Source organism: Benincasa hispida, chromosome 2, assembly GCF_027475165.1.
Source record: "Benincasa hispida cultivar pf3 chromosome 2, pf3_genome.v1.1, whole genome shotgun sequence".
NCBI lineage: Eukaryota > Viridiplantae > Streptophyta > Magnoliopsida > Cucurbitales > Cucurbitaceae > Benincasa > Benincasa hispida.
Window position 1 is genome coordinate 12,495,932 of NC_143479.1, and position 72,089 is coordinate 12,568,020.

A 72,089-nucleotide genomic window follows, 5' to 3' on the forward strand; every position below is an offset into this window, starting at 1 on the left:
TTATAAATAAAGAATTTAGCATTAGCCTACAAATTCTCCACAATCTTCACATATTTATAAAAATAGATAAAGAAGGGCCATCTTTTGCTGACTGCCACTCAATCTTGTTTTCCATTTTCAATTAAGCCGTCTTTTGTCGACAAATCTAATTTATTTGCTTAAAATGTTTGACAAGCGTTGGTAGATTTAGAATATATTACACTATACAGAATATATAATTCACATCCTTATGTCTCATTAAATTGAAAGAGGAGAAGACATCAGTGGATGCCAACTTAGCACGAATCAACATCCAACTTAAGTATTTGAAATGTATGGATCAATTCAAATAATTATAATCTAAGTCAATTGTTGATATCAAGAAATGGATCAACTGTGAAATTGTATTGCGAAGAAAAACGATATGGTGTCTTGGAAGAAATTGAAAGATGGTGTGGTGTCGAGTCACCAATACTCCGACGCTCAAATCAGTAAAGGATCGAGATGAATATTGGTATGAGGGAGTAGTATAAATGACAAATGAACATAGCACCTATATAAATCCAATCTTACATAATGAACACTTTGGCTCATGTCTGTCATCTATTTTATTCACGAAATCGCTAAGTTGTTATTCTTCTGGTAGTTACAACACCACTATCTAAAGCGGCAACCGACTTCTCACCTATTGGCCTTCTATCAACCCTTTTATGGATTATTCGTTGTGAACTTAGGCCACTACCACTTGGTCTAACGAAGAATAGATGCAAAAGTTCTCCTTGATACCACTAGGTCCTCTATAGTATTATTATTGAGTCCTGCATAGTACTGCAATGATCTTCATGTTATAGTTATATCCTATGCATAGATCATACTAGGACCTCAATGAGTCGTCCATGGTACTGGTATATCCTTAGCAAAGGTCATATATAGTACTATTAGAATCTCCATGATATCATTAAGTCATCCACATAGGTTTTATGTGGTACTACTAAGACTTTTATGGTACCACTAGGATATCCACAGAGATCTATAGAACCTCTAGGGGTCTTTGATGAGCACTACTGGTGTCCTCCATGGTGTCGCTTGATTCTCCATAAATACTTAAAGAGCACTCGAAAGGTGTTTTATCAAGCTTATAATTTCATTGATTTTATTATTAATTTGTGTTCATTGACGTTTTATTATGTTTAATTTGTTCGAATCATACATTTAGATCAAAACAAGTTAATTTGAGTATAAAATGATGAAAATAACCTTAAAAAGGTTAGAGATTGATATAAAGCAAGATAAAATGTGAAAACATGTGAAAATGGGTGGGGGGGAATGCAAAAAAGACTGCACGCCACAACCTGTAGGGGTGCAATATAGTAACACTACAACGCTCATCTAAGCAACCAACATTTTTTTCTCAGGTGACGCCCAACGCTCACTTATGGCGTCGTGTTGCCATTTTTTTTGGGAGGTTGCCGAAGGTTTGTTTAGAGTTGATTGAGGCCTTCACCTGGAGCCAATTTTTGGACAGAGACGACAATTTGGAGCTTTCAAAGATGTAGATGATTGAAAAATAATGGATGATTTTAAGCTTGAGGACGCGAGTTAATAGTCTGACTTGTATTTTCTTTCTATCATAGTCTTTTTTTTTCTTTGTTGGATGCATTGTGAATTGTATGCATTTCTATCGTATCATGAATTGTCAAGTTTATAGTTCATAGGGTTTTTGAATTAATTTTTTGCTTGTTGCAAAACTATTTTGGTTGTTTATTAGTTTTGAATAATGTATAGACTATTTTATCATGCTAATGCTTAATGCTGGCAAACAGTTGGCCACTATTTGAATGTTATTTACAACATCGTGTTCTAAACAAGATATTAGATTTAGCATGCTAAAGTGTGAATCAAGAGATTAATATGGATTGGTAATGAAGGAGCTGGAGGGAATTAAATATTGCGTGTTATCGCATTCTTAGATTTTTTGGATGAATTAAAAATACAAATAATCAAGAAAAATGTTTAGCAACATTTCTTTGTTGATTACAAATGCAGCAAAATCTTCTCCTTAAAGTCTTCTCCTTGAAATCTTCCTTTTCCACGAGGTCTTCCTTGCTATGACTCTGATGCGGATCCAACTTGTGGGAACCGGTATTGAAAGATGAGAGAAAATATGGAAGAATAATATTTTGACAATTTTATTGGGAGAAAAATCTCTACGAATGACTTTAAATATATTTTTTAGATAGTAGAGGTTGTAGAACAATAATGTTGTAGATAGTAGACATGTAGAAGTATGTTCCACGAGGGCTCCCTAGACCATATTTATAGATTTATGCAGGGTCTTTCCAAATCCTATTAGGAGAATCCCGTAGATATTTTAAATTAAATATTCAAAAATATCCAATAAAAAATATTTTTTCATTTAATATCTCATATTAGAAGTTAAAATATTCAAATTATATTTAAATATTTATCTTATGCATATTCACTTTAATTCGAATCACATTCTAATTAATTATTTATTTATTTGAATAATATTCAATAATTAATTATCTCGTCATCTATTCAATTTAAATCTTATTCAAATTAAATAATTTATTTATTTATATGAATCTCGTCTAAATAAATAATTAATTATTTGAATCATATTCAAATAAATTAATTCTCCATATTATAAAGTTATAATTTGAATCTCATTCAAATAAATAAATCACGTAATTAATTTTATCTTATACAATTAATATTTTCCCTAAAAAAATTGAACATTGAAATTTTTGTTTAAAAAACATGCATAAAGCAGAAGTAAACAAAATCAACAAACACTCTAATTACACTTAATTTGAGTTTAAAAGCATGCTTAAAATAATTTTACAAAAAAGAGAGTTTCATAGATATGTACCTTTGTAGAATCCCTTGATCGTAGCTGAACTCCACGAATTTGACCTTCAAAACTCTAGTAAACTACCATAAGAGTCTTCTCTACTATTCTCAGCCTTGGATTGAGTGGTGGAAACTCTTAATCAAGATGGATTGAAAGGGTTTGAAAGAGTTTGAGAGTAAGGATTTTTACAGGGAAAAAAACACTAATTTCCAATTGCATGTCCTTCATAAATCTGATTTATGAAGTATTTAACTAGCTTAAACATACAAGTACGCATACATTCAGCCAATATGACACCTCAATTAGCACTAAGTGAGTGGGTTGTTGGGATGGTAGCAGCAACAAGGGAAGCGACAATGATCGATAAGCACTCTAATTGATTAATTTTAGCAGAAACGAAAGCATACTCAAGTAAAATTTAATGGGTTTTAAAACATACCTTGAAGAACCGTTGAAATCTTGATTTCCAATTGCTAAATCCTCCAATCGTTGTGCAGATCACCACAAGATCTTCCCTATTATTCTCTTGGTGCTCTAGATTGAGTTGCGGGACTCAAAATAAGCTGAAATTAAAGGGAACTTGGAGAATGTTCACTGCAACGACCCAATGAAGAACACCTTCTTCTACCCGAATTTTCAACTAAAATTCTATCGGTTGCAATCTCTTCAACTTCACTTCAATATCTTTAATATATTACATATTATCATGCAAAAAGATATGCTGCATGAGATGCAACTCATGCTTGGAATAATTGAAGGTTGAAGATAATGGGTTCTTTGTGAGCTAGTTGAATATGAAGTTGAAAAATCTCATTTTTCCTTTTTGTGTAATTTTCTATTTCCAATATCTATATTTTGATTTTAAAATCATATTTGATTTCTAAAATCAAAATTTATTAATTTTATAAATTAATTTTCTAATAAAATCAATAAATAATTATTTAAATATAAATAATTCTAATTAAATTAATTTTACACAAATCCATCTCCATATATTTAAATCATATTTAAATATATATTCTCCAATTTCATTTGATTCTAATTTGAACGTTTCAAGTTAACTTATCACGCTACTCTAGAGCTAATCTATTTTCGAGCTAGTAGGGGGACCTCACCTACAGATCATGGGCTCCAACGATCCAAGATTAATCGACTAAACTCATTAGACCGATCTAACCCCCATTCGTTAACTAATGGGTCACTCCACTAAAGCCCATAGTTGAACTTTTCTTACTATAGATATATTATGTCCGCTCGATATAACCATGACTAGTAAGTCGACCCTTCATAGGTTGTTCGTAATAACGGCTGGGTCGAATCTCTGTTTTACCCCCAAAATTACCTCTTGTTTCTTAAGTCCCTACCATCCCTTAATGAACCATTGTTTTGTGATCCAATCAACAAAATCGAGTCCCTCTCGGGCCAATAAGAGGGTAGGGCTCCTTGTTCAAAACCTAGAATCAGCACTCAAGGGAACAACCTCTCTACTATCCCCAAAGCGGGTAGGAGTGAATTTCATCTTGCACCCTATGTCCCAGCTATCTATCCAGTTTTACCCCTAAAATGAGAGGTTTATTGAGCTAGGAGTTCATAGTTAGCTTGGGATTAAGGTCAAGTTACCTAGGTCATCGTTTTGAAATAGTCAGTCTTAAACAATAAACAACATTATAAAATAAGAGTGACTAATTTCATGGTTCGATCTTATACAAACCCTTTTGTACAAGGAAACCCCCACTCCTCATGACCCAACGTGAACGAATTAGGATCACTTCGTTTATAGCACTTTACAACTCCTTATAACAACTACAAAGCATGTCGAGTCCAAAAGTGTTACCAGAATAAGGTACCTAACCTTATTTATATACTATAGATCATTTTGACTATTTAATCGAACTTGATCCACCTTCGTGTCTCTACATAAAGTTCAAGTACACATCCAATAGTCAAGAGACTTTTATGTTTATTGGATTTCTCATAAGCAATACATCTATTTAATAACACCTTATTGAATTTTCAGAATAAATTCCATTGTTTGCCTACCATGAGTTTTAGGACATAAAACCCAACATGGGTAAGGTGTCAAAAATGGAAAACTCCACCACCAACATCAAATATTAGATTTTCCCACATTGAAATTCATTTTTCAATAATATTTAATTTTAAAATAAAATAAACATAATTTAAAAATCAATTTTTCCAAAAAAAATTGAATTTCTATGAAATTAATTTTAATTTAATTAATTAAATAATAATTAAATATCGAATATTAAATTAATAAAACACCTAATTTAAACATGAGCTTATTCATGTAATCAATATTTAAATATTTTAAACTTTCTAAATATGTTTAGTTTTGATAGAATTAAACGTTTAATTATATCGAATATAATTATCCAAACCCTAAAATTGAATTTAAACATTTCAAATTCAAAACCCTAATTTTGAATTTTGAGTGCTTCAAATTTGCTCATTTTTCTAATCTAGGGTGTAATGTCTTACGAGCGAGTAGAGATACCTTATGGACCTACAGATCATGAGCTCGAACGACTTGAGATTAATCAATTAAAATCTTTAACCCGAGTTAATCAATATTCATTAACCACCAAGACATACCACTATAGCTCGATGGTTGCACTCTCCTCACTATAGATATATTTTTGTCTTACTTGATTTAACCATAATCAGTAAGTCGATCCTTCATAGGTCGTTTGTATTTCCAGTTGGGTCAAAATTATCGTTTTACCCCTATAAATACATCTTGCTCCTTGAGCTCCCATTGATCCCCTATTGAACAATTAGTTTATAGTCCAACTAATAAATCATGTCTCTTTCAGCCATGAGAGGGCGATGTCCTTTTGTTCAATATCAATAATCAGTACTTAAGGGAACAACCTATCCACTAACTCTAATTCAAGTAGGAGTGGAATTCCATCTTGTAGGACTATGTCCCCAACTATCTATATGGTCTTATCCCTAAAATGGGAGGCTTGTTAAGTAGTGTTGTTGAACTACTCTCACATATGCAGATCAAAGGATAATCCTGAATAAAATAGAAGTTTGTAGTTAACTCAGGATTAAGATCGAGTTACCCTAGGTCATTGAATTGAAATAGTCAGTTTTAACAGTAAACGATTGTTATAAAGAAAAAGTGACTATTTCGTGGTTCGGTCTTATGCAAAAACTCTTTTGCATAGCATACCTTTACTCACATGTCTCCATATGAACGATTTTAGGATCACGTCATTTGTATCAGTATATAAAGTAGGTCACATCCATAGTATCCCCAGGACGAGGTACCCAACCTCATCCATATACTCGTAGACCTTTTTGGCTATATACTATAATTTGATCTTCTTTTGTGTCTCTACATAAAGTTACAGTATTTATACTATAGTCATAGATTCGTTTATTGGTTTTTTATTACATAATGCAATTTCAATCTCAATGACACTTTTATTGAATAAATACTTCAACAATGCTTTTACTGATAAATAGAATATGTTTCCATGATTACGAACTGTATATTTTTAGGAAATTCTTAACAATTTCAATATATTTGATTCTTGTTGATCTGCAGTAAGCTAGCAAATGAACATTGTGGACCCACAAATTTCAAGCTCTAATGATCCAAGATTAACTAATTAAATTTCTTAGTCGTTATTCTTCCATTCATTAACTATGGCAAACCACTATAAACTCATAGTTGAACTCTTATACACTATAGGGCAAGTTGTCCATGGATATAATCAGTATAAACAAGTCGATCCTTCATGAGTAGTTCATAAGTACAGTTGGGTCAAATGTTCGTTTTACTCCTATAATTACCTTTTTTCCTTAAGTACTATTGATTCCTCCAATGAACAATATGTTTATGGTCCAACCATAAACCAAATCCCTCTCGGGCCAGTGAGAGAGATGAACCCCTTGTTCAAGACTCAGAACCAACACTTAAGGAAACTACTCATCTATTTACCCTATGCGGGAATGAGTGAATTTCATCTTGTGAAGTTATGTTCCCAACTCCTCATTTAGTCAACTCCCCAAAATGGTAGGCCTATTAAGTCGACAACTTGGGCCACTCTCACCCGTGCAAATCAAATGACTGACCTCACAGACAGAAGTTCATAAATCACGTAGGATTAAGATCCAGTCACACATGATCATCCTATGAAATATTAATCTCATCAATTAACGGATTTATAAAAAAAGATTAACTCTTTATATAGGATACTCTCACTCACACGTTTTCACATGAACGATATGGATCAAACCATTTCCATAGTGCCATCAGAATAAGACACCCAACCTTATCAATATACTATAGACCTTTAAGTTATTTCTTGAACATGATCCAACCGTATGTCAACTATATATATGTTCGAGTCTTCATGATAAACTTTGATTTTTTTTTTCTATTAACGGATAAATTAATATTGCATAATTAATGATTAAATCAATCAACTAATAAATTACGAGGCTTCAGGGCATAAAATCCAACCGGAATTTAATGTTACACTTAATTAATGAATTGCATGAGAATGAATTGATTAGGTGTAAGAAAAGGTTGAGCTCAAAAGAAAGTTCCTGAAGAAAATAACTCTAGGTCTATAATTAGCATTTAATCAATCTAAGGGCTAAAAAGTTAATTAAGTTAATCCATTCACAAAGTCACTATGCTATGACGTGTTTTTTTTTAGCTAGTTTTTGCCCTGTTGCTATCATCTATTAGATTGGATTAAGTTATCATCATAGTTTGGTCACCTAGACAAAATTAGAACGATCTCTAAATAGCTAAAGGTATATCAAACCAATTTTTTCGATAACGATACTCGATCAAGGTCGTTTTAAACTATATCATTACTCGACGCATGTGTTTGTGCGTATTAGTACTACTAAGGTCCTCTAACGTGTCCTCTTAGCTTAAACCCTCATAAGTTCTCTTTGCTCCCTTATGGGACATTTGAGCGATCTCATGGGTCATTTGAGCTTCTCCATGGGTTTTCTAAGCTCTCTTATGGGTCTTATTGAAGCTTTGCATTGGTTATTTGAGCTCTCTTATAGGTCATTTAAGCTCCATCGAGAGTTATACTAAAGTTCCTCACTGGTCCCAACTAATCCACCTGGATCAATCTCCTAAAGCCATGGGTGGCTATTGGGTTGAACTTAGGTCCCATTGACCTTGGTCTGCCACCTCGAGCTTATATCTATAACCTCTTATTTCTCTAGACTGTCGGTCTTGGCCCATTTTGATAAATCTATCCATAACACCAACCATAGTTTATCTTGTTAGTGCATTACATAGTCAATCAAAATGTCAAATATTCAAATTATTGTATTTATTTATTAGATCCCCATTCAAACATGAGTGGAAGTCTGAATAGGATTAAATCTATCTTGAGTAGAAAGTTAAATCTACGAATTTTAATGCAAACTAATTTTTTTTACACCAATGACATATTGTTTAGGCCGACTACTCGTTACTACTTTGCTCACATTACTTTAATTATATCGAAAACTTCGTCTATTTAAACCACTAATTGAACTTGAGTAGAAGTTTAAATCTACGAATTTTAATGTAAATTAATGGGTTTTTTTTTTTTTTTAAACACTAATGGCCTATTGTGTAGGCCAATTACTCATTACTATTTTGTTCACATTACTTTAATTGTATTTGAATCATCCTATTTTTAAAATCACCATTCAAAGTCTCAATCTATGAATTTTAGTGTAAATTAATATGTTTTCACTCTAATGACCTACTGTTTAGGTCGGCTACTCGTTACCATTTTGTTGACACTACTTTAATTATATTTGAATCCTTGTATTTTTAAATCACTATTCAAACTTGAGTAGAAGTTTAAATATATGAATTTTAATGTGTATATATATATCTACACTAATGGCATATCGTTTGGCCGACTACTGCTACTATTTTGTTGATACTACTTTAATTGTTTTGCAAAAACATTGTGCCAGATAAAATGTTACAATAGAACGATATACATTATTCTAATTTGGCTAAATTATGAAAAATATACTGAACTTCTATTTTATATAAAAATATTCATAAGCCTGTAAAAAAAAAAAATTAAAAAAAAACATCCTTAAACCCTTCAAAATAGCTAAAATGTATTTTTACTATTACTTTTGGATAGAAACTATTAATATTTTGTTACAAAAATTTCAAGAATATTCTTAAACTTAAAAAAATTAAAATATACCATTTTTATCCTTATATGAACAGAAAAAGTTAATATCTCGTTGGCAAAAACAACTCTTAACTTTTAAAAGTTGCATTGTTACTCTTAATTTATTGTTTTTTTTAATGCTCTTATTGTTAGTATAATGATTAATTTGCTTGAAGTTTTGTTGAGTGAAAAAAATCATTTAAAAATAAATTACATAGATATTAGGGTGTTTATGGGTTGGGTTGAAAGACTCTTTAGACCCAACCCAATTGTTGGGGTTGTAAATTTTTTCAACCCAAATAACCCTTGTTAAAAAATGAATCCAACCTAACTATGAAGTTGGGTTGATTCGGCTTAATTTGGTCATTTATTTAAAATTTTGTTCTAAAAAGAAGCAAAATGTAAATATGTAAAAATCTAATTTAATTATTTTCATATATTGAATTAAGATTAACAACTCAATTTCAATTTATATAGTGAAAATTTTATTTCTATAGTACAAATAAACTACTTTTAAGAGTTGTTGAAGAATAAATTATTTAAAAAATATTGGAATTAAATAAAATTAAAATCAATATGTGTATAAATAATTGTATTATAATTAATAAAAATATATTTTAAAGTTAATAATAAATTCAGGTTGGTTTGAGTTATATTAGATGAACCCATGAACCAACCCAACTCATAAAATGTTTTATTTGAACCCAACCCAACCCAAACCGCACGGGTTGGGTTTGGTTGATCGATTTTTTCGAGTCATCGGGTTTTTTAAACATTCCTAATAGATATCCTCATTTTTCTCCTATTTGTCCCATGCTTACACCAAATTTGTCATCAACCAAATATAAACCAAAATTTTAAGTTAAAACATAAAATCTCACAAAATTCCAAAGTCAAAATCTCCTCTTAAACTTACCAAAATGATAAAAATCCAAATACAAAAAATATATATATATATTTGACTATTAACAATCGCTCAGCTACTAATATATACATTTGTTAAAACATTCTAGTTTTAAGGTCATTGGTGTTTCCATGATTCTCTTTTTTCTCGTTATAGTCTATATATTTTAACTAAAGTGGACATTTTCTTTTAGATAAACAAATGTCAAGAAGTTAACAAAAAAGTTAACGGTTTCTATGTGTATACTAATAATAATAATAATATATATATATAATTCAAGGGCATTTTTTTGAAATATTTTAAACATTAAGGAAATATTTGACCAAAAGACACTAACAATTTCTATCCAAAATTTAATGGTAAAGGTATTTACAATTTTTTTTTCCTGAAAGTTTAACGATAATTTTTTAACCTTTGAAATTTGATATATGTTCTTTACACGAAATACAAAATTTAGAGGTATTTTTGGTTGTTTTCAAATATAGGAAATGAACTAAAATATTTATAAATATAGCAAAATTTCATCATCTATCTACGATAGACCGCGATAAACTACTATATGTGTCTATTTGTGTCATGATAGACACAGTAATATATCGCAAATAGACAGTAAAATTTTGCTATATTTATATATATATTCAATAATTTTATCATTTAAAATAATCTGTTGGTATTTTTATATATATAATTTTGCATTCTAATTATAGATAGTTTTGGAAATTGAAAAGATAAAGCTATATCTAAATTTGTGTATATAAGTTAAAAGGATTTATGACATATTTGATATATATGCATAGGATATGCATATCATTGTGTGCAAGTGATTGGTTTTCCACGTAGAACTCATTTATTTTCTTTTTCTTTTTTCTTTTCTAATTTGTACCCTCCAACACAATATATTATGAAGATAGATAGAAAGAAAATGTATAAGTTCAAAATCTATATAAAAAGTTCAATATTACAGACTATCACGTACATATTGTGATATTTTGTTATTATTTATAAATATTTTCAACAATTTTATCATTTAAAATAAAATTTGATATTTTTTATATATAATCTAGCATTCTAATTATATATAGTTTTAGAAATTGAAAAGATAAAGCTATATCTAAATTTGTGCATATTAAAAGGATTTATGATATATTTGATATATGCGTAGGATATGCATATCGTTGTGTGCAAGTGATTGTTTTTTCATGTAGATTTTTTTTTTTTTTTTTTTTTAATTTGTTCCGTCCACCCATTAATAGAACGAAAATGAACTAAAAAAAATAACGAAATAACTTCGATTGTCTATGTATATATTTTAAATTTCAACGAAAAGGGTAATAAAAAAATCTAAATTATTGAACTTTTAACAGACACAGCTAAATCATATTGATATTAATTTTCATCATAATTTTCAGTGAACATACAAAAGTGAAATAAAAAAGCATAATGGAATGTTTATAGACAACATGAATGGTGGGTCCTATGAAAAATGCTATTATGGTGCATTATAAAAGAGCCCCCCCCCCCCCCCTTTTTTTTTCTAATAATAAAAATAAATAAATAAAGTGATCAACCAATAACGTAATTTAGCTAGCTGGAACTTGAAATATCTATATAAAAGTTCCCCCTTTACCCAAAAAAAAAAATCTATATAAAAGTTCAAAAGCTCCAATTTCCACCTCATTTAGATGTATCATTCATAAAGAGTGGATAAATAAAAGAAAATATAAATCATCATAAATTAAAATTAAAAAAAATTGAACATATTATCCACAAATGAAAATCAGAATAATACATTTGAAAGAAAATAAAAATGAACAAACACATCACGTTTTGAAAAAGTGAATAACGTTATTCCTCCATCACTTGAAAATATATATATATATATTTTCCTATTGAAGTCAAACATGAAATAAACAATCAAATATCCCTTTACTACATTATTATATTTAGTGATATATTGATTTAATAATAAAAATATGTATACATGTTTATTCTAACCAATAACAAGTCTATCATGAACTTCAACTATTACAATTAATTAATACATATATTGTTGATGGATAATGAAAGATTTGAATCTCTTGCTTTAGTAACAAATATACAAATACATAAAACAATATTATTTTTTCTCACAAATTTAAATTTATTCACAACATTCACCTAAAACATCCACTCATTCATTCACTATCACACTACCAACTTTAATTGTCCATTATATAGATTTGAAATTCTCAAATATAAATATTAGAAGAACACTTCACTAACTAAAACCCGACAATCTTTTGAAGTAAGAGAAAAGTTTTAGCTTTTTGTGGGTAGAATTCTCAATGCATTGTCATTCCACTTATCAAGAATTATATACACAAGTTGGAGTAGGGTTACACATAGAGATATCCAAATTCTCTATAGGGACAGGGTCCCGTCCCGAATGGGATGGAGATTTCTCGATTAGGCGGGGAATGAGAGAGGGAGTGGGGAAAAAAAATCCCTTGAGCTAAACGGAGACAGGAATGGGGAATGCATTCCCAGTCCGCGCCCCGATTAGCTTTTACATATTTATTTAGTGTAGTTTTCTAATGTTATCTTATTTGTTATTATTATTATATAAATATTACATTTAAGGGAAAGATAATGAATGTGTTTAAATTGAATGCTCAAATATGGATTATATATGTGAATAATTTGATTTATATTTATTTATTTATACTAAAAAATTAATTAGCCTTTTTAGGCCAAAGTTTGAGTAATTTATTTTTAAATTCAAATTGTCATATAAAACTACTCATAATAAATAATTTAGTGATAAAGTTAATTATTTAATTAAAATTTGCTTATATGAGTGATTTAAATTAATTGGTTTTTTACAAAAAAAAAAAAAAAGTAACAGAGAAAAATTTTCCGCGGGGAACCCGATCTCCACAGTAAATCCCATACCGATCCCCGTTGGGAATTTTACAGGGATGGAGAATGAAAAAGGGAGCGAAAACGAGGTGAGAAATGACATCTTCGATCCTGCCTGTCCCTAAATTTTTATATAGAGAGATACGATGGAAATAAATGCCCATTACCTGCCACGTGGATTTTTATATACAAATTAAAGAAACCCCATGAAAAATTACATGCACATTTTTTTATATATAGAGATACGATGGAAATAGAAAGAGAATTCAAAGGTATGGTCAACAAAAGGCAAATTAAACCGCCACTAAAAAGATGATAATAATAATAATAATAATAATAATGAGAGGGACAAGGGAAGAAGAAAAAGAAAGAAAAAAGGGAATTTGTTGGGTTTAGCCAATGGTAGAAAAGGATGGTGGCTATTGATTCTATCCTAGTCAGCATTGCAAATTGCGGAGCAAATTCGTGAAATGGTCCACGTAATTAAATAATATCACTTTCCATTTTTATGTTCCTTTTATCCTATTCGACAGACCATTTCTTTAAAATATATATTTATATATACACACCGAGGGGGCATTTGACCCCAACATAACATACACTGGTTGAAAATTTTGTCGGGAGTATTATACTTTTTTTTTTTACATTATAAATTTATCTTAAAAAATATTTATGGACTGCACATTAGTATCAAGGATCCCATCCTATTTTGAAAAGTAGGTTGGCGTGACACACGATCAGTGGAGTTGGTAAGAAAAAATTTTCATCCGATAGTATAGTAAATTAATAAATCATTTAATGACGTGTCAAATAATGAATGAGAGTAGTAGGTACTACGATAGTACTATAAATTTTTTCAGTTGAAGTTCTCAATTATTGTAACATGCACTTAATTTTATTAAAACTATTTGAATGTTCTCACTGTCTATACCCTAACTATAATAGCTAACTCAACGTCCCAAACGTTATTTAGAAATTAGAACTCGTTTAATTTTAATTTTGTGTCAAATTTTAGCTACTGTATCTTTGATAAATTCTAAATTTGTTATTGACTATTCTTAATCGTTCTATAATCTATTAGCCATTTCACCATAAATTTTAGAAGTATATTCACTGAATGTATTGTCTTACATTTAAATCATAATTGTTATTAGTATTTAACCAATTTTTGTTTAAAACAAACAACTAATATTGTATTATTAAATAAATCTCAAATGGGACATTATGTGCGTAAAGTTGATTTGAGCTGAGTCAGTAATTATTATAATAAGAGAGTAATCGATGGAGTCGACAAAAATAACAAGAAAATAAATGTGAGTTATACGGATAACGAAATAATAATTTTTTTTAATTATCAGTGAATCAGATAGTTGGTAGATTTTTCCAATTTGAGGGGCCAAAACGCCCCAAAGTTTAAAGACAATATAGTATTTTGACCTTTGTTTTGTTTTTTTTTTCTTTTTTTTCCTTCATTTTCTTTTGATGCTATTGCAAATTACGACCACTCAACCTCTTGGGATTATTTTACCATTTGTTGTCACTATCTATTGCTGTTTTGTTCTAAATAATAATGATGATAATAATAATAATAATAATTGTCTTGAATTGTTTGTTCTGTTTTCGGTCTTGTTCCTCCAGCAGCACGTAGTATTAATAGCTGGCAGCCGCTTTGGCCGTTCATGCAATGGCTATTGTGGTGTCCAAATGCCATATTTACTGGACCTCCCCCTCTGACCGTGACCCACTTTTACTTTGACCCATTTTTTATTAGTTTAGTTTACCTTTTTTCAAATGAATTATTGTACTATGTGTTAGATTAGATGATATAACCTTAAATAAATATTATTGTGGGTAAATTTTAGATTAAGGGCAAAAGCCACGTAATGAAAAAATAGGACAATTGAAGCAACCATGAAAAGACTGGAATTGCCCTAGGAGAAGTGGGCTGGTTTGGGCCACTTCGATCTCGACTAAGGGTCGAGGTTGAATCTGGTCAAACACTTAATGGGGCATGATTTACACATATTCTGATTCAAAGTAATATTTTAGACTCAAGATATAGTCTAAGGAAGACGTGGGTCGAGGCCGACTCTAGCCAAACACGAAATCAGATACACCCATTGGTTCGATAGATCATCTATTGATCTAAAACGACTTTGAAAGTCCTCGACCTAGGTCAATTTTCTCTATAAATACATTATTATAATCTCATACGAGGTGTCTTAAAACGTTTGACTTATTCTTCCTTCTTTAATTCTCTTACTGGCTTAGACATCAGATTATTATTTTTTTCTTTGTTTTGTAGATTCTCTAATTTTTAAATTATAAATTTACCATAGTTGTCACATGGAGGTCAGGTCCGTTTTTCCTTAGTCAAAATTTGACATCGACAAATATTATGGTTTATTTTTTGGCGTGCTTACAAATATACTGAAAATGTAAGTGTATATAGTATATGTAGTTCGGTTTATAAGACGATGTAATGAACAATATGTCTTGTTAATGCATTTATCAAATATACATAGTGTATTTTTTGAAAATTCAAATATTACTATTATTACATATATATTTAAAAACATAAAATGATAAATAGGGTTGAAAAAAGTAAATTGGGTTGTATTTTTATGTAAATTAATAGTCTATTGGATTATTTGTATAAGAGATAAAAATATATCAGACAATTGTGTGAGCATATAAATTTAGATTATATGGGTAAAAATTTTATATAAAATTATGGGTGTTCATGGATTGGGTTGGGTTGAAATACTTTTTAGACCCAATCAATTTGTTCGAGTTAGAATTTTTTTCCGACCCAAATAACCCTTATTAAAAAATGAACTCAACCCAACCAAACTATGAAATATTTAGGTTGGATTGGTTCGGGTTAATCGAGTCATTTATTTAAAATTTGTTATAAAAAAAAGCAAAACGTAAATATGTAAAAATATTATTTGATTATTTTCATATATTGAGTTAAGATTAACAATTCAATTCCAATTTGTATAGTGAAAATTCCAATTTTAAAAGTTGAAGAATAAATTATTCAAAAAATATTGAAATTAAATAAAATTAAAATTAATACAGGTATAAATAATTGTGTTACGAGTAATAAAATAATATATATTTTAAAGTTAATAACAAATTTGGGTTGGTTCGGGTTATATTAAGTGAACTTATGAACCAACTCAACCCATAAAATTTTCATTTTTTTGAACCCAACCCAACTCAAATGAGTTGATAACTCATCCCAAACTGCATAGGTTGGGTTGGGTTAATCGGTTTGTTCGGGTCATCGGATATTTTAAACACCCCTGTATGAAATAGTAGGGTTTCTTTTTTTATTTTGAAAGTGAAACTATCGAGCTAAAATGCAGTATCAACAGAGGGAATCTTTAGCATGTACTGAAATTGAATTTTCTTTTCATATTTAGGATCTGTTCGGGAGTGATTTTGAGATGGATACTTTTTTTTTTTTTTTTTTAATGATAGTATCTAACATGAGCAAAATTGATTTCAGAAAAATCTAAAATTGTTTCAAATTGATTTTGGAGGAATTAGTTGATAGGTGATTTTTGTCAAGTGGTTAACCATGAATTAGAATGACTATCTAATTCGGTTTTTGTTAACATATGGTTGGTTAGCTATTCGTAAAATCATTTTTAAATTTTAAATACTGGAACAAAAAATGACAGACATTACATGTCATTAAATCGTTAATAAAACAAACAATTATATATATGTTGAAATTTCTTTCAATATCTATTATAAACATCCATCTTATTCAAAATATCAATTATGCATATGAGAATTTAATAATAAAATAAAGAGAACTAAATCTTTACCACAATTATTTAGTTAAATAATAAATTCTCAAATAGAAAATACAATTTTGAGTAATTGGATAATTCTAAATTCACTTTTAGAACCAAACATAATAATTCAAAATCACTTTAAAAAGTTTAGAACGAAACATAAATTTGATTGTTTAAAAATCAATTTTATAAAATTATTTGTATCTATTTTTTTCTCCTTGAAATCACTACTCTAACCATCACTCCCAAATACATCATTATTATATTGTTTTCAATTTTCAATTGTTCCAAAATCTGGGGGAACATTTATTTGCATTCATGGTATTCGAATAAAATTGGCAACAAAATTTGAATATATATAGTTGATAAAGAAAATGAGTGAGAACATAATTAAAGGTAATTATTTTAAATAATAAAATTGTTGTAAATATTTTTAAATATAAAAAATGTTATCGTCTATCAATAATAGTATTAATAGATATTTATCAATGTCTATCAAAATTTTACTATATCTGTAAATAAATTGACTCATTTTCTTATATTTGTAAACAACTTTAGTTAATAATCAAGTGGTTAGGCATACACGTAAAATTATATATACATGAAGTTGCTAAAGAAAAAGAGAGAACTCAATAATTAAAATTATTAACACGTTGTTAGAATGTTGATATAATATTAAATTTTTAAATCTTTTATGGTAATTTAACATCTACCCTTCTTATATCATACTGTAAATAATAATAATAAATAAATAAATAAAATAACAGCCCAAATATGGAGGTGAGCAATTGCCCCTTTACTTCCTTTATCACTCTGTCCCACACCCAAAACATATTTTTTCTGTTCCTCTAAAGAAACGACAAATAAAAATATGACCAGTGTGACCAAAACGTGTCAAAGTCACCCATCGAAAGAGGGGAGAAGAGAATCGAGAGCGTTTAATATTTTAAATATTCTCATGACCAAACTATAAATGCAATGAAAATTGACATTAAAGTTCATTGATTCCATACCCAAAATAACAATAATTTTCGAGTTAGAAGGTTAGTCTCAATTTTGAATTTTGTGATTACCCCTAGACTGTCCAATGAGTCTGTAAACTTCAAGAAAAATTTAAAATTTTAAACGTTTTCTACAAGATATAGATTGAAAAACGTCTTATAAAATTCTATGATTTCTATTTTGTGTCCAATCCATCTATAAATTGAAAAATAAGAACTCATCAAATAAAGGAGTAATTTTGATACCAAAGTCAATATGATTCACTTGACATACAGTAAGAAATTAGTGATAAAAAGATCTATTCACATGATCAACTTAAGACAAAATGTTCTTCGATTAAAATTGCCACGTGTTGTTTCAAATATGCAATTAAATCATTAAACCTTTTCAAAGGACTGAATCTAGTCGAGTAATTATTTTTTTTTCCACACAAGATAACAAAAAAAAGAGAGAGAGAGAGAGAGAGAGAAAGAAAGAAATGATGCGTAGAGATTCGGAATCTGCGTTGAATTGAGACAGCGAAGACACAGTAACAACAAAATGAGCAGCCAAGTTGAGAAAGGAAGGCAGGTAGACAAATGTAGCCTTTGCTTTTAGGAAGAAAACATCATGAAAACATGAAGAAAAGTGGTTGGTGGGGCACTCTCAAACAAAGCAGTATTATTTGACAGCATTCAGCAGCAACACAGCGCATTCCCTTGCAGTAAAAAAAAAAATATCAAAAGATTCTTTTCCAGTGCGGCGGGACAATTAAAACATTGAGTTAAAACTAGCTACGCATATTCCCATGTCCTCTAAACCTTTTTATTCAGACTTTCACTAAAATCCATTGCTTTCTTAGATTCCTTGCTCAAGCATTGCTCGGACTCTAGTTGGGAGGCCGTAGAGATGAATGAATCCAGCAGCATCAGCTTGGTTGTACACATCCCCGTTCTCAAATGAGGATATGTCTTGCCTATACAGGCTGTTTGGACTTTTGCGCCCGACTACGGTCACCGAGCCTTTGTACAGTTTGAGTGTGACCGTTCCGGTGGTAGTTGCGGTTATCTTTTCCATGAATCCATCCATGGCTACACGAAGTGGGTCGAACCATCGGCCTGCATACACCAGGTCGGCGTATTTGAGGGCGAGTGAGTCCTTGACTTGTATGGTATCGCGGTCAAGTGTTAAGGATTCGAGTTCACGTGCAGCTGTGAATAGGATGGTTCCTCCTGGTGTTTCATACACGCCACGGCTTTTCATGCCAACGAGACGGTTTTCGACCATGTCAACTCGGCCGATGCCGTGTTTCCCGCCGATTTCGTTGAGTTTGTCGAGAAGGGAAGCTGGTGACAGCTTTTTACCATTGACAGCTACAGGAAGTCCCGAGACAATTTCAATCTCAACATATCTGCAATAAACAAACAACAACATACACATAAGAAATTCAGTTTGCAGAAATGCAGAGGAGTTGAATCAAGAAGAACAGAGGAAATTTACTCAGGTTGGTTCGGCGCATCCTCGGGATCAACGGACAGCATGAACATGTCCTTCTTTGGCTCGTTAGCAGGATCTTCCAAAACGTCACCCTTCAATCACATGTAATACATAAAATGAATACAACTGACAAGTCTCAAAGCAAAAAAGGCAGAGTCAGGGCTGGCAGCATGCTGTTTAAAAAGCTCACGCCTACCACTTGTTCAAGCCAAAAAGAAAACGATCACAATCATACAACAATTGCAAGATCTAAAATGACAGCCAAATTCAATCTGTATAGCATGAAACAATATACTTGATGTCAACCAGTAAAACCAACCGGCTGTCATGACAATTACCTCATGACTAAGGTGCCAAATATTCCGGTCTCGACTGTATATCGATTTCTTTGTGACGGGGACCGGCACGTTATGCCTCTTGGCATATTCAATAGCATCTTCTCTTCCTGTGATGTCCCATTCTCTCCAGGGAGCTATAACACGTAGTTTTGGGTTTAGAGCAAAGAATGTGAGTTCAAACCGTACCTGCACGGAAAAAAGAAATAAAAGAAAAAAATAAATAAAAAGCAAAAAGATGAGATTCTCTTTAAGAATATTCATAGGAAAAAATAAAAAATAAAAAAATAAAAAAACTATGGCAATCATCAAGCAGACCTGATCATTTCCTTTCCCTGTGCAACCATGAGCAACAGCATCAGCTCCAACTTCTTTGGCAACATCCACCATGGCCTATAAAAACCATCACCATAATCTCATTTACTAACTCAAATCCATGTAAAGAAACAAGAATCTCTCCTTTTTTAACAAATTACTTCGACCCATGAAAAAGTGCTGGTAAAATTCAAGAACCATTAAACTAAATAGCCTCCAGCAGAGGAGATCAAGTAAGATCTAACCTTGGCGATGACAGGGCGAGCCATGGAAGTTCCAAGCAAGTATTTCCTTTCATAAATGGCACCAGCTCGTAAGCAGGGAAACACGTAGTCTTCTACAAATTCATCTCTGAGGTCTTTCACAACAAGTTGACAGGCTCCACTTGCTTTAGCCTTTGCTTCCAAACCATCCAATTCCATCACTCCCTGCATATTTCACATTCATAATAAGCCAACAAATTGAAATCTAATTATCACAATCCACACCAAACATAAACCAATGTGTAGCCATGGATACAGGGTTAGCGCTCAAAACGTACTTGCCCAACATCAGCAGTGAAGCAAACCACCTCACACCCGTATTTCTCCCTGCAGGGAAAAAAAAGAAACGAAAAAAAATGTCAAAATAACACAATACCGCCATTTAAAGATTTCAAACAAATGGGTCAGAGATACAAAAAACGATTGTTAAGACGAAGAACTTGATCATGGCCATCACAATATTTGATGATAAAGGGGGAAAACAAAGGCCGCTCACCTCAGCCATGGTACGATTACCGATGTGTCCAAGCCGCCGCTATAAGCTAAAACAACTTTGTTCAATCTAGCAGGCATCACACCGTTGGTATACGCAACGCTAACTTCTCCCATCTCGTTAATAACGTCAAAGAATCCTTGAATTGCTGCAATTGGAAGATAAATTAGCGATCCGTGGTTATGTATGTGTAAGAAATGGTTAAAGAGCGCGACGATCAAAACAAATCGAATCGAATCGATAATAATCCAAACTCGTAAGACAGACGAGAAACGGTCTAGAAATGATAAAAAGGGTTCTAAATCCTATGAAATATGAACGGAAAAAGCGGCGAAAATAACGAAGTAGAGAGAGAAGAAAGGAATTTGAAGATGAACGCAAAGCCACCGTCGTGGGGAAATAGTAATGAAACAGACAAAGTGATTTTGAATTGAAATGCGAAAATTAGGAGAGTGAGAGGAGTTTGGGTACCGAATTGAAAGGGCAGAGATTGAGGAAGAAGATGATGGGGATGAAGCGGGAAGCTTGAGAGAAGCTTTTCGCCGGAACGGCGGCGGAGGAGTCAGGATTCTCGTCTCACTCGTGCTCCACGAAAAGAGCAGATATGAGCAAGTTACAATTTCCGACTCACGGCTTCCTGGCTGCATGAGGGGCCTTTTTATCGACGAAAAATCTTGTTTTTTTGAAAATAAAATATGAAAATAAATATTTGTCCTTCGCCACCGAAATTGTAACGTTTTTTTTTTCTTTTTAATAATTTTATTTATTAGTGTCTGACCAACTAATGTCATGTAAAATTTAAAATATTAAATTATAGGTACGCCAGGGTTGTTGCCACTAGAGATTAGACCAATTTGTGATGGTTTAGAAGTTATAAGTGCTAAATCCCATTTTTATTCTAATTTTTTGAATTATTTCGCTTGTTGTGTCAACGAATTTATAAATAAAATCCTTCTTTATCTAATATGGTATCATATTTTATAATGTTTAAATAGATATTTGATCAAATAGTTTTTGAAATATGACTCAATAATGACGAATTTAAATAGGAAACATTTCTAATATTTAATTTACTAGTCGATCAATTTTTAATGGTGATAAGTGGGTAAGTATATTGACTCTATTACAAGAATCTTTGATGTGGTGGATCTCACATCATTTTAATAAAAACAATGACTCACAACCAATAAATTGAGAGATCGGTATCCATGTTTAGTACTACTTAAAATTTTGTCTCGTTTTAGGTATGGTGTACTACTTTTCCGTCCAATATCTTCTTGTCCAACGTTAGTGTCTAACTTTTCTCTTTAATACAACATGCGTGGAGTATTGAGAATTTGATCCTCCAATTTCAAAAGAATTAGTATATTGTCAAATATATATATGGATGCACCATGCTCAATATTGGTTGGCTGTGTCTAGTTTGTGCAACTTGAAATTATGTATTTTTTTCTCTTTTAAGTCTCGATTAAAGTATATATTTAAAATTTTCAATGACTAAATAGAACAAATCTAAACTTTTTCATACAGATAAATCCAACTTTGGTTTGTAAAAATTTAAAATTTGTAATTATTGAATCTTTATTGTGAATATTGTTGTTAAATATAATGGTATGTTACTCATATACATAACATGGACAAACTAACGTATGACGAAATGTGTTTCTATTATAAAATTCAAAATGCTTAATTTTGATGATGGTTTTTATAGTATGGTGCAAAGTGTTCTTTTACATATATATTATTGAACAAGACTAATAATAATGACCGTTGGATTGAGATTGAAAATTTGTACATGCCTCGCGTAGAAAAGATTAGCATATAGCTACCCGTCATTTCGTGGGAAGGGTTTGACAGGGTTGTGTGTAGACCACGACGATGACCGGGCATTGGAAAGGCCTTGCAATATGCCAAGAACAACATGGTGGGAAATGTGTCAGATGGACACAGTAACGCAATTAAGCCTCCAGCAAATAATTTCCCCTAAATTACTTTCTATCGTTTGAAATGCTTTCATGTTGTAGTGTTTTGCCTTTTTTTTAACCCACCTTTACCTTTTTTTTTAGTACAAAATAAGAAATTACGGAAAAAAAAATTATTAAGACGATAATAGATCCATTAATTCGAGGTGAAGAATCCTCAAGTCAGACTTCATTTGAATAGTTGTGTTGTTCATGAGAAGTTAATTATGTCGAGGATTTCATGTTCGAAAAATCAAGAGAACTCACTCTTTTTAAAATATTGATGATCAATTTCTCTCATTATCAATTGGTTTTGAGATAGAATCGAGTCTATAAAGCTCAAAAGGGTATCGGTCCAATAAAAAAAAAATTGAGATCCGAGCAAAAATGGTGAACCCAAAAGAGGCACATCTAGATGGTTTCTACTTATATCATGACCAATTGGTTTTGAGATGGAATCTCATGTTATTTCATACATGAATTGTGTCACATTACCAACGAGCATAGTGAAAAAAAGACAAAAAATGAAAATTTATCTTTGATTTTGAACGAGGTCTCATCAATAATCGTTTTTTAACCAGCTGTCTCAATATTAAAGTTAACTTTGTCGTAAGTTTTCATAATGTCAACTTATAAGAAAAATTATGCCTTTAGAGAGAACATGTTAGAATTAAGTTGGTGCCAACATATCAATGATTTAGAGGAGTAGATTCCTCATCCAATTTTATCTTATAGATATTACATAAATCATCACGTCAAGTAAATTTATCTAAACTTCGACTATAAGGTACAACTAAAAATCGTTCAAGCACGAAAAACTAATTCAACACTTTTTGAACAATATGTGTTAAATGAAAAAACACTATCCATTAAACAATGCTATGAGTAGGATGATTAGGAAGATAGAATAAGAGAAATAAAAGTTTCAAGTAATAAGATGCATCATAGCTTATAAATGAGTAATACTCGTGTGAAAGATGGGTTGCTTACATCTTCATGCACCACCTTCAACCAGAAATGAAAAACTATATATTTTTTTTTTTTAGAAAAACAATAAAATCTTCACGTAACAACTTATGACTAGATATCTAGATGGACCGTACCATACTTTGGATATACCCAAATATTTTTTTAAAAAATCGTATTTGATAATTAACTAATCACAATTTTTTGAGCACTATTCTCAAAAAGCAAAAGAAAAAAAAATAGTGGGCACCAAGAAATTACTGAGAAAGGGTTAAAGTTTGGTGGGGAAACATTGAAAAGCTCCGGAAATTTTGGCAAGGCATGAATGAACATGCAAAGCCCCAAAAGAATTTATTTATTTTATTAAAAAAAAAAAGGAAAGTTGTTAAAAGATATCATAGGGACGAGAAAGATTCCTGTTGCTCACGTGAAATTTGTATCACTTCCACGGAAGGAGGAATCTGGCAAAAAGGAAAAATTTTGTAGGGTCAAAATTAATTTCCACCTTCCAACTTCCAATGTTTAAATTTCAATGCTTGATGCGTGTTTTACAATTTCTTAAAACGACCATCTTATAATAAAAAAATCTATTTTATTTTTATTTCTCTTTTTTCCATCATTTCGAATCTACGTTTCCACCTCTCCTGTCCTCTCCACGGCCTATTTTGCAACTTGCAACGAATTGACACGATTTACTCCTTTATTATTATTATTATTATTATTATTATTTTACGAGAGCGAAGTATAAATATAAATTAATTAAATAAATTATATCTGAAAGTAACCTGTCGTATTAGTGGTGAGCACATTTGGATCGAAATCGACTCGAAGTTCGATCCTCGGTCGATTTTACACAATATCGTTGATTGATTCGATCTTAGTCTAGTTATAATCTTCTCTGAAGTTAGTGGTTTCATCATTTACTCTCTTAATCATTGAACTAAAATAATACTTATATATGATATTCAACAAACTCGATACAAATGCGATAAATATTTAAGGTATGTTTGGATTGACTAGAAAATAAAATGTCTTTTAAATAAAAGCATTTTTATTTAAACTCTTTTGACAAAAATTGTTTAAATTGAAAATATTTCAAAAACTATTTTAAACGGTTACTAAACACTTCAATTTTGTCAAGATGATTTGTTTTCAAAATTAAATACTTGAAAAGTTGAACCAAATATACTATCAAATTCCGTGGCTTCTAAGCAAAATTTTGCCATGATTTTCTATATTCTTCAACTAAATATTTGAATTATTAGCTAGACATTAAAAAAAAGTTTTTTTTTTTTTTTTTAATTTTCAAAACTTGATTTGGTTTTTGAAAATTCTCCTAAAAATAATTAGTATTTTATAGAATAAATTAAAAAAAAAAATAAACAATTGTCATACCCACCTTTTAATTAACCCGTTAAAGCAAATCTCGTAGGATAGAAAGATCAGTCGGTAATTATAAAAATAAATCTAATTCAATTGACATAATGTTTGTATTATAAAAATAAAAAAAATAGACATTTGATTCGCTCATCAATCTATTATAAATATATATATATATATATATTAAAAAAAATGATAGAAAGTAAGAAAGAGAGAGAAGACAATGGTCGGTATTCTCTAACAAAATTTCAATAATTTTGACTTCCTTTGAAATTTTCAAGTCCACTCTTTAATTATATTTGTAATATTCATAGGTTAGATTCTCTGGAGTATAATTAATGATTTATACATACAAACGACTGGACCAAATAAAATGTTTACAATTAATTTATTATCCTTGGTCGGATTTTCAAAATATATTTTTTAATGGGACGTGGAATAAAATCTTACTAGAATAAAAATGTACAATAATAAATAATTAAAGCTTTTTTGCTTTATCTTAAATTATTCCAAGTGTAATAGTAAAGTAAGTATAACTTAACGATAATTTAATTTACATGTATTTTTTATTTTGAGGTCGAAGATTTACTTCTTATGCGCTACTTGTTATACTAAAAAAATAGTATATTGAGTTAACATATAATCAAATAAAGTTGTCACACGTTTACCTTTTGGTCAGATGTAATTTGCCATATATTTACTTTGTAAAAGATAAAATCATAGTAAATCGGAATTAGAAATATTTAGATATGTTAACACCTAATTCGCAAACTTTAAAATCCTTAAATGATTTGATTTCAACCTTAGAAATTAGGAATGTCACAATTTTGCCTTAATATCAAAACTCTCAAAGACAAAGTTTAAACTCTTTGTCTAACCTAATTCTTAGAGTTGAAATAAAATAAAGATTGTGATCGATTACAAAGTGATTAAGAGATTTTTAGCTAAATTTGAAAGAAAAAGTTCAAAACTAAAACTCAATTTATTATCATGATCCCTACCCGATAAAGAGAAAGTTCAAAACTAAAACCCAATTCATTGTCATAATCTCTACCCGATAACTTGGGGTAACCGGGTTTTTGACCGAAATCCTTAGGGGAAAAAGGGGGGAAAACCCTTAAACAAAATGAAGCCCAACTATTGATATGATCTAGATGCTCGTGACTTGAAAATATCTAACTTACTATTACATTTTAAAAAGATTAATTGTAATAAAGAGCATGATATTGTAAGTATCCCATTCCCTATGATAGAAGATTCATCGATCTTCAAGTTTATGTCAAAAGAATATATGCATGGATGCTTGCCATTTCGTATATAAAGTCTGAGATTACGACTGAATCATAGAGGAAAATTGATAAACGCCATTTTTAGCATTTACGTTCGTCATTTTGTGTAACGATAATGCGAGAAGACAATGCAGCCAATAATTTTTTTCTTCAAATCTCAAATATTTAAGACTTTAGGTAAAAATGACTAAATTAAACAAGGAATGTAATGAAAGAAAGAGGCTAAATTATATATATATATATACATATATATATAATCGTCTTGTACTTTGTGTAAAAAATATACTGAACTTTCAAAAGTTTTAAGAATATTTTTCAACTTTTAAAAAGAGTTCAAAAATGTAATTGTCGTTATTTTTGGATGTAAACCGTTAAAGTTTTGTTTCATACTTATGAACTTTTAAAAATTTTAAAAATACCTTCATAATTAGTATAGGACAAAAACCATTAATACCATGTTGCAAAAATAACTTTTATTTTTTTAAAAAAAAAAAAAGTTAAAAAATGTTCCTCCTGTTTATATAGTGATCGATTTGTTTGAAGTTTTCTTCAGTTTTTTTTTTTTTAAAAAAAAACAAAATTTAAAATAAATTATACAAATATCTTCATTTTTTTTTTCATATAGATACTTTTTTTTAACTTTTTCTCTTAATTTTCTATTTCTTAGGGACTTTGTTAAAAAATATAGAATTTTTTTAAACTATTGACAAAAATATGGTATATGAGAAAATATTTTAAAAAATAGGTGGGTATTGAAACTATAGACAAAAGTAGAGTGGTGAAATCGTGTACAAGGTACACGATTAACGTTTAATCCAGTCAACACCATGTTGGCTGACTTGGTTGACCGGTCACATGGAAACTCGTGGATCGGGTCCACGATTTGTTTTTCTTTTTCTTTTTTTTCTTTTTTTTTTAAAAAATAGATTTGACTATTTATTATTGTTTAAATTGTAGATTTACAACAATGTTAAGACTTTGGGAACGGGTCCACAAATTTCTTTATTATTAAACTTAATTATATATTTAATCTACAATGAAAACATAATTATTTTGCACTCATGTTAAAAAAATGTCATGGTATTAAATAAGATTTACAATTAGTTCTTTAATTTACAATGAAAACATAATTATTTTGCAAACATGATTATTTCGCACTCATGAAGATTTACGATATGGATGATGTCACTTTACTATATGGAAGCATATAAGAGGGCTAACGGTCAATCAGATATCTTCACCATCACGACAGTAATCAGTAGGAAAAAGGTTCGTGGAGTTTCAAAATTTTATGTGAAAATCAACTTGGATGATCATCAATTCTCAAAATTTGAAGCTTTCATTTGGTAAATCCATGCAAGCACTATGTATCAGCACATTGACATTTCAAAATCCATTTGAGTTTAATGGGGTAGGTGTGAACAAATGGAAAAATCCACTGAACTACTAAAAAATTGGACAATTCCACTACTAAATTAAAATTAAAATTTTATTTAAATTCATTGAAATTAATTTAAATAATAAACTCAATTTCTAAAACGGAATTTTTTAAATTTCAAATTAATTTTATCTAAATAATTAATTAAATAAATTTATTTATTTAATTAAATAATAATAATTTAATATCAAATATTAAATTAATAAAACATCTAATCCTAAATATGAATCGCTATATGAATATTTAAATTAATATTTAAATATATTAAACTCTTCAAACACGTTTAATTTCAATAAAATTAAACGTTTAATTATATTATATATAATTATCCAAATCCTAAATAAACTTTGAACATTTTAAACTCAACCCCTAATTTCGAATTTGAACACCTCAAATTCACTCAATATTCTAATCCAAGGTGTAATGTTTTACAAGTTAGTAGAGAGACCTTATGGACCTACAGATCACGAGCTCCAATGATTTGCGATTAATCGGTTAAACTTTTTAGCCCGAATTAATCAATATTCGTTAACCACCGAAGCATACCACTATAGCTCGATGGTTGTACTCTCCTCACTATAGATATATTTTTGTCCACTTGATTTAACCATGATCAGTAAGTCGATCCTTCACAGGTCGTTCGTATTTACAACTAGTTCAAAGATTATCATTTTACCCATGTAAATATATATTGCTCATTAAGCTCGCACTGGTCCTCCATTGAACAATTGATCTATAGTTCAACTAATAATCATGTCCCATTCGGCCATGAGATAGTGGGGCACCTTTATTCAAGACCAATAATCAATACGTGAGGGAACAACCTATCTGCTAACCCTAAAACAGGTAGGAGTGAATTCCATCTTGTAGGACCATGTCCCTAGCTATCTATTTGGTCTTATCCCTAAAATGGGAGGCTTGTTGAGCAGTGCCGTTGAACTACTCCCACCCATGCAGATCAAAGGATAATCCTGAATAAACAAAAGTTCATAGTTAACTCAGAATTAAGATCGAGTTACCCTAGGTCATTAAATTGAAATAGTAAGTTTTAATAGTAAACGATCGTTATAAAGAAAAAATGACTATTTTGTGGTCCGGTCTTATGCAAAACTCTTTTGCATAAGATGCTTTTATTCGCACGTCTCTACATGAATGATTTTGGGATCACGTCATTTGTATCAGTATACAAAGTAGGCTGCATACATAGTGTCCCCAAGACGAGGTATCCAATCTCATCTATATATATTTGTAGACCTTATTAGCTATATACTATAACTTGATCTTATTTTATATCTCTACATAGAGTTACAATATTCATACTATAGTCATAGATTTGTTTATTGGTTTTTTATTACATAATGCAATTTCAATAACACTCTTATTGAATGAGTGCTTCAACAATACTTTTATTGACAAAACGAATATGGTTCCATGATTACGAATTGCGAGTTTTAGGACATTTCCAACAAAATCATACTAACGAAAATTAGGGTACAAACTTTTGGAACTAATCATCATTAGCCTCAGGAAAAAGAGATAGAAAACAAACTTGTTGCAAGGTGGATTAAACCTCCCCCCACTAAGCTCCAATAACATGGTCAATATCCTTCACCAAGAATTTACTCATCGTCCAATTTATATGGAAAAGTATAAAAAAATAGGCAAGGGAAAGATACGTGGTTTATTATTGAAGTGGCAAGAGGAGATCTGGAAAAAAAAGTAGAAGACAAAGACAAGACATAACAAATATCAACAGGACAAGGGTGTTCAAAAAATCCAATGACCCGAAAAAACTGATCAACCCAACCCAACCCATGCGGGTTGGGTGGGGTTATCAACTCATTTGGGTTGGGTTGGGTTAGGTTCAAATAAATTAAAATTTTATGGGTCGGATTGGTTCATGGGTTCACCTAATATAACCCAAACCAACCTGAATTTATTATTATCTTTAAAATAAATTTTTTTATTACATATAACACAATTTTTTTATTCATATATTGGTTTCAACTTTATTTAATTCCAATATTTTTAATAATTTATTATTCAACAACTCTTAAGAGTAGTTTATTTGCACTTTAGAAAAAATATTTTCACTATATAAATTGAAATTGAGTTGTTAATCTTAATTAAATGTATGAAAATAATTAAATAAGATTTTTACATATTTACGTTGTGCTTCTGTTTAGAATTAAGTTTTAAACAAATGATCCGATTAACCCGAACCAACCCAACCAAAATATTTTATGGTTGGGTTGGGTCAAGTTCATTTTTTAATAAGGGTTATTTGGGTTGAAGAAATTTACAACCCGAACAATTGGGTTGGGTCTAAAAAGTCTTTCAACCCAACCCAACCCATGAACACCCCAGGAGAAGAAAGAATGTAGACGAAAAAATGAATACAATAGAAGTGGAAAAAAGAAAAATAACAGGGATGTGGTTGTAACAACATAACAAAAGTGAAAACAAATTATAAGAGACGAAAAATAAACACATACAATGATCAAAAGAGGTAGCACATACGAAGAAAAATAAGATATAAAAACGTATAATGACTAAAAAAGTAGTAGACACGAAGAAGAACCGTAAACTCTAGTCATAACATGTAAGCCAAAACATCCAAATAAAAAAAAACCTCACACGATAGATATGCCAGTACGAACACTATGCAAATTGAGCTACGCTCATGATGGCTAAGCCAATATCATTGAAAAATATAAAAAAAAAATAACATGCAAAGACAAATAAAACATGAGAAAATACAAATGAGAATGTACAAATCTAAATAAAAAAAACCAAATGTTCCAAAGGATTTTAGATCTAAACCCAACAAAAATAGTTAGTTCTACACCGCCCCCCCCCCCCCCAAAAAAAAAAAAAAAAAGTCTATGGAAAAATAGATAAAAAAAATTATATCTACAAAAAAAAAAATCGTTTGTATCTAATAGATGTAAAAAAATAGCTATACAAAGAAAACCAAGAAGGGAAATGTAATGTTCAACAAGAAAATGTAAATGTAGAATGAAGTATGAGGATAATACAACCTATATGAGTCAGAGGGGGAAAAAAGAGACGAGATGAAGCAAGACGAACCGAACGGCGAAATAAGAGAGAAGATGGGAAGAGAAAGAGAGAGGTGAGTAATGAAAATTGGTGATGAGAAGAAAAATAGAGAAAATAGGTAATTAAAATGCCTCGTGAAAAAGGGTGTAAATCTTGGGGAGTAAAACGGTGGGTTATTAAACACACTGTTTTCTACTAACCGGTCAACAAACACCGTGTGGACTTAAAAAGCCCACCAAACCCAACTCTTTTGGGCTACCAAACGACCCTTTAAAGATAATTATGAAGTGAAATATCAAAATAAATTTTATAATTAAACTTAATTAATTATATTTTAACTATCTTGAATTAATTAATAGACATTAAAAATGAATAGTAAATATTAAAATGAGTATTTGGTGGAAAGTCGAGGTTAAGTGTGTAAATCTTAAAATCCAATGATCAAATTGAAACAACACTCAAATATCAAAGGTAAAATTACATCATTTTAAAGGCTAAATTGAAATTCAACTCAAAACTTAACGACTAAAAGTGCACAACTCAATTTGATAACTATTTGGTTTCCAATTTTTCGTTTTTGAAAATTGATTCTACCTCTAAATTTGTTTGTTGTTATCATCTACTTTCTACTAATATTTTAAAAAATCAAACAAAGTTTTGAAAACTAAAATAATCACTTTTATTTTTTTTTGTTTTTGTTTTTAAAATTTAAACGAGTATTCAGATACTTTAGTTAAGAAGAAAACCATTTTATTAAACTTAGAGGAAATATAAGGCCCCATTTGGTTCGTGATTCATTTTCGTTTTTATGTTTTTAAAAGCAAAAAATACGAGGAAAACAATAAAAACGTGTTTAAATAATTACTTTAAAAAGTGATTTAAAAAAAAATAACCCTTAAAATAGCCTATTTTGAAAAAAATAAATGGTAGTTTTCTTTGTTTTTAAATATTATGAACACAAAATACACTTAAAACATTTATGTCAAACTACACAAATTACAAATGGAATATTATAAACCTTTTCTTTTGAGCAAATAAGCCTGCTTCTATTTACAAATTGTATCCTTAATCAATTTTTAGTAAAAGTTTTTATTTTATTTTCTTTTTTAATCGTTAAAATATGAAAGAATGTGAAAATATCACTAACTCAAATTGTTCAATATCTTATAACTGTAATCCTACCAAATCGTAGGATCTTGTTCGATAAAAGATTTTTTTACTCTATCTTGATGAAAATTCTTTTTATTATTTTCTCATGAATAGTTTGTTATTCTCTTACACATTTTATCACTTGTATTTCAACACTTCATACATTTTTTCTCCATCAGGTAATCTCTCTCCAATATTTTTCTCACTTATTAACAATAAAAATTTATTATAATAACAAAAGACTATATTAAATTATTATTTTTAATTACGTAAAATAATAAATTTTAGCAAGCACAAATTAATCTTCTTTCGCATTTTTAAATTCACAACCAAATACATATTTTGACTTTTTAATCCAAATTTATTTTTTAAAAATTTAGAACCAAACTTGTTTTGTAAAAAAACAATTAATTTTAATTTTCTACCGATTCATTATTTTGAAAAGCAAATAATCGGATCACAAATCAGATGCCTAAATTTTCAAAACTTACTAACAAATAATGAGCAGGCGCGCGTGGGAAAGTTTGTATCACTCGTGTGAATTCATCCCCTATCCGAAAATGATAAGCATGATATTCCTGGGAGCTGGAAAAAGGTCCTAAACCCACCATCTTCCCCCTCCTCCATTTCCCGCTTCAAGGCTCTGTAGCTTCTAAACCCTCCATCATACACAGCTTCCTCCTCAAAGCTATCATTCCAATTCCACTCTGGAACTGAACCAGCATATGCAATTGGAATTTTTGGGCGGTTCTTCCGTCCTCTGTTCACCACATTCAGCTCCTTACAACCAGAGGATGGTCTCCCTTGGCGCTCTTTCACTATGCCCCTGCAGTCCGCTCTCACGCCCTCACCACACAGTTCGTACTATTTATTGTTGCAGTGGATCTCCAACAGTGTTAGGTACGGGTTACGACCCTTTTTGAGATTGAATTACAGATACTATTGTTAGATGCTAAGCTATTGTCTACGAGAAGTTTGAAGAAAAAAAGTAGGAAGATAGTCTTATTTTAGGTTATAGAATTAACTGCGCGGAGTTTTGCCAACTTTTCGAATTAAGCTTAAAGATATCGTCCGTGTTTTTCTACTACATTTTGAAATAAGCTAACTGGTTTACTGACTTGGAATTGAGTTTCTAGCATTTAAGTTATTGGAATCACGTGGATAACATTGGAACGTGCAAGTGAAGCTTCAACTAAGATGTATGACATTTCTTTGATGGTCCTGTTACAATGTGAATGTAGGAAAGTATTTTGTGTTAATGTTCTCGGCTAGATTTTTTTATAATAGAAATAACAACATTCATTGAGAAGAAATGAAAGAATATAAGGGCATACATAAAACCAAGCTAAAAAAAGGGGACTCCTTCTATAGAAAAGGACTTCAACTATGCAAAATAGTGCTAAAGAATAATACAAAATATCTTCGAAATCAAAGTCGAAAGAGAGATTTGAAAATGAACAAGGGACCAAACCTTATTGGAGTCTCTATCCGCCTCTCTAACCACCCTATTACGCTCCTCCCACATAACCCATAAGATCACACACACCCCAAACATGCCAAAAAAGCGATCCTTCTTCCGAAGAGGTGGATGGAGGAGGAACTCCCCACCATATCACTACTATCTCTATGTCGGACACGCAACAAGCCAAACTTCTGGAAGAAATAGTCCCAAATAGAACTCACAGACTCACAACACCAGAGATTACTGTCCAGGTATTCCTCCGCCTTTTGACAAAGAATATGACAAAATGGCCAATTAACAAGGAAAATTTCCTTGCAAGGCCATCCTTCGTGTTAGCATGGCCAACTAGATTGAACGATCATGCCAATTTTGGTGTCATTTTCAATTGTTGAGAAAAGGATGTTATATTTATTAGACCTCAAGCATGAACTGAGGAGCTAAGTATTGCAATTAGATGTATATAGTCCCTTGCAGTAAGTGGGTTAATGGATGCCTTATTTTGTTTGCAAGGGACATTGTTATTGGGAGAACATGAACTAATTGGACAGGACCTAATTAGGCAGGCATTCTTAGCTAGAATGTTAGCAGTTCTCTCTCCCCATCCTCTCTCTCCCATGACTGTTGTCATAGTCAACGACTAAATAACCTTGCAACTTCGAGGAACTTATTTCCATTTTCAATTTGCTTTCCATTTTTTTCCTATTTTGCTAAACGTGAACTGCTATTTTAATGCTGCATCTCTTCAGGCAAAAATGTCTCGAAAGTACCCCGAAAAAGACCGGGAAGATTGGAAGGTGCTAGAAGAAGCATGGAAGACTCTGTTCAACGCAAGATGGAACAGTTTTATGAAGGTTCAGACGGTCCACCTCTCCGAGTTCTTCCAATTGGTGGCCTTGGTGAAATTGGGATGAATTGTATGCTTGTTGGGAATTATGACCGCTACATTCTGATTGATGCTGGTGTCATGTTTCCTGAGTACGTTTCTATTCAAGGCTTTCCACTGGAAGTCTTCTGGATGGTTTCTTTCACTATGGTGTTAGTGTCTGACTTTTGTAATCTACTTACAGCCATGATGAGCTTGGTGTCCAGAAAATTATACCTGATACCACATTTATCAAAAGATGGAGTCACAAAATTGAAGCCGTTGTTATTACACATGGCCATGAAGATCACATTGGTGCGTTGCCTTGGGTAAAGTTTCTTTCTAATTCCTTAGAGATACTATGTTTCCCCCTAAATATCAAATACTTTCAATTTCTTACGTTTTTTTGATTGGCATCTGTATAACACATTATTATGGAAGTTTGTTTGGAGAGATTACTGAATTTTGAAGGATAAAGCTGATTATTGAATTTCATCTTGGTTTCTTATCAAATTATTTTTCCAATGTAAAGCCATAAATTGGGAGGAGGTGGTAGAAAAGTAACCACTTGCACCTACTCTTTGGATACTATTTATTATAATTAGTACAGATAATATTTACATTTAACAACGAAAGGAAATAATTTCCATGCATACACTGGGTATAAACTATTATTTCTGTATAGAATATTGTCCGTGTTTGAAGTGAACCTTCAGAAAGATGGTTCTTAACTTCTAATTTTACATTGGGATGAACAAATTTTTCTTCAATTCTCATGGAATGAGCTTAAGTCACTCAGAAGTGGAATTTGAACATTTATGGTATTTTCCATAATAAGATATCACTATATTAGTATTTTTATTTGGGTTAGATTGTAATTCTAGCCCATGTATTTCACCACTTTTGTTTCCTTGTAGAGTTATACCATTTTTCTGTCTTTAAGGTAGTGTTTGGGGCCCCAACTTCAAGTGGGTGGAATGGACTATTATAGCCCACTCTATGTTCGAGGCTCCCATTATAATAGTTGGTGTTTTCAACTATTATAACTTACAATTAACTACCATGTTCCTATTTCAAATTCCTTTTTGTTACAGTGTTTATTATTAGACTAAAATAGTTTGCACCTCAAACATAGACTATTATAACCGATAAATCATTATAACCCATGACTATAGTAACCACTAACTATAATCATCAACTCAATGCCCCAAACACCTCCTAAATGTGTAACTATTATTGGGGACTATATTCATGCATTTATGAAAGTAAATACTAAAATTAACTAAATGGAAGCATAGGGACCAATACACTAACAATTGTAAACTTCTAACTTTTAAGTTTACATCTACATGCTCTTTCGTGAGATATTTATTCTTAACTTCCTTTTTGCTTTTATTTCTTTGTTTTTCACATGCTTCAATCTTGTCTAAACAGGTTATTCCAGCTTTGGATTCTCATACACCAATATATGCTTCTTCCTTTACAGTGGAGGTATATCACTACTTCAGCAGATTGCAACTTCTATCATTCTTAAAATTTATGTTTTTAACCATCAAAATGCAACTCGTGTTATATTCCTTTGCTAGTCAATCAGCCTGCAGAGGTTTGCTATACATGTTAATAAAAATTATTGATCTTGTACTAAAAAAAAAGAAAAAAAAAGAAAGGAGAATATTGATCTCACGCTGCAATTTGTTTTCTAAATTATTACACCCACACAATGAAATGGGACATTGTATAACGGTAATTATCTTAAAACTAAAATTTAAAGAACAAGAGTCCAGTCATGCTTTATCTTTAGTTTGTCATCAATGTGGTGCGTGCTTGTCATTTGTGGTCTTAATAGGCAACACTATTCGTCCTTGACAGCTTATAAAAAAGCGTCTGAAGGAAAATGGGATTTTTGTTCCTTCTCGACTTAAGGTGTTTAAGATGAAAAAGAGATTTACAGCTGGGCCATTTGAAATTGAGCCAATTAGGGTTACCCATTCCATTCCTGATTGTTGTGGATTAGTTCTTCGATGTGCTGATGGTACAATTCTTCATACGGGAGACTGGAAGGTAAGACTATTTGATGCACTATCTTGTTATTGTTTATTTCTTTTACAAATACTGGAGGAGTTGACATCTTGCAGATTGATGAATCACCATTGGATGGTAAAGTCTTTGATCGAGAAACTTTGGAAGAACTATCAAAAGAAGGAGTGACTCTTGTAAGCCATTGTGATAAGATCTAAATCTCTGATCACAAAATGTTTGCCAAAACTTTCGCTTTAGGCATATTTTTACGAAATAAGCTAATTGCAAAGCCAACTATCATGTTATTTATGCCTACGAGAAATGGGCCTTATCTTTTTTCAAACGGATTGTAGTTAGGAGGAGTTGACTTGTTACACAGCATGCGATGAACATGGTCAAAGCTTGAAATTTTGTAAATTCATGTAATTTACTTTTCAGATGATGAGTGACTCAACAAATGTACTATCTCCTGGAAGGACTATTAGTGAGTCTGTGGTGGCAGATGCACTTTTAAGACGTATCTCTGCCGCTAAAGGAAGGGTCATTACGACTCAGTTTGCTTCAAATATACACCGTCTTGGAAGTGTGAAAGCAGCCGCGGATTTAACTGGTAGAAAGTTGGTGAGTTCATAGTTAGAATCCTTCATTCTCTTATACTTTTCTTCACTCAAGTAATTACTTCTCATGGTGGCATTTTTGTCTTATTTTGCAAATTTTAATTCATGATTATTAGGTATTTGTTGGCATGTCTTTACGGACATATCTGGATGCAGCCTGGAAAGATGGGAAGGCACCGATTGATCCATCGACCTTGGTAATCATTTTTAAATTTTATTTTGTACCTAATATACATATATAAATAAATAAATAAATAAATAAAATATATATATACACAAGTTCAATTCGACGTTTACTTTCTACTTGGCAACCTGTAGTTTCTTATTGATATTTGACAATGGACAGAAACGAGATCTTAGAAAAAAAAAAAAACCCCTTAATTGAGCTCCCTTTTCTTTATCATAATAATAGTTGTTTTGTTGAACATCTTATACTTCTCTGTCTGAATTAGAACAGGGGTCTCACTTGGTTAGTTGGGTGCATGCATGTAAAACCCTTGTCATACAAGGGCAGTAATGGGTGTTGTTAACAAAATGAAATAACCTTTGTGGCATAAGATTATTGTAGTCCTCTAGTTAGCCCCTGTGGTTGGGTAAAACTCAATCCTTTTATGCACACAATTTTATCGACACACTTATTTCACTCCATGGTTGTAAGTTGAATAATTGTACCACATGATCTAAGGATGATGAGACTGCAACAGTTTGCACATTCATTTATTCATTTGATAATCGGAATAATAAATTTTTGTTAGAAAGAGTCTTACATATTGATCAATGGGAATGTGTTTTTTCTCATGTAATGCTGTGACGTCAAGACCATCGATGTTTATGCATTTCTTGAATGAGTCTATTCAAGGGAGTGATGGCTTTAGAAGGTGTTCCAAGGGTTTGTTTTAAATGGAAATGTGAAGTTCTACAGGTTACAGAGATTCTTACCATTGTGTGGTAAATCTGGTAAAAAAAAGATATAAGCAAATGTTTGAAGTTAAAAGTCCGCATATGCTTAATGCCTGGATAGGATCTGACTTGTGGTTTCTTTTTATATTTTTATTGTTATAGATTCGGACATTGGAGCATCTTTCTGTAACTCATGTTTTTGTTATGTTTTGGTATGCTCCATTGCCTTGAGCTTGTTTATTTTATTAACAGCTAGTTTCTTATTTAAAATGAGGGGGTTCAAACATAATACTCATTGCTATAAGATGGTCTTAAAAGAGTACAACTGTAACATTACAATTTATGAAGTTTAATGAATATGCGACTAAAGAATTGCTCCTGAGTCTTAAGCTAACAGCTAATATTCATAATGGCTATGCTTCTTCTTAATGTCCGGAAGTGTTGCAATACATTACTATGGTTGTTGGTTCTTGCTAATGCTTGCTGTATGGAATATTTTTCATGAATTTTACTAGACTTTGAGTTGCAATGCTGGTGGTTACCCAAGGACAAAAAATACTAGGAAAACATAAAATTATGTGTGGGCATGCATGGACATCATGCTTTTAGCTGTTATTCATAACTCCTCCACATATTTATAGGTTTCAAGTGTATATATTCATCTAATAATTCTCATCCTACAACTGATAAGGTAAAAGTGGAGGACATTGATGCCTATGCTCCAAAAGATTTATTAATTGTCACAACTGGCTCACAAGTAAGTTTCCTACGCGCCAATATGTATTGCAGGGTTTAGTGGATTTTATAGTTTAGTCGCATTGAATAGCAGTATAATTGTGCATGCTGTTGTGTCAGGCAGAGCCACGTGCTGCCCTAAATCTTGCATCTTATGGAAGTAGTCATTCTCTCAAACTGAGCAAGGAAGACATGATTCTGTATTCGGCCAAGGTAATAAAACAAGATTTTATTTGCTTCATAGCAATTATTGAATAAGCTTTATGTGTTTCAAATTTGTAGTTGGATTTTCTGCGTCATTAACTAATACATTCAACCCATCATGTGCAAATTGTCTCATCGGTTCTGCATTTACAAAGATATTGGCAACTGCTGCTCCTCTCTAACCCATTGATATAATGCCTTTGCTTGCTTTATGACTACGTTTAATTAATACAGAACTCTAAGAAATCTTGATTTACAAGTCTTGCATCTATCATTTGAAATTTGGAATATAAAGGTCTTTCAGACGTAAATTGAGAAGGGAAGAACCAAAGCATATGAGTGCCTTCTCTTTTGTTTTCTTTACTTCGATGCTCTTTTTAATCTAGTTCTCTTAAAAAGTGATCGATCATTCTCCATTAACATAGATTTCTTCAATTTCATTCTATGTTTTTAATTCTTATCATTATTTCACCAATGGTTTGTGTTGAAATATGATGCATTAGTCCTAAGGGCATAGTTGTCTTTTACTCTATGTCTACTAAATTAGGGTTTTCCCTTATTCTATTTATATGAGGTTGGGGTCCCTTGTAAGCATGACATTAAAAATAATAAAAACTTCTCTATCGTGGTTTTTTCTCCCTGGATTAGGGTTTTCCACGTAAGCCTTGTCTTTTCCTCTTTTCTCTTTACTTTTCAATATGGTATCAGACTTTTGAGACAATTCTTCATCTTCCCGAGGATCTTCCAGCACCTCATTACCTTCATTACCTCCTGTAATTTCAACATTCTCTGAGCTCGTCTCACCATTTTCTATGTGCCCAGACTTCTCTTCAAGAACCTTCTTTGAAACGACAGGATCTTGAACCTGAGCTGGTCCCGATGCTTGGTCACTTTTCGATGGAACAACAGGAGTTTCCTGGGTTTCCTTTCTGAGATTCTTCCTATAGTATGTTATCCAGGACACTTATCTAGTAGGGAGGACAAACACTGAGTTCAGGCACGGTTAGTCTCTTCACTCAAGATTGAAACTAGGCTCAAGATTGAAACTAATAGTAGGACCAGGTTTGAGACTAGGTAGACTGGGTTTAGGAACATTAGGACTAGGCTCAAGATTGAAACTATAGGTACGGAGTATGTGGAACTGTTAGTCTCTTCACTCGTGGTCTCCCCCTGATGACGACTAATGGGAAATGATAGTTTATCTTCAAGGAACGTGACATCCATAGTGACAAAGTACTTTTTGGAAGGTGGGTGAAAACATTTATAGCCTCACTGATTAAGGGGATACCCGAAAAACACACACTTTTGAGCTCGTGGGGCAAACTTAGCCCGGTGAGGACCGTGAGTGTGAACGAAGGTTATACACCCGAACACACGAAGAGGAACCTCATGGATAAGACATGTAGACTGGCAGGACTATTTAAAGCACTCAAGGGGTGTTTGAAACTTTAGAACACGTGAAGGCATCCTATTAATGAGATGAGTTGCAGTAAGGACCGCATCTCCCCATAGGTACGATGAGAGAGACGCCAGAATCATCAAGGAGCGAGCAACTTCAATGAGATGGCGATTTTTCCGTTCAGCCACCCCATTTTGTTGCGGAGTATAAGCACAAGAGTTTTGATGGATAATCCCTTTTGAAGCTAGGAATTCTCGGAGGGTGTGATTGACAAACTCACGTCCATTGTCACTCCGAAGAATGGCAATCTTCGTATTAAACTGAGTTAAGATAGTGGTATAGAATTGTTTGAAGGTAGACAGGACCTCGGACTTATCAACAAGGAGATATATCCATGTAAGCCGGGTATGATCATTGATGAACGTGACAAACCATCGTTTACCGGACAGGGTAGAGATGTTTGAGATGTTTGAAGGACCCCAAACATCATTGTGGATCAAGTAAAAAGGCTGGGTAGGTTTATAAGGCTGAGAAACACAAGAAACACGAGGCTGTTTAGCACGTATACAGACATCACAAGACAAAGAAGAAATATTCACATTATGGAATAAATGGGGAAACAAATATCTCATATATTGAAAACTTGGATGTCCAAGACGAAAATGCCACAATAAATAATCACATTATGGAATAAATGGGGAAACAAATATTTCATATATTGAAAACTTGGATGTCCAAGACGAAAATACCACAATAAGTAACCTTTTTCAGACATAGTAAATGAAGATTAAAGACTAGTCCTAAAAAAATTCCTGGAGGAAGCATCTTCAAAAAGGAAATAGAGGCCCCTGTCATATCGGGCAGTGCCAATCGTCTTCCCCAAGCTCAAGTCCTGAAATAAAGCAGCATCTGGTGAGAAGACAACTCTACAGTTCAAATCTTTTGTTATTTTACTTATTGACAACAAGTTGTAAGAAATTTTTGGCACATGTAGGACATTTTGTAGAATTAATCCCTGAAACGGTGACCACCGGCCTTTTCCAGCAATAGGAGCGAAGAACCCATCTGCAATTCGAATCTTCTCATTTCCAGCACTCGGATAATACGAGAGGAATCGATCAGATGAGCCAGTCAAGTGATCGGTCGCTCTTGAATCTAGAATTCATACCTCATTCCCTTCGACAAAGAAACTAAAAGACTGAGGAGTACCTGACGGAGCAATTGTTTTGATCCCTATGGTACCTGAATCACCTGGGTTGGTCACCGGAGGTTGTGTGGCCCCCTCAACCGATTCACTCACAAGAGCACGATCAGATTTTGACTTGTCATTCGGAGGGCGACATTTGCCATTAGGAGGCGGACCATGTAGTTTCCAGCACTTGTCCTTCGTGTGCCATGGCTTCTTGCAATGCTCACATATCGGATGTGTTTTACTATTCTGCTTGTCACCATTCGATTAAGAGGATTTCACCCCAAAAGCAGCTTACTCCACGATGGTAATAGTAGAGCCATTCATCGCACTCGATCTATCTTCCTCCAATCGAACCTCTGAGCAGACCTCCATGAGAGACGGTATTGGTTTTTGCCATAGAATTCGACTTTGAACCATATCAAATTTTGGGTGCAATCCCACAAGGAGTCATACACACGATCAATCTCTTCTATTTTCGAGTACTAAATCCCATCGTGTAAGCAATTCCAGATGATCTCTCGACACAAATCCATCTCTTGCCACAATAAAGACATCTTGTTGAAGTATGATGTTACATCCACGCTCCCTTGTTTGGATTCGTGGACCTGTTTACATAGAGTATACAGGTGGGATGCGTTCTGCCATTTAGAATATAACCTTCGGACCGCATCCCAAATATCTCGTGCAGTGGCTGAATAGAGCGAGGGTTTTCCAATCTGAGGTTCCATGCTGCTGATCAACATCGAACGAAGTAATCCTCTCCCTTCCAGACACGCTCTTGGGGGTCCCCAGGGCTTGGTCGAGGTATTTTTCCGGTCAAGTATCCGAATTTATGGCGCCCTTCAAGAACCATTTTGATTGTTTGGGACCAGGAGAAGTAATTTTGACCATGGAGCTTTTCTCCTGTGACCATCCCTACAGAGTTTCCTAAAGTCCCAGATACTAAATTAGCAGTAGGAAGAGTAGGAAACATTGTTACCGGATTTTCTGAATAGATTGGAAGATTGGTGGACGACTCATGGCCATTCAGTTTTGCCCCAAACGCTGCCATCTGCTATTGAAGACTTGCCAACTGCTGTTGGAGTTCCCCATGGGACTCTGATCTTGGATGTTTCTGTCCATAGGAGATGGGAATAGAATTCCCGCGGAGTCACCCATTCGGTACCGAGGCTGAACCGGATATACGGTTGGGTGGCACTGCTGTTGCTGGAAGGAACCGGATACATTTGGGAAATCTGGAGCTCCGATTGGATACTGCCTAAAAACCCCAGCACCACTGCTGGAAGGAATCGCCGTCGGCTGGCTGCTGGAAGGAATCACCATCGGCTGGTGCGCGAACTGCTCGAGAGGAAGTTTCTGAAGTTTCTGAATCTCTGCTCGGGAGGAACTGCTCGTGGTTTGTTATGGTTCATTTGTTTATCGTATAAAAAGTTACTACAAATGCATTTTCTTTTGAGTAATACACTGCTATAGTGGGCTATTCGAAAATCATTTGAACTGCTGAACTAAAATTTCTAAGTTTTTAAATGATTTTGACATTTGCTTTTGGTCCACGGGCAGGCATTGATCTTTTCCTGGCAATGTGATCTAATAGTTCTTTTCCATCTTCCCATGGTACAGGTTATTCCAGGTAACGAATCTAGAGTGATGAAAATGTTGAACCGTATATCAGAGATTGGATCGAATATAATCATGGGCAAGAATGAGTTGCTGCACACATCTGGTCACGGATATCGTGGAGAATTAGTAAGTTTCCTTTATAATTGCATTCGAATATGTCAGTTATTTATTTATTTATTTATTTATTATTATTATTATTATTATTATCTCTTTTGGGATTATGGGCTTATGATCATCTCAGCCTTCTTGCTTTGAACTATAGACCCCCCTTCTCCCTAGATCTGCACATGTAAACTTAGACTTGTGGGATTATTTGGTTTAGATGTTTTTTTTTTCTTTTGCATTTTACAACTTTTTTTGTTACCTCATATGTTTGGAACCTAATTCCTAATTAAGTATTGCTTTAAGCTGATAACCAATTTGCCTTCTTGAAATGCCTGTGTCATGATCATTCATCCCAAACTTCCCCTATTCTAGCCTCAATATAGTTTTCTTCGTAGCACCCTGTTTGACTTCATCCATATTGCATCCTTCATCTCACTCATATCTGATAAATGAAATTCTTTGTGTTTGAAGGAGGAGGTACTTCAAATTGTTAAGCCGCAGCATTTTTTACCCATTCATGGAGAGCTTTTATTCCTCAAGGAGCATGAATTACTGGGCCGGTCGACAGGCATTCGGCACACAACTGTGAGTATTTTCCTATCCAGAATTGAAATACATTTTGATAGGATACGTTATGCAGAAGACCTCTCCAGCCACAGTCAGAGTTCCAATTGTCCTTCATGGGGGAAAACAAATCATACACTTATTGAAAAGAAAAAAAAACTATTGTTTTATTGATAATAAAATTATTCACAAACTGAAAACAAAAAGAACAAGATAAAGGGTATACTCATCATCATCAAGTTAGACCTCGAGAATGTCTTTGATGAAGTTGATTGCAATTTGAGTTTCGTTGATGTCATTCTTGAAGCTAAAGGGTTCAGCCAATGTTGGAGGTGGATTGGAGTCCTCTCTAATGCTAATTATTCCATAATCTTGAACCGAAAACCAAAGGATAAAATTATTGCACAAGGGGAAATAGGCTAGGAGATCTTTTCTCCCTTTTCCTTCTCACTCTATTGTCGAATTTTCTTTGTTGGCTTCTCTCTGGAGGCCTTGGTTTGAATCTGGTGAATGGTTTTCAAGTTGGCTAAACAATCTAGTCTTGCCCGGAAATTTGTTTATAGAATCTCCAATCTGATAATATTAATTGCTTGTGTTACATATTTAATCTCTTTTTCTGTGCGTGGAATATTTCTCTGTAAGATGTTGAAAATTTTTCACATCTTGATATGAAGGTTATAAAAAATGGAGAAATGCTTGGAGTATCTCATCTAAGAAACAGAAGAGTTTTATCCAATGGTTTCACCTCTCTTGGGAGGGAGAATTTACAGGTACAATAACCTTAACGTTTTTCTTTCTACTATAAGGACGCTGTTGACTTTTGTCCATGTCTTTATTATGCTACAGTTGAAGTATAGTGATGGTGACAAAGCATTTGGATCCTCATCTGAGCTTTTCGTTGATGAGAGACTAAAGATTGCAACGGATGGGATTATAGTGGTCAGGTAGATCTTGCAAATTTCTCCTTTGGTGAAGTGGGTAACCTTCCATTTACTAAGTGATATTCTGGTTTCTTCTGTTTACAGTATGGAAATCTTGCGACCTCAAACAGATGGTTTAAATGAGACTGGCATCAGAGGAAAACTAAGGATCACTACTCGATGTTTATGGCTTGACAAGGGGAAGCTTCTAGATGCACTTCATAAAGCCGCTCATGCAGCACTTTCAAGCTGCCCGGTGAATTGTCCTCTAGCCCACATGGAAAGAACTGTGTCTGAGCTTCTGAGGAAGATGGTTAGAAAATACAGTGGTAAGAGGCCTGAAGTCATAGTCATGGCCGTGGAGAACCCTGGAGGAGTTCTATCCGAAGAGCTTGGAGCAAGGCTTTCAGGCAAGTCCAATACTGGATTTGGGATGTCAGCATTGAGAAAAGCAGTTGATGGACAACCAACTAAGAGCCACTTAAACGGCATAAGACCAGATGGAAATGACGATTTGCATTCTGAGGATAACTCAAGTCAGGAGTCTCAAGGTTCTTTTATTTATTTTATTTAAAAAAATTATTTCATTTTCTTTCGTTGCATATCTGCATAAATGGAACACATTGCTTTTAGAAACCTGTAATCCTGGTTTTCAGGCATAATCCAGATGCCAGGTCAAGGGCGATGTAGAATATCTTCTTAAGGCTGGCTAATGACACTCAAAGAAGTTCTGGATAAAATTTAATTGCATGACCATCATTTTATGCATTAAAAATAGGAGTATTAGGGCTTATTACAAATCCTACCGGAATTCACAAACTTGTAAATTTAAAACGAGCTTTACATGCAAGGTTTACAGGTGATTTTGAGCCTATCTTCAGTCTAGATTTCTTTGGAAAGGGGTTAAATTGGGTAATTAGGTAACAGTCTAGGTTAATTACCTTTTTAACCCACTTGTATTCAAACTCTATTAGTCTTCTCCCTCATGTATGGAGAGTTCTAGAAAGAAAAATATTCTTCATTAGTTATCCATATATGAGGGGGAAGACTCCTATTTATAGAGTTTGAATACAAGTGGGGTAAAAGGGGAATTAACCTAGATTTTTACCCAATAACCCAATTTAACCCCTTTCTACTTACATCATTCTACCTCCCCAAAAAGAAAACTCGTCTTCGAGTTTTGAAAAAAAGATAAAAAAATGAAACAATTAAGCAATAAAATAAACTTGTACAAAAGAGTATGGCCAAACCAACCTCCTACATCTTGAACAAAATGATTATTAAAAAAATCCCACACATAAAATTTCCATCAAGTCCATCAAGTTCATCAAATCTTTCATACCAAGGTCATCTAGTGTCTGTCGTAGCTGTTGCAATGTCAAAAACTCCATCCAAAATTCCAAATATTCCATCTCCAGTAGGCTGCCCTTGATCCAGATGTTTCTTGAATATATAGTCAAAAGCACGATCCTTGGTCCAATTAAAAAAAAATTTGATGTACATTTGGCCATTATAGCAAGGCAAGTCAATTTTCATTCTATAATCCGAATCTTGGTGCCAAAGTTGATATTTCAATTTCTGATGTTGCCAATCTTGATATTCTTAGACAGCTTCTTGGTCTAATGTCTAAACTGTGGCCGATGATGGTGACCGTAATTGTGAGTTGGATAAGTTTCTTGAGAAGGGAGTTGTTAAATTTGATAATATTGAAATTGGTTGCCCATGATTTCATCATCTAAAGAATCTGAATCGAAACCCAAGAGGTTAGTGAGGAAAAGGTCTCTTTTGGAATATGTGAGGGGCTGGAGGTTGAATTTGAACATAAGTGCCTGGTTGTACTTCTTGGTAAAAGCCCCTGGGAATTTCTTGTTGCATCCCACTTGGAACATTTTGACCGATCTCTCGATTTCTAACCAAGTTAAATTGAGGATGTCTTTCTTGTTGATATCGTCTCCTCAGTTCTTGAAGGTTGGCAGCACATTCTTGGACATGAGGTTGATTGCCCATTTGATCTAGAAACGGTTCTTGAATCCATTCTTTGACATTCTTGAATTGGTGTTGTTGCTCATGATTTCCATATGGAAACCGAGAAAAACCTTGCCAACCAACTTTTTCTTCCTCATATTTCAAAATCAAAACCAACCACATTTTGCAGTATTAGTTTGTTGCTCGAGAAGGAATTGTATGTTCTACCTTGTTCATAAAATTGTAGGGGCCGCTTTCCTTGAATCTTTTGATAATCTTGAAAATTTTCTTGGTTTCTCCATGCATCCTTTCCACATTTTCCTTGCTGCTTGAAGTCTTGTACTTGTTGTTCTTGGGAATCTTGATTTTCCACCACATTTTCTTGATCTTTATCCTTGTTTTTGGACATCTTGCTGAATTCTCTGGTTAGTTGTTCTAAAGCTTGATGCATTTCCGTCATGGAGGCTTGCATTGTTGCAAAATTCCCAGTAAGAAGTTGAATGGACTGCTCGACAATTACCAACCTTTTGTTGAGAGCCCGTGGAGAGGAAGAAGATACTTCTGCATCAGTTGGGGGAGAGGGGTTCTTGTTGGTGTCCTTGACAACCATCAAAGGCGCTCTGCAACCAATTTGATGTAGACTAAAAATCTTGGAGATTTCTGGAAGGAAAAATATTATTCATTAGTTATCCATACATGAGAGGGAAGACTCTTATTTATTATAGAGTTCGAATACAAGTGGGGTAAAAAGGGAATTAACCTAGAGTTTACCCAATTTAACCCCTTTCTACTTACATCAACTTCAAGCGTAAGAGTTCTAGTTTTTGGGTAGAATTCTCTTTTCCCCCAATTCTCTCCTCAATGTCCTCATTGGACATTTCTATTTATAAAAATTATCACCAAAAGTAATCTAAAGAAACAGTTTGATGTCAGCCTGACAGACAGTTTAGGACGTTCTTTGTAAGGTCACTGACTTGTATGGAATGTATTATACCAGAAACATATAATTCTATTGACGTATGACATTAATGATTAATTTAAGATTTATCGCAACGGTTGTGCATTTTATTCTTGAATTTAAAGTTCTGATTAGCAGTGTACATGTCTCTGTTGTCGAACCATCTCCTGCAATGCATGGGGTGTATATCCAGCTATGGTATTAAATGAGCGTTTCCTTTTTCTTTTCCTACTTTTTTTTTGTTGGTACAGGTTATTATTTGGAACCTGGAAGGCTACTTCCTGAAGAGGACTACGATACCTCGAACTCAAACTTGACAGGGACACAATCCTCTGATAACGAGGGTTTGGAAGATTTCTGGAGACCATTTATCACGCCATCCTCTCCTGCTAGCGAATTGGCCAAGGATAACGAAGGTTCTGTTCAACAATCAAAAAATACGTTGGAGATTACAAACGAATGTGAAGAAGTTAGTGGTGACAAGTCACTGAAAACATCAAATTCTGACGTGAACCCTTTGAAGCCCGTGAAACGCAATAAATGGAAACCTGAGGAGATCAAGAAACTTATTAAATTGCGGGGGGAATTGCATGCCAGGTTTCAAGTGGCCAGGGGACGAATGGCATTATGGGAAGAGATATCCAATGGCATGTCGGCTGATGGAATTAATCGGAGTCCTGGACAGTGCAAATCTCTATGGGCATCTCTGGTTCAGAAATTTGAGGTTTGTTTTTCTGTTTCTACTTTCAATTTTGAACTTTGTTCTGCCCCTTTGAGTTACAATTGCAATCAAAACTTTTCTCCATCTTAATTTCCCCTTCTATTGATGTTAAAGGATACAAATGTGGAGTTCTATTCTGTCTGATTCCATCTCTGACTTACTTTAATGGAAGATTTAGTATCCTAAATTCTCATAGGTGAAGAAAAGCAAACCCATTTTCAGACAAAGGAGACAAAAAACAAAAAAAAAAAAAACAAAAAACAAAACAAGAGTGGCTAAGAAAGCCCCGGAGATTCTAGGGGAAATTGGAAACGTCAAAGTGAGCTGTGGCTTATAAATAGGAAGATGAGGAAATAACTAGTAAAGGATATTCATGATATTAAATTCGATTTATGTTGTCTCGCTCCTTGCTCAGGGAGTGGCGTACCAGAAAAAAAAGTCCATCTTCGATTAGGGCTGCGTTTGACCTTTCTCTTTTATGCTTTTCTTGTCCATCAGACAAAAGGAGTCCTCTAAAAGTATTAAAGATATTTACTATCATAACTTAAGCAGAAAAACCATATCTTGAGGTATTTTATATAATCTCCCCCCAAAAGCAGTTTGATACCCCAGCATACATATAGTTGTCGACACTGCCAGCCATGCCTTAGTAAGGGACCATTTGAGAAGTTTCTTTCTCCCAAATGCTCCTTGCCTCGGCCCAATGCATGTCGAACCGATAAATTCTTCAATTCTCATTCCTGTTAGAGAAAGTGTATTTATAAATCTGGTAATCTCCTTTCTTTGTACAGCAGGAAAGCAAAAGTGAAAAGAAAAGCAAGAGGAACTGGCCATACTTCGAGGAAATGAGTGGCATATTGTCTGATTCAGAGGCAGTGGCAACAAAATGACGGGATGCTGTAAGCAACAGCAACTGAAAGTTTTGAAGAAACGTAGTTAGTCATATTTATTCCATACAGCATGGAGAACCGCCTTGATTATTAAGAAACAGCCCATTTTCAAATGATTCAATGTCTCGGTATCTCCATGAACATTGGCCCCATCAATGAGAAACCGTATATGATTATTAAGAGCAATGGTGTTGGAGCTTACTTGGATTATCCGATGCATGCTAGCCTTTTTGGAGCCGAGGAATGAGCAAAATGTATTGGGATCTGGCGAACATAATTCAATAGAAATTGAAATTTCAGGACATATGGGTTTGTTCCATGCTGAAATTCGTAAACAAATTAGGGCAAGCTCTTTTAATTTTAATAATAATAGTTATTATTTTTTTAAGTTGACAAATTAATTCATGAAATCAACTTTAGCACAATTTTGAGTAAGTTTGATATCAATGGTTTGGGAAAATTATATTGCTAGTAATGAAATCATGGGGTAGCTGCTTAGTTGCCTGGACATCTTCAAATTCTAAGTTGTCACCTGGTGTTGCAGTTGTCCATGTTTAAATTATCAAGTTATCTTTTAATTTTTTGTTTTATTCCTCTTTGAATGATTAAGAACAAATGACCCTTTCTTCGATAATTTTGAGACAAAAAAGAAAAAGACCTTTAAGGCCATTTATAAGCTTTTTTTTTTTTAAAAAAAAAAATTATATTATATAGGTTATTTATTTAGAGGCATTTTTTGTTATATTTTAAGAGGTTGAAATCTTATGCTTTGGACCACGGAAATTAGACAATTTGTGAGGAAAAATATTTTTTCGTCAATGGTCAATGTCAATAAATTCAAATGAAAACCATTGACGATCATGTCAATTTTTATAATTTACCAAAAACCGAAGTAATTTTAGTTCAACGGTTTGATATTAGTTGGACAATTGTGATTTTTGTTCAAATACAAAAATTAATAAATATTTGTTAATTTGAGTGTAGGCTATGCCCATCAAAAGTATGGTTCCCACGCCACGTCTAAAAGAAAAATGAAGAAGAAATTCTAAACCATTTGATTTTTTTAGTTTGGGTTCAATAATGGTAGGTAAGAGATCAAACCATAAAATTAGTATCTTAATATGGAGTTTTACTTAGATTGATAACTATCTATCTTTTTTATGAGTAAATATAAATATTTGATAGTAGTTTTATTAGATTGTACATCTATTTTGACATATCACGATAATAGATAGGAGAATAAACCGGAATATTATGAGCAACAAAAATAGTTCTTAAATCATTAGCACCACATAAAAACATTTCTTCTAAAGTCGTTGCACTCGTTTTTTTTAGGTATGGAACAACTTAGGAAAGTTGAATAATCGGCATCTCTTCTTAATAGACTTACATCATGATATCTTTACTGACTCAATTTTACCATCTTTTTTATTGGATAATATGAATAACATAAACTTTTTTATAGTCATTTGTGTGCATTCAATATACTCTACCTTAGAAGAATACACCTAATTGAACCTAGTTAATATATATATATATATATATTTTGTCGAAATTGTTAGGTTTGGAAATTTTCTGAAAAGCTAATCAAGATTCTGAAAATTCGATCATATCAATATTTGATGGGCGATTGGACAAATGTCTAGTAATATTTTAAAAAATATCTAAATATAGTTTTGTCACAAAAATGTCAAATTTTTAAATATTATGTTTACATATACGGTAGTTATAGGAAAAACTGGACATATATCCCCTTCCTAACAGTCTTCAAATTACTTAGTATTCAAATATAAAATCTAATTCAAAATTTCCAACTGAAATCAGTATCTAATCAGAATATGCAAAAATCACCAAAAAAATTTGGCAAGTGAAGATTTAATTTAAAATCAATTGAAGCAACTATTCACACAAAAAATTATACTCTATGAAAGTGAAATTGGAAAATGTATTGTCTAGATTTCTTCCAAATACATTGTCTACAAAAATATATAAGAAAAATTAATATGAAACATAAAACAATTAAACTAAATTACACAAATACAACGTCTGAACATCAAATTTATTGATGTAATGTTGTAAATCCTAAGACTATTAATTATTGAAAAATTAGAATATTAACGCTAATCATAATGTAAACACCATCACTCAATTGAAACTAATATGTAATCTATCACCATCTATACCTTGAAGAGTTAAGACTATTAAATATGGAGAAATATATTGTCGATTTCTTCCAAATACATTGTTTACAAACATATATAAGCAAAATTAATATGAAACACAAAATAATTAAACTACATTTACACAAATACAACGTCTGAACATCATATTCATTGATATTATGTTGTAAACCTAAGATTATTAATTATTGGAAAATTAGAATATGTACAAATTCCACTGTTGCATGGACAGTGAAACCTCAAACTCAGGCGGCTTCCTGAGATTTTAGTTTGTTCTGATAAAATTATACTCGAGATTGTAGGCATCATTTAGATAATATTTGAAATTCCTAAAAGAAAGGGTAATTTGAAGGGGTTTTTTTTTTTTTTTTTTTTTTTTCCCTCTTTAAAATAATCCCCAAAAATAGGCAATAGGCATGGACCATGGGATACTTTTTAGGCATTTTCCAAAAAGAAAAAAAGAAATAAACATTTTTTAAATTCGTACCCTCATTTTAGACATTCAGTACAATTTCTCATTTAAAAATTTATAGAATTGACCTATTTCATAAGTAATATTGCACAAATGCCCCAAACTTTAATTATATTTTGTAACTTATGAAAAATTTAACCTTTTGGTACAATCTCTTATTTAAAATTTGTATTATTTTATAATTAAAATAATTAAAAAAAATTTCAACCTTTTCCTTTAATAGACCTACTGTCGAAATTTACCCACTAAAACTGTATTTCAATTTCCTTGATTTTAGCTGAACCAATTTCAAATTAAATGCCCAAATGTTAAAATTTTCTAAATTTGTTAAGATTCCATGATATTAGGTAATGATAATTACACTACAAAAGTACCAATATTTCTTTAATTATTTTTTTTTTCATATTTTATGCGATATAAAGTTTCAACGTTCTTCCTATTGTTTGCTTCTCCATATGATTTTTTAGAGTTTTTTTTTTGGGGGACAATTTTATACCATAATGTTCATGCTATATTATAGTGAATTACCATGCAATATACTTACCATATAATATCTATAGTATACTTGTATCAACATATACTAATATATATATGTGCAATATAAGATATCTTGTGCACTTGATCATATTCTGACATTAGTGAAATATACAATATAGGATATATATTTACAAAATAATTAAATATACATATATATATATATATATATATATATATATATAAATATATATATATGATAAAGTATGTTAAATATGTATCTTAATATGATGTATATACTACATAACTTAGCTAAGATTTGTACTTATTCTAATTACATTTGATATAAACATTGTATATATTTAAACCTCGTATATACGCATAAAAATGGGATACATATAAACCACACTCATATGTTGCAATATTAATATACAATGATATATATATATATTTTAAACAAATACAACAGTATATTTCCAAAAAAAAAAAAAAAAAAAAAAAACTGATTTGAGACATTCTTGGAACTTAGCCTATTCGTATAGAAAGCCCTTATTAATTTTGAAAGATCTGGAATTTGATATAAGTGGCCCATTTGCATTTGTATGTCCTATGTAGTGAAGCGTATGTATGTAATTAAGAGTATGTATGTTGAACCTTTGTTTTAGCGTGGAAGATTTCAAGAACACAGAATCGTCATCAAAACCCTGGTTCATTAATTTGTTCAGCTCGAACATCGAATACGGCCAAAACACCTCCTATCGATGATCGGAGTAGGAGCAACTTCAAGTGAATGATTGAATGAAGAATGGCCGGAGCACCTATGGACCTCCAAGAGTAGAAGCTTGAAGATGAAAGGATTGAGAAGAGAAAATGTTGGGATGGAGAAGAGAGAAAGTTCGTGCGAGAGAAAATGACAAGAGGAAAAGTTGAGTGTAGGGTGAGGTTTTTCGGAGGATAAATGTGCAGTGGGTTTAAAAAGTACTTTTGGGTGGGTAGAATTAGAGTGTATCTAAACTTTTGTCTTATCGAGCATTGTATCTATGTGGTAGAGGTAGTTTGGACTTTTAAATTTTTTATTTATTATTTTTTTTTATTTCGATTTGCTATTTTTACAAATGGAAAGTAGGTTTGCTAATTGTGCAAATGAAAAATTAAATTATGCTATTTTTCTTGTTACCCATTCCAAAATGTAGTTGGGCTATTTTCCTAAGGGTAAGCCCAATCTGTTACCAAGCCTCCCTAATTGGGCCGTTGTTGGGCCTGACCCTCCCAAGTTCCCAACAAATGTGCTCTATTGCGTTGGAGAAGGCGACACGTGGTTTACGTGTATTGACTTTGACTGGAAGAAACAAACGTTTTAAACACTAATTTAAGTGTGATGTATGGAATGACATTCAAATATTTTATTTACTTTTTCCTCATTTATTATCCCGAAGAATAAATTCTTTATCCATTAACTCTTAAATTTACGTAAAACGTTCTTCAATTTTTTATTTTGTCTTAAAAAGTATTTAACAGATACTTTTTTTTTCACACATTTTAAAAGTTTAAAGTTTAAGAATTCACATATTAAATATAAAATTGAATTTCGTCTGATATAATATTTTATTTATATTTTTTTTTAAAAAAATATTGAATAAATTAAGCACATTTTTAAACTTTGAGAAAATAAAAATTTAAATAACTCATTAAACAATTATGAGATAGTTGACATTGAAATAATCTATTGTTTTTGTCTTTTTATAATTTAGCTAATTATGATTAATCCAATAAATTAAATTGCAAATATATCAGAAATGAATTCAATCCTAATAACGATATTTAACAATAAAAATGATTAACAAAATAAGTATAACTCAACTCACAAATTTCATAGAAGAAGTTTAATTCTCCTATTTTACATATTATCAAAAAAAATAAATAAATAAAAAATAATACAATAAGAATGAATTTTGGGATTTAATTAAATTAATTCTAAGGATTAAATTAAAACATCCAAAATCTTGGACAGTGTTGGGTAGTTTGACACAAATTTATTCTAGAAAAATATTGCATCAACAAGGAAATTGCATATCTAAATATATTTAAAAAGTTTAAAGCACCCCAAAAATTTGACCAGATTGGAAATATTATACCATTTTTTTCAACACAAAATTGACGGGATATACAATTTTTTATTCCTAATTTCCAACAAATGGTTCCAAAATAAACCTAGAAATTGTATGTTCTTTTCTTTTTTTTTTTGGGGGGGGGGAAAGAAAGTCTGGGAAAAGAAGAGTTATACGAAGGCCACGCAGAATGACTTTAATTAAAACAATTAAAGATAAATTTTTATTTTAAAAAAAATCAATTTTGACCCTTAAACTTATCAAGTTGTATTAGTTATAATTAAAGTTTAAAATATCGATATCGACATAATACTAAGACCTCAAACCTACAGAAATATTGATGAAAATATCTATAAAATGATGATTATTTAAATAATAAATAATTATTTTATGTTTTTAAATAAATTAAAATATGTATTATTTATGGGTTAAATTTTTTATTTTATTTATATTATATTCATATGAGTAATTACATTTTATCACCTATTCTTTTATTTCATGATTTTTTTTAACGATAGATTGAAATGTAAATTATTCTTCATGTCGATGCTAAATTTAAGAAAATATAAAAATTTAATATCAGGATTGTAATCTTAAATTTTCAATTTCACCAAATTACACTCTAAATTTAACTTAAAACTTTGAACAGTGTTGGGTTGTATTTTCAATCCTGGTAAATAACTTACCACTTCTTATATAGTTAAAAAAAAAAAATTCTTTGTTATGTGTTAAATAAATTATAAAATAAATTTATTATATGAAATTGATTAAATTTTCGAGAAAAATAGTATTAGAATTTTTAGTAAAATTATTTAATGGTTAGTTTGTACATTAATCCATTATTGATGGTTAATTAGAAGACAAGTTAACCAAAAAAGTGAACTCAGAATAAAAATTGCAACACTTTTGATTAGGTTAAAAATAGGATGAAATTGAAGTTTAGATGCCCATAGTATACAATTTATGGTATTAATTGATTTTTTTCCATTAAAAAATATTTATAAGAAAACGTCAGCCGTGGATAAAGGCAACGTCAAAATGGTGTCGGCCAAAAATAATTTATTTGTATTTTTAAAAGAAGAAAAAATATAGATATATATTTCGAGTTATCTGGATGAGTCTGGGAGGATAAGGGTAATCCAGGACAAAACTAAACGCGGTTTTGAGCCGTCGTTTTAATGAATATTAATTAATATTGCCAGAAAAGTAAGTGTGAAGTACGTGGCAGTTGACCGTTATTTTATTTAACAATTCAGGTTAGATATTTCTAGATTCCACCCCAAGTCCTTTACCCATTTTCATTTTTGACCCAATTAAACACGTTCTTCTTTTTTAATCCCTTTTTTCTTTTCTCTTTTGAATTTTATACCATTCCGAGGCTTTCCTTCGCCGCAGTTTCCAAAAATATCCCGAAGCCTATAAATGGAAACCCCAAACCCTGAATTGACCAAAAATCCAAATTCAGAGAAAAATCCACAAAACTCCTTTCTAAAAATTCTCCAATCCCGAATTGAAATGGAGATCAACTGTGCGGCACAGTACGATCGCGTATTGAGTTACTTCGACGAAGATGGAGACGGCAAGATTTCGCCGTCGGAGCTGAGGAATCGGCTGGGATTAATGGGCGGAGAGCTGCTGCAGGCGGAGGCTGAGGCGGCGGTGGAATCGCTGGACTCGGACGGCGATGGATTGCTGTGCGCCGGCGATTTCGAACGGCTACTGGAGGTTGGGGAGGAAGAGAAATTGAAGGATTTGAAAGAGGCGTTTGCTCTGTACGATTGTGAAGGTTGCGGGTTCATTACTCCGAAAAATTTGAAGAAAATGCTAAGAAAATTGGGGGAAAGAAAATCCACCGAGGAGTGTAAATTGATGATTCGTCGCTTCGATTTGAACGGTGACGGTTTGATTAGCTTTGAGGAGTTTCAGATCATGATGGCTTAACTCTGTACATATCTTCATTTCTTTTTCTTTCTTACATCGACATATTCTTTTTAATTTCATTTTTTTGGATATCTGATTATTCAATTCATTTTAGTTGTTGAATTTGGGGCATTTCCCATTTGTATAAATACACAAACACATTTCTATCTGTAGACTTTTGAGATTATATGAATAAATAATGACGTGAGTTTAGCTGGGTTGAATATTCGATCTCATTTATATGGATAAATATATATGTATTTGGGTTATGAATTAAGGATGAATTGTTTATAGTCTCATTCCATGTGTTTTGAGTCTTCCAAAGAAACTATTTATGTTTATGGTTACACGTGATTAGATATTAAAATTTTTAGCATGAAAGAATTGACTCTTCTAAATGAAGAAAAAAGGGTATTTCCTTAATCCTTCCCAAGAAAGATTTTTGTTTCTTCCTATGAACTATGAAGGAGGTCTTGTCACTGTCAAATGGAAGCAGAGTTGATTAGTAATGATGATATTACGAAATAATCAACTCTCTTTGTCTCTGTCTCTTTCTTTCCTGTTTAAGAAGAAGATAGAAAAATTTTAAACATGTACTCTGTCTCTGTCTCTCTCTAGAAATAGGTCATTTCCACTTTAGTTACGTGCAAATTTAGAATTTCGATTTATGTAGGTACTTCCTTTTGAATGACATCTGTTCTCCTTTTAGTTTTTTTTGTATGTATGCATCAAGGAGTTCTCTAATCTCTAGGTGTATATGAGTTGTACTGGTTCGTGTGGATGGATTCTTTGTCGAACAGAAGTGATCACGTATGTCAATAGGGATATTTAAAAAACCTTTATCGAGGGGTATGTTATGTCCAGTTTAGATTGGATTATTAATTTTATTTAGGTTGGATTGAGTTTGAATGAATGAATTAAAAGACCCAAGATCGAAGTGATCACGGTTTGGATCGGGTTTTCATCAATTTCACATAAAGAAAAAGCTATTTTTATCATCAGAAATAATCTGATTGATTTTTGAGACCTCGTGCATTGCATTACTATAACGAAAATCAAAATAAATTAAAAAAAAAGAGAACTCTTGTGATTCGGAATGAACTTTTCTCGGTGGAAGAAAAGGAATGAACTCATTATTAATATTAAATAGTATAGTTTCCTAATTCAATACAATTATATATACATATATTTATTTTAGTTTCACTTCATTTGATGAATTTTTTTAGATTATTTATTATCCACCAATAATTTAATATAGTTTTTTTTAACACTATGGAAATAAATTTTTCATAATATAATTAAGATTAATTTGCCACTCTCATTTCAATATATAAAGATAATTAATTAAATTCTTTTATATATTAATATGTTATTTTTTTTTAAAAAAATTAAATAATGACCCAAGTAATTCGAACCAACTCAATACAAGATTTTCAAGATTGGGTTAGGTTGGATTCATTATTTAACAAGGGTTGTTTAGGTCGAAAAAATTTTCATCCCGAACAATAGGGTTGAATCTAAAAGATGCTTCAATCCAATCCAAGTCTACGAACACTCCTATATGTCACAATCATGTTGCCACCCATAACTAGAGAATGGATTCTTTTATTACACAATCATAGTCCATTTATCATTTCTTCTCTTAAGCCATTTCTTTTTATCATTTCTTTCCTCCCAAGTAACTTCTCGACTTCGACGATAAGGTGTTATTGAATTGATGACTGATTTCCTTTTTAACTTTTTGTCCTTTATTATGGCTAAATAATAAAAAAGGGAAAATCAACTTTGCCATGTTCTAAAATAGATAAAAATTAAGACATGAAGTACCATCATATCTTAATAAATTTGTGATTCAATACGTCATGACTGCCATCCTAGATTGGTGACATATTGATTTTATTTAATTACATGGCACATAGGTTTAGAAATGAATCAAGCATAAATTAATATCATCTAAAATATTAAAAAACTCTCACTATGTAAACTTCGAACCCTATTTTCCCTACTTAAGTATGTTCATTAATACGTTAAGTATGTTAAGCATGAATCGATGTTATGTTCGTAGGGAAGGGTATGAAGATATTAAAGAAGAAAGGAAAAGCCTTAAGTATTGAGAAATGAGGTCTTGGGTAGTAAGGAGTTTGGCTTTAGCAAGTAGAAATTTGGCTAAGTGTAAGTGTAGAAGTCAAGTGTAGTCTTGTGATGAAACTTGTGAACATGGACGCATGAAGCATGTGGTGTGTGGCAGCCAAGGTTGTGGAAGTTGAGGGCAGGCCACAAGGCTAAGTGTTGGCTGAGGGCATGCCATGCGCTAGCAAGGAGCATGCGATGATCAAGGTCTTGTGTTGATGAGTGCCATTGACAAGATCCATGCGTTGGTGATTAAGGGAAGACACTCGGTTAAATCACGGTTTAAGACAGCCAACTGTCATGATTAGATGAGTTAATCCCACTGAAGGGATGAGGTGGCAGCTTAGAGTTTAAAGTAAGCATGCAGTCTGTGGTATAAAAGGGAAGGCCAGCTTTAGAAGCTCGGTTTAAGCGATTCACTAGTGCTATCAGGGTGATTCTAGAGCCATTCGAAAGCCTTATGAGTCTAGTTGAAGACCTATAACTTACAGAAGAAATCTCCATAGGAATCAAGCTGAAATCTGAAGATTCGCAAGTAGGCCAGGCTCTCGAGTGAATTTGGGCCAGAGGTAAAGATTGAAGGATTTCGGACAAACCACGAAGAATTATGAGCTCAAACATTAAGGGAATAACAACTGTTAATAGAATGTGGGATAAAGGGTCCAAAGCCTTTCTTCTAGAACCTTGATTACCCTAGTAAAGATATCCCACGCAAGGAAGAAATCCTTAAGAGAAATGGGAAAAATCGATGTTATTTCATCTGGCTTGATAACCGCCAATTCCCCCAAAAAAAGAGATATTCGCGTATCACAGGTGGTTAGAACAATCTAATCCCCTTCAATATTTTCTCCAAATTATCATTATAGTTATTGTGATGAAAGACCCACAAGAATTAGCTTTGGACAGTATTTTTTTTTTCTTGTGAAAATATATGTATAGCCAAAGAAAGACCACACCTAAAATCGAGTCAAATTCCAATTGAATATATTCAAAACGATGTTACTGCATGGATCGGAATTCAAAATTCCTCATTTTCATCCAAACAATAAGCTAGTTAAGACAATTTAAAACAAGTTTGTAGAAGAAAATTTTCCATGATAAGGTCTGGAAAATAAGTTATTTGAGATCAAATTTGAGTCTGAAAATTTTGAATAAGCAAGCAGCTTAAGAGGTTGACGCACGTGCAATGCTAGGTTGAGCGCAAGCATGCGTTGGGCTGTGTAATAAGTTGTTTAGGCATATGCTGAAGTCGTGAGCGCAAAGCTGAGCGAGGTGTGTGTTGGTGTGCGACTATTTGGAGCGCCAAGGATATGCGTTAACGCATGGTGTATGCGTTGGTGAAGCAAGTTGGCCGCATAGCTAAGATTTAAAGCCCAAAGAAATTTCTAAATACTGGACGCCTAAGGTATGCGTCGGGATGAAGGAATCCTATATAAAAATTGAACGTGAGCTTATGTATATAAGTTAATCTTACAAGGAGATCTATGGTAGTAGATAAACATAATATTTATGTCCACAGGGTTAACACCAATAGGAAAAGCCTATCAACCCTAGGACAAACGCCAAGACAGTGAGTGACAATGAATGTTTTCTAAATGTTAGTAAAATTTATGTTTTACTCAAAGTTTTACTCATGCTAGCTTATGTTAAAGTATGTTTTTCCAAGAAAACTAAGTTTAGAATAGTTGATTAACGCATGCTTATTTAAAAAAAAGCTTCTAAAGCATGTTTTAAAGTAATAAGGAGTCTGTTTACATAAAATATGCATTGGAAGCTTATGATCTCAATGCTAAAAGCTTATGTTCATGATTAGTATGTTTTCAAACATACTTGTTTTAGTAAATTAGTTTCTAACGCATGCCTAGCTAATGTTTATAAAAGCATGACTTCAATATTTCAAATCTTTATGTTCATGTAGCATGCATTAGTAGTTTCAAGCTTTGTGAGAAAGATGTTAAGCATATGATTATGATGCTCATGCTTCCATAATATGTTTTATTTCAAAATATGAGTTTTATGGTGATTATTATCAACCCAATACTAAAGGACTTAGAGAAGGTATCTGGGAATGTTTAGTAACATGCTGATACTGAAGGACTTTGATAAGGTATTTGGGCCATAGTACCTAAGATATGATGGTACTTAGTGATTACCATGTACACGTAGGTAGATTTGAATTCAAGGGATTGAGCAAAAGGGTTTTCTCTTGACTAATGTTTGATGTTGAGTGATTGAGCAAAATGGTTCTCTCTCAACTCAGAATTAGCTTAGCTACGTTTCAATCGTGATATAATTAAGTTTTTATACATGTTTGTTTGGCAAGTTTTCAATATTTAGTTTTCCAGTTTTAGATTTTAAGCATGAAAACTATGTTGTAATTAAGTCATTCACTGGGTTAGTAGCTCACCTCGTTTTTTAAATGTTTTCCCTCCCTTCCAAGTAGTGGTTAAATCCCTAGAAGATAACTCTGTTGTTGTTTTGCCACTTAAAGACTCCAATTTGGAAAAGGACCATGTGTTAGTTCTGTAAATTATTTATACACATGTTTTGTTCATACAGGGACTAGTTTAGCAAGTTAGGACCATAGGATCTTGTCTGTACATATGTCATGTATATATTGGTTGCCATGAAACCCGGTTGATGTATGTCTGTTAATGTTGGTTACCCAGTACATATATGTTTGTTAACCAAGGGTTTCTAAGACAGATTAAGCAGGCTAGTAGGCAGTAAGTGCCAACGAGAAGATTGGTAACTGCTGGCATCACATCTCTTTTCAAGTTAAGAAGGTAATCTGGGAGGGGGTGTGACAAGTTGGTATCAGAGCATAAGATTTTGGGAAAGAGAGAGCGTTCATGCATTAGTCTTGGTCCCTATTGTGAGTCCTTAACATGTGTACTTCATAAATAGGTAAAGATGCCGAGAAGAAGTGGCACGTTTAGTAAGCAGACAGTAGATGAGGACCCTGACCTTACCACTAGAGATCTCAAAGTTAAAAGGGATCCAGATTCCAGTAGAATGAGAAGTAAAGATCCAATAGTTCTAGAATCGACTTCAGAGAGTGAGGTGAGTACCCCGCAAGTGAGAGCAGATCCTCAACTAGAGGATAGAATATTTGATAGGATGGCTCAGAGGTTAGTGACGAGTGTGGAATCAGTTCAGGCGGATCTAGAGAAGAAGTACGACATCGAAAGGCTAAAAGTCTTAGGTGTAACAACATTTGAGGGTGCCATAGATCCAGCAGATGTTGAGATCTGGTTAGATTTGATTGAGAAGTTGTTTAGCATGATGAGGTGCTCGGACGATCATAAGGTCAGGTTAGCGGTATTCTTATTATAGAAAGGAGCTGAGAAATGGTGGAAAGTTGTAGATGCCAGAAGGAACGATTCAGAGGTCATGTCTTGGCTAGAGTTTAGAAAAGTCTTTGAAGAAAAGAATTATCCTAGCTCCTTCAGGGAAGTTAAGAAAGATGAGTTCCTCAAGTTAGTTCAGGGATCGATGACGGTCGCTGAATATGAGCAGAGGTTCACAAAGTTGTCGCAGTATGCTCTTTCGATTATAACGGAAGAGAAGGAGAGATGCAAGAAATTTAAGAATCGATTGAGAAAGAAGATCCATACCTCAGTTACTTCCACAACTAATTGGGTGGATTTCACTCAGTTAGTTGAGACAACTATTAGGGTTGAGAGAAGCCTAGCGAACGTAGAACCGTCACTGCAAGACAAAGAAGAACAACAAAGAGCTCCAACAGAATCGATAGGTAAGAGTTTTAGGACTCCATTCTCTGGATAGTCAGTTATGAGGGGAAAGAGAAGCGCGAGCCAACAAGGTTCGAGTAGGAAAGATTGAGACCTACAGTTGGGTTAGTTAGTAGATCAGTAACTGGACGTATTGGCGAGTCTGTAACTAGTACCAGTAGGAAACCCTCTTGTGCGAACTGTGGTAAATAGCACTCAGGGATATGTTACAGTGGCAGGAATGTCTATTTCTAGTGTGGATAGATAGGACATCTTAAAAGAGATTGTCCCCATCTAGTTCGTGAGGTTCAAGCAAAATAGAAAGTTGCTTCTCAAACAGTAGACCAACAGAAGACAATTGGAGCCAGAGGTGAGGGTTCTAGTGAAGCAAAGTAAAAACGGTAGCAGGACGACCCCAACAGTAGGGTAGAGTATATGCAGTGATTCACCAGGAAGTAGAGGAGTCTCCAGATGTCGTGACTTGTACAATAACTTTATGTAACCAACCTTCTTATATATTATTTGATCCTGGTGCTACACACTCATTCATGTCTAGTATGTTTGCGTTGCATATCGATAAAGTGCATAAGAATATGCCTGAGGAATTGTTTATTTCTACGCATGTTGGAGATGTTTTAGTAGTGCATGAGTATTACAGAATTTGTGAGGCAGTCATCGGAAATAAGAGTTTATAGGTTGATTTGATTCTATTAGAGTTACTGGAGTTTGATGTTATTCTAGGCATGGATTTCTTGAATAAACACTATGCATCTGTTGACTGTTTTAAGAAAGAAATAATATTCAAGAGACCAGGTGAATAGGAGATATTATTTGTAGGAAGCAAAAGATTACTTCAAGGTTCCTTAATATCAATAGTGAAGGCTAGAAAGCTACTGAGTAATGGATGTGAAGCCTATCTGGCTCATGTAGTTGTTTCATAGGATAAGAAGTTGAAACCTGAAAAATGTACCCGTTGTTCAAGAGTTCCTGGATGTATTCCCTAAAGAGTTTTCAGGTTTGCTACCTAATAGGGAATTTGAGTTTACTATTGACTTGATTCCAGGTACAACACCTGTTTCACAAGCACCATACATAATGGTGCCAACAGAGTTGAAAGAGTTAAAAGTTCAGTTGCAGGAGCTAGTAGATAAGGGGTATGTTAGACCTAGTGCGTCACCTTGGGGAGCACCAGTCTTGTTTGTAAAGAAGAAAGACGGTACTCTCAGGTTATGTATAGACTACAAGTAGTTGAATAAGGTGACGATTAGGAATAAGTACCCATTACCACGTATAGACGATCTATTTGATCAGCTAAAGGGAGCCACAATGTTCTCTAAGATAGATTTGAGATCAAGATACCATCAGTTGAAGGTAAAGGAAGCAGATGTTCCAAAAACTGCATTTAGAACCAGTTATGGGCACTACGAGTTTCTAGTGATGCCATTTGGTTTGACGAATGCCCCTGCGATATTCATGGACCTTATGAATAAGATATTCCATCCCTATCTGGATCAGTTTGTGATAGTCTTTATTGATGATATCCTGGTATACTCCAGTCTTTATTGATGATATCCTAGTATACTCCAGTATTAGAGAGAAACATGCAGAACATTTGAGGATAGTATTGCAGATATTGCGAGAAAAGAGGTTGTGTGCTAAGTTTAGAAAATGTGATTTCTAGTTGAAACAAGTTTTATTTTTGGAGCATGCAGTTTCAGCAGTAGAAGTTGGTGTGGATACCTAGAAGACAAAAGCGATAGTTAATTGGGAGCTACCCTTTACTATATGTGAGGTATGTAGTTTCCTGGGTTTAGCAGGACATTACAGAAGATTTGTGGAAGGCTTCTCTAAGATAGCTCTTCCATTAACGAACCTGACTAGGAAAGATGTGAAGTTTGAATGGTTACTAGAGTGTGAGCAAAGCTTTCAGGAGTTGAAGTAGAGACTAGTATCAGCACCAGTGCTTACTTTACCTACTTCAGGTAAAGTGTTTGAGATTTATTGTGATGCATCCCGTCAGGGACTAGCTTGTGTGCTGATGTAGGAGGGAAAAGTAGTAGCTTATGCTTCCTGTCAGTTAAAGAAACATGAATATAACTATCCTACTTACGACTTAGTGTTAGCAGCTGTTGTTTTAACCTTGAAACTACGGAGATATTATTTGTTTGGAGAGCGTTGCCATATATTTACTGGTCATAAGAGTTTAAAGTATATCTTTGATAAAAAGAAGTTGAATTTGAGGCAGAGAAAGTGGATCAAATTATTCAAAGATTATGATTGTACGATTGAGTATCATCCTGGTAAGGCTAATATAGTGGAAGATGCTTTAAGCAGGAAGTTAGAAACAGCTAAAGTTGTTATCTTCTCAATCAGAGGTTTGTTGTTGCATGAGTTAAAAAATGCCAAGGTTGTTCTAGCAGTTGGCTAGACAGGAGGATTGTTAGCTTCATTTCAGGTGGAAAGTTGAAGAGGTAAGTAAAGGCCTGAGGTCTGATTATCAAATAAGAGCAGATGGAGTTTTGCTCAGGTAAGGCAGGGTATGTGTACCTAATGCCTTAGCACTTAAACAAGCTATTCTGGAGGAGGCACACAGTTCAACATATGCTATGCATCCAGGTAAGGCCGAACTTTTATTAGAGCTAGATAGTTTCTTTATTGCTCTTAGGATAGGAACTCAGAACCGATCTACGTTGAGAAGAAGGGCTTACCTCACTCACTTGGAAGGGAGTTGGGTATAGATAATTAGAGAGAAAATTCAGATGCCAAGAGCTGGGAAGAAGAGCTATCAGGGTAACTTTTTCACTTAACATAATAGTATGGAACAGAAGACTGGGTGCTTTGATTATCTAACTATTCTATAGGTATTAGGTAGGCTTCTCTAGTAGTTCAATTGCCCGCTTATCGTTCTGGGGCCCCGAAAAAAGAAGAGAAATTAGGCCATGTTTCCCGGTATGGCTATTGGCCTTGATGCTAAGTCACAGTCTTATCCCTTTAAATAAGGTGTTCTTCACTTTCTCCACAAGGGAAAACTCTTTCCAGATGGAGTACGAGGATGTATAGAACACTAAAGAAGTCATATTGGTGGCCTGGTATGAAAAGAGAAATAGCAGAATTTATTAATAAATGTTTGATTTGTCAACAGGTTAAACTTGAGCGGCAAAGGTTGACAGGTTACTCAATCCACTTCCAGTGCCAGAATGGAAGTGGGAGCATGTCACAATGGGTTTCTTATTTGGCTTGTCTAGGACACCATCTGAATTTGATGGAATTTGGGTGATCATTGATAGGCTGAAGAAAATAGCCAAGTTCTTACCGGTTAAGATTTCGTTCACCCTAGACAGATTGGCTAAGCTATATGTAGATGAATAGTGAGTCAGTTTGGGGCTCCGGTATCTATTGTGTTAGATCGAGATCCAAGGTTTACATCAAAGTTCTGGCCTAGTCTACAGAAAGCTTTGGGCACTAAATTATTTTTCAGTATCGCTTTTCATCCGCAAACAGATGGTCAGTTAGAGCGGATGATTCAAACGTTAGAAGACATGCTGAGAGCATGTGTATTATAGTTCAAGGGTAGTTGGGATACACATTTATCATTGATTAAATTTGCATATAATAACAGTTATCATTCGAGTATCGGTATGGCTCCATACGAGGTTGTATGGAAGATCGTGCAGGACTCCATGATGTTGGAATGAAGTAGGAGAAAGGAAAATGTTAGGCCTAGAACTTGTTTAGCAGACGTCCGACAGTGTTAAACTTATCAGAGAGAATCTTAAGATAGCACAAGATAGGGAAAAGGGTTATGCGGATAAGAGAAGAAGAGAATTAGAGTTGAAAGTCGATGATCAAATATTCCTTAAGTTATCTTTGTGGAAAGGAATACTTAGGTTTGGAAGAAAAAGGAAGTTAAGCCCAAGGTACATTAAACCCTATGTGATAGTGGAATGAGTCGGTCCAGCAGTTCACAGGTTAGAGTTATCTCCAAAATTATCTCGTATCCATGATGTCTTTCATGTATTGATGTTGGGTATGTATGTACTAGATCCTGCTCATGTATTGTTTGAGCAACAGTGCAATTGAAGGAAAATTTGACTTCTAAGGAAGAACCAGTAGAAATTCTTGATAGGCAAGAGCAAGTGTTGAGAACAAGACGATACCTCTAGTAAAGGTATTATGGAGAAATCATGCATTGAGGAAGCTACTTGGGAAACCGAAGAGCAAATAAGAAGTAAATATCCCCAGTTATTCAGTTGATATACTTGAAACTGAAGAAAATCGGACATGAGGATTTTCATGAGCACTAGAAGAATCATTCCAAATTTCATTCGTATATGAACATTAACAATTACAATCAAGAAACGAAAATATACGGTCATGACCAACATGAAATTGCAACATGCTTTACTATACGATCAAAGGAAAGAATTACACATATCTTTGAAGACTCATCTTCAACACCCTTGATCACGAACGCTCGAACAATCAACAAGACTGCAAACCCGAACGCTCGAACACTATGACCGCTACATTGCGATGATCACAACGATCACGAATTCAGCGATCTCTGAGATTATGAATACAACAAACTCCAAGACCACAAACACAACGAACGACCTCCAATCAACCTCGACAATGTCGAGTTGAGTACGACACCACTACAATGGCTACCTTGGTATTCTCGGTGTGAGAATCCAAAACTTTGGGCTCTGTGTGGACTTGGTTAAAAGACGAGACAAGAGGAACAATCGTGTAAACGATTGAGCAAATGAGCGATGACAAATCTATCGTATAGATGATGCCCAATCGTTTAGCAAAAGCTGCACGATCGTTTAACTAATCAGCTAGCTGAGTGACTATCGTATAGAATCACTCCACGATCGTCTAGTCTATCTTCAGCTGTCGTTTAGTAAATCTAATTCACTTGATAGCCACCGTGAGAAATTTTCGAGAATAGAAACTCTCAATCATCAACTTCTAAATTTAGGAAAATATTTTTTCTTTTATCTCACGGTTACCATGAAACCACCAATAATCTCTCACTTAATTGGTTATTAGAGAAAAAGAGTTAATTATCCAATAATTTATATTATTATAAATATATATGATAACCAACTTACCATAGTATATTTGTAACCTATAATTTTAATATTTCATCTCATGAAACATATAAACCATAGCTCTTTTTCTATTTCATGGTACTTGATGTATAAAACATTAATCGTCCACTTGATGTATCTCATACACCATACCGATCATATCATATACAATTGAATTACCTTTTGTCAATTTGAACATTCCAAATCAACACCAAGAACTGATTCTCAACTTAAATCCATTGAGCCACCAAAGGGACCTTATGGACCTATAGCTCGAAGCTCCAACAGTACGTGAATAACTGACTAAACTCTCTAGTCACAGGATCTACCATCCGTTGACTACCAAGCACTCCACTAAAGACCGACAGCTGAACTCTCCTTACTACAAATATATTATGTGTCTATATCAACCAATCAACAGTGAAATAACCCTTCACAGATCGCTCGTAAGTACAACTAGGCCAATAACCGTTATGCCCCTGTAGTTACATCTAACTCCTTAAGTACCACTGATCCCTCTAATGAACATAATTTATAGTCCTACTATGACTGAGTCCTCTATTCCAAAGAGAAGTTGTGGCCCCTATGTTTAAGCCCTGAAATCAGCCCTTAAGGGAGCAATCTATTTACTTACCCCTACTTCGGGGAAGGAGTGAATTCCATCTTGTGTAACTGAGTTCCTAGCTTCTAAATCAGACAAATCCCCAAAAAGGTAGGCATGTTGAGTTGGCAATCTGGCCACTCTCACCCATACTAATCAAAGGACCGCCCTCAAAGGCAGGAGTTCCCAAAACACTCAGGATTGAGGTCATGTCACCTATGGTCGTTTAGGTGAGATATAAGTCTCCAGTATCAATGACGTTATATACAGAGACGAATCATCTCATGGTCTTGTCTTATACAAACTCTTTGTATAAGACACCCCTGCTCACATGTCTTCACATGAATGGTCAGGATCTACCATCTGTAGTAGTTCACAACAATTGCAAACCTCTACAAAGCGTGTCGTATCCGTAGTGTCACCAGGATTAGGAATCCTTCCTTAATCTTTATACTACAGACTTATTTAGGTAATCACTTAAGGCATGTTCCACTTGTATATCTCATGTACATGCTTAAGTTTACATACAATAACCATGGTGCTTTGTTTATTGGATATGAGTAAATTTCAGATAAAATAACTCTTATTTTATTCATAACAATGTGTGTAAATTACAAACTACGAGACTTCGGGAGAATTAGGACACAAATCCCAATAGAAACAACTTTCGAGGACGAAATCTCATAAAGGGAGGTAAATGTAAACCCCGAACCCTATTTTCCCTACTTAAGTATGTTCATTAATATGTTAAGTATGTTAAGCATGAATTAATGTTATGTTTGTAGGGAAGGGCATGAAGATATTAAAGAAGAAAGGAAAAGTCTGGAGTCTTGAGAAATGAGGTCTTCCGATAGTAAGGAGTTTGGCTTTAGCAAGTAGAAATTTGGCTAAGTGTAGAAGCCAATTGTAGCCTTGTGATGAAGCTTGTGAATATGGGTGTATGAAGCATGTGGTGTGCGGCAGCCAAGGTTGTGGAAGTTGAGAGCAAGCCACAAGGCTAAGTGTTGACTGAGGGCTTACCATGCGCTAGCAAGAAGCATGCGATGATCAAGGCCTTGAGAGGTTATTGATTCACGCGGCAAGGAATGGGCATGCAAGCATTAGGCTGTTGAGGCATTGAGCGCACGACATGAGCGAGGCTGCCTAAGTGTTGAGGTTGGGCGTGCACGCTAGCCAGTGAACAGGTTGTGAAGACTATAAGTTGGCCACAAGCCTAAGTGAGGAAAAGTTGAGAGATGCGCCTGAACATACATCGAGTGGTAGGTGGGGCGTGACATGAAGGCCTTAGGTATTGGGAGGTTGTGTGTGTACTTGGGTATGCATTGATAGCGTTGACGCAAGGCACATGAGGCATGCGCTGCTTGGTGAAGTATACGTTGAGGTTGGCTAGCATTCAGAGGGTAGTGCAATAAAATTAAGCTATGCATTGATTAAGGCTATGCAATGCTCAAAGCAGAGCCACGAAGAAGAAAGATTAGGGGTTGGACAAGAGGGCATGCAGTTAAGAAGAGGTAGCATGCAATAGTGAAGATAATAGGCCTTGCAATGATGAGTGCCATTGACAAGAGTCATGCATTGGTGATTAAGGGAAGACACTCGGTTAAATCACAATTTAAGACAGCCAGCTGTCATGATCAGATGAGTTAATCCGACTTAAGGGATGAGGTGGCAACTTAGAGTTTAAAGTAAGCATGCAGTCTGTGGTTTAAAAGGGAAGGCCAACTTCGGAAGCTCGATTTGAGCGATTCACTCGTGCTATCAGGGTGATTCCAGAGCCACTCGAATTCCTTATGAGTCTAGTTGAAGACCTAGGACAACTGAAAGAAATCTTCATAGGAATCAAGCTGAAATCCGAAGATTTTGCAAGTAGGCCAAGCTCTCGGGTGAATATGAGCCAGAGATAAAGTTTGAAGGATTTCGGACAAACCATGAAGAGTTTGTTGGGGTTGATGCCTTAAATCTCATAGGGTCTAGTAGTTTGTAAACATGTATATGAACAAACATTATGTGATGTAATAATATGAGATATTTTCTTCACTACTGTCTTTGATATATGAGATATTTTGTTGCATTAACCACAAACCAATAAACTAAGATCCTTGGTTATCGTTGTCACTTAAGCATGTATGTGATGACATACAAGTAGATCGTACTTTAAGTGATAACCTAAATGGTCTGTAGTAGATGGATAAAGGAGAGAAACCTTATCCTGTTGACACTATGAGTGTGGCCCGCTTTGTAGATGTTACAAGTGTTGTAAAGTACTACAAATGGTCTGATCTTGACCATTCATGCATTAGACATGCGAGCGGAGATGCTCTATACAAAAGAGTTTATATAAGACTGAACCACGAAATGTTTAATCTCGTTATATAACGCCGTTCATGACAGAAACTTTCATTTCACTAGGATGACCATAGGTAACATGATCTTAATCCTGAGTGAGTTGGGAACTCCTGCCTATGAGGGTGATCATTTGATTTGTATGGGTGTAAGTGGCTAGATTGCCGACTTAAACCTACCACTTTGGGGATTTGTCTGATTGGGGAGCTGAGAACTCAGCTACACAAGACGAAATTCACTCATTCCCTGATTTAGGGGTAAGTAGATAAATTGCTCCCTTAAGGGCTGATATCGAGACTTGAACAATGTGGCGCCACACCTTCTCTTAGCCTGAGAAGGATTTATTCATAATAGGACTATGATATATTGTTCATTAGAGGAACCAGTGGTACTTGGAGTTAGATGTAATTCCAGAGGCAAAACGATAAATTTGCCCGACTGTAGTTACGAGCGATTTTTGAAGGGTCATCGAACTGTTGATTAGTTATATCCAATGGACACAGAAATATATTTGTAGCATAAAGAGTGCAGTTATCGGTCTTTAGTGGAATGTTCGACAGTTAACGGATGGTGGATATTATGATTAAAGAGTTTAGTCAGTTATTCACGTACCGTAGGAGCTTCAAGCTAGAGGTCCACAAGGTCCCCTTGGTAGCTCAATGGATTCCTGTTAAGAATCAGTTTTTGGGTTAGTTTGAAGTGTTCAAATTAACAAGAGAAAATTTGATTATATATGATTTAATTAAATTTTATCAATTATGTGAGATATAATGACTTAATGTATTAGATATATTAATTGGAAGAATTATTATTAAATGCTATAAGGGAGAAAAAGAACTATGGTTTATATATTACATGAGATGTGATATTAAAACTATAGGTTATGAATATATTGATTATATTTGTATTTAAATCAATTATAGGATAATTGGTTACGATTTTTTTCTCCCATAACCAACTTAGTGGGAAGTTGTGATCAATTATGGTAACTGATGAATAAAATAAAAATTATTTTCATTTTTTACATAATGCGATCATTAAGTTTTTGAGAATTGAACGGTCAAAAGCATTAGCTATACGATAGCTTGAGAGCATACACGATCGTGCAACGAGCAAGCTATTCGATAGTCACTTGTCTTCTAAACGATCGAGTACACTGTCTATACGATAGACTAAAAACTATATCCCATTTACTCGATCGTCTACACGATCTGTCAAATTCCTCTTATCCTCTATCAAATCCTATAGAACCCATAACTCCTGGATTCTCATACCGAGAATACCAAGGTAGCTTGCTAGTGGTGTCTGTTTTCTGTTCGAGGGTCAAGTATACATTGGTTCTTGTTCAAGGAGATTGCTGAGGAGATTACTGTTCGAGTGTAGGTTCGTTCATGTTGGTGAACGATCATGCAGTAAGTTCGAGGGAACGAGAAGAATAGTTCTTCAAGGGTAAGTTCTCTTGAACCTTAGTGTTTCCCTTTTGAAGCATGCTGTAATTTAGAGTTTTTACATAACTATTATTGTTTGATTGTAAATGTGTATGTTCTGTCACAATGGGGTTGGAACGATCTCGCTTCCGCTCACGAGTCTCTTTGTAAAGGGTTCCTTCAATTGGTATCAGAGACAGGTTGTTCTGATAGTCCAAATTCTATTGATGCATCGAATTACATTTACGGTCTTGGGGGGTTTTATGTAGTCTGCAATACGTTTAAATGTTAGATGTAGTTGTGGATTTGAATTGATGGATGTTTCGGGATAGTTGCCTCTGTTTTTAAAGCTTTCTTTACATTTCAAGTTCAATTGTTAGGGCCCCTATGTTTTTCGGCATAATGTAATGCTATCGAGTTTGTATTCAAAGTGTTTGAGTCCGTAAGAGTCGTTCGTGAAGAAGCTTCAGCGCAAGAAGATGTGGTTCTCATCGTGGAAGAAGACCAGGAGTTGGTCGCATCGTGTAGCCCGAGCAAATGATCGTTTAGATTTAGTTACGCGATCGTGTAGAAAAGTTCTATCCGATTGTGTAGTATTTGCTAAACAATCATAGGGCTGATGCTGAACGATCGGGTAAAGTGTTTACTCGGTCATGTTGCGTTGGCTACTCAATTGTGTAGATGATGA

The 72,089-nt window shown here is 33.3% G+C and overlaps 3 protein-coding genes across 6 annotated transcripts; 2 read left to right on the forward strand and 1 right to left on the reverse strand.

The window, feature by feature from the left end:
* Positions 1-18,229: 18,229 nt before the first annotated feature.
* Positions 18,230-21,313, reverse strand: LOC120071256 (argininosuccinate synthase, chloroplastic-like). The gene is made up of 8 exons (XM_039023415.2): positions 21,012-21,313; positions 20,544-20,688; positions 20,326-20,374; positions 20,030-20,212; positions 19,788-19,862; positions 19,473-19,658; positions 19,138-19,226; positions 18,230-19,048 (listed from the first exon to the last, which is right to left on the reverse strand). The coding sequence occupies exons 2-8, from the start codon at positions 20,654-20,656 to the stop codon at positions 18,496-18,498; spliced, it is 1,248 nt and encodes a 415-aa protein (XP_038879343.1). The 5' UTR covers positions 20,657-20,688; positions 21,012-21,313; the 3' UTR covers positions 18,230-18,495.
* A 10,940-nt stretch (positions 21,314-32,253) lies between these two features.
* On the forward strand, positions 32,254-49,434 carry EMB2746 (RNA-metabolising metallo-beta-lactamase family protein). 4 transcript variants are annotated; one of them, XM_039023104.2, is made up of 17 exons: positions 32,254-32,683; positions 33,992-34,220; positions 34,313-34,436; positions 35,542-35,598; positions 35,977-36,168; positions 36,243-36,320; positions 36,565-36,747; positions 36,860-36,940; positions 38,335-38,400; positions 38,499-38,591; positions 42,794-42,919; positions 43,370-43,483; positions 44,137-44,232; positions 44,309-44,406; positions 44,488-44,933; positions 47,557-48,029; positions 48,818-49,434. In XM_039023104.2, exons 1-17 carry the CDS (start codon positions 32,509-32,511, stop codon positions 48,914-48,916), a joined length of 2,730 nt encoding a protein of 909 aa, XP_038879032.1. In that variant the 5' UTR covers positions 32,254-32,508; the 3' UTR covers positions 48,917-49,434. The 4 variants fall into 4 exon arrangements, with proteins under 4 accessions (XP_038879032.1, XP_038879033.1, XP_038879034.1 ...); XM_039023105.2 differs by having other exon boundaries at positions 48,821-49,434; XM_039023106.2 differs by having other exon boundaries at positions 34,313-34,422.
* A 5,948-nt stretch (positions 49,435-55,382) lies between these two features.
* Positions 55,383-56,294, forward strand: LOC120071526 (putative calcium-binding protein CML19). Its single transcript, XM_039023850.2, has one exon. It carries the CDS (start codon positions 55,573-55,575, stop codon positions 56,089-56,091), a length of 519 nt encoding a protein of 172 aa, XP_038879778.1. The 5' UTR covers positions 55,383-55,572; the 3' UTR covers positions 56,092-56,294.
* Positions 56,295-72,089: the final 15,795 nt, after the last annotated feature.

Coding starts and splice junctions, on each gene's coding strand:
- LOC120071526 (XM_039023850.2), top strand. CDS start 55,573: ATGGAAACCCCAAACCCTGAATTGACCAAAAATCCAAATTCAGAGAAA.
- EMB2746 (XM_039023104.2), top strand. CDS start 32,509: ATGCAATTGGAATTTTTGGGCGGTTCTTCCGTCCTCTGTTCACCACAT. Junction 36,941..38,334: donor CGATTGATCCATCGACCTTG/GTAATCATTTTT, acceptor ACAACTGATAAG/GTAAAAGTGGAGGACATTGA. Junction 42,920..43,369: donor ACGGATATCGTGGAGAATTA/GTAAGTTTCCTT, acceptor TTGTGTTTGAAG/GAGGAGGTACTTCAAATTGT.
- LOC120071256 (XM_039023415.2), bottom strand. CDS start 20,656: ATGGGAGAAGTTAGCGTTGCGTATACCAACGGTGTGATGCCTGCTAGA. Junction 19,863..20,029: donor CTCGCCCTGTCATCGCCAAG/GTTAGATCTTAC, acceptor TGGTTTTTATAG/GCCATGGTGGATGTTGCCAA. Junction 19,227..19,472: donor TTTGGCACCTTAGTCATGAG/GTAATTGTCATG, acceptor ATGTGATTGAAG/GGTGACGTTTTGGAAGATCC.